The sequence below is a fragment of the Cyprinodon tularosa genome, unplaced genomic scaffold (assembly GCF_016077235.1).
Source record: "Cyprinodon tularosa strain WSP-4 unplaced genomic scaffold, ASM1607723v1 ctg23, whole genome shotgun sequence".
NCBI lineage: Eukaryota > Metazoa > Chordata > Actinopteri > Cyprinodontiformes > Cyprinodontidae > Cyprinodon > Cyprinodon tularosa.
Genome location: NW_024038861.1, coordinates 1181720 through 1244823, shown reverse-complemented (window position 1 = coordinate 1244823; position 63104 = coordinate 1181720). Strand labels below are relative to the sequence as shown.

The following is a 63104-nucleotide window of genomic DNA, read 5'->3' as shown; positions in this document are numbered from 1 at the left end:
GCCAAACCGCCCGTGATCCAGAAATATCCTCTGAAATAATAATTTAGCCCACAATCTTCATCCTTCGGCTCAGGTAAGTAAACCATTTCCGTCATTTTAAACAGCTGGAAAGACTTTTCCTTGTGTTGAAATGATGCAACCTGTAAAAGACTTAGAAAACGGAAATTGAACAAATAATTTATCAGAAATCTGAAATATATATATATATATTTATTTTATTTTATTTTTACTTTTTTTTTAACTGAACCTGGTGTTTTTTTTTTTTTTTTTGGGGGGGGGGGGGGGGGGGGGGGGGGGGTTTCAACCAGATGCAGGTATTTCACACAAAAAAACAAAACAAACAAAAGATGTATCCGAAAAAATTCGAGAGGAAAACATGAACACTGTAAATGTAACGGTTGGCATGGACATCAGACACTATTGTAATTCAACTTTTATATTATCTTTGTGTTTATAATACAAACAGATTACTATATTTGGACATTTCATTTTCAATTTGTTGCTTTTGGTTGTTCCCCTGCAGCAGTGATTCCCAACCAGGGGTGCTAGTGCTCCTGGTGGTCCGCCAGTGCATTGCAGGGGGTATTTGAAAACATTTTATATTTTACTTCCTAGATAAAGAAATACAATTAAATAGGGCTTAGATGGGTTTTGCACGGGAGAGGATTAGGGCCACTGAAAAAAACAAACATTTTTTTTTACTGATTTTTAAATATTATTTCAGTTTAAAATTCAGACTTTTTTCTCAGAATTCTGACTTTAATCTCAGAACTTTGGATCTTAATGTACAGGTGCTGGTCATAAAATTAGAATATCATGAAAAAGTAGATTGATTTCAGTAATTCCATTTAAAAAGTGAAACTTGTATATTATATTCATACATTACATACAAACTCATATATTTCAGATGTTTATTTTGTTTAATTTTGATGATTACAAATGACAACAAATGAAAATCTCAAATTCATCATATCAGAAAATTAGAATATTGTGAAAAGGTTCAAAATTGATGGCCCCTGGTGCCACACTCTAATCAGCTAATTAACTCAAACCACCTGCAAAAGCCTTTAAATGGTCTTTCAGTCTAGTTCTATAGGCTACACAATCATGGGGAAGACTGCTGACTTGACAGTTGTCCAAAAGACGACCATCGACACCTTGCACAAGGAGGGCAAGACACAAAAGGTCATCGCTAAAGAGGCTAGCTGTTCACAGAGCTCAGTGTCCAAGCACATTAATAGAGAGGCGAAGGGAAGGAAAAGATGTGGTCGAAAAAAGTGTACAAGCAAGAGAGATAACCGCACCCTGGAGAGGATTGTGAAACAAAACCCATTCAAAAATGTGGGGGAGATTCACAAAGAGTGGACTGCAGCTGGAGTGAGTGCTTCAAGAACCACCACAGACAGATGTATGAAAGACATGGGTTTCTGCTGTCGCATTCCTTGTGTCAAGCCACTCTTGAACCACAGACAGCGTCAGAAGCATCTTGCCTGGGCTAAAGAGAAACAGGACTGGACTGCTGGTGAGTGGTCCAAAGTCATGTTCTCTGATGAAAGTAAATTTTGCATTTCCTTTGGAAATCAAGGTCCCAGAGTCTGGAGGAAAAGAAGAGAGGCACTTCATCCACGTTGCTTGAAGTCCAGTGTAAAGTTTCCACAGTCAGTGATGGTTTGGGGTGCCATGTCATCTGCTGGTGTTGGTCCATTGTGTTTTCTGAGGTCCAGGGTCAACGCAGCCACATACCAGGAAGTTTTAGAGCACTTCATGCTTCCTGCAGCTGACCAACTTTTTGGAGATGCAGATTTCATTTTCCAACAGGACTTGGCACCTGCACACAGTGCCAAAGCTACCAGTACCTGGTTGAAGGACCATGGTATCCCTGTTCTTAATTGGCCAGCAAACTCTCCTGACCTTAACCCCATAGAAAATCTATGGGGTATTGTGAAGAAGAAGATGCAATACACCAGACCCAACAATTCAGAAGAGCTAAAAGCCACTATTAGAGCAACCTGGGCTATCATAACACCTGAGCAGTGCCACAGACTGATCGACTCCATGCCACGCCGCATTGCTGCAGTAATACAGGCCAAAGGAGGCCCAACTAAATACTGAGTGCTGTACATGCTCATACTTTTCATGTTCATACTTTTGAGATTTTCATTTGTTGTCATTTGTAATCATCAAAATTAAACAAAATAAACATCTGAAATATATGAGTTTGTATGTAATGTATGAATATAATATACAAGTTTCACTTTTTAAATGGAATTACTGAAATCAATCTACTTTTTCATGATATTCTAATTTTATGACCAGCACCTGTAGATGGGCACCATGAAGGAACAGATGTGGGAGCACTCAGCTTCACTGACAAATATGTGAATTGTTTGGCAGGGTCAGTAAAACATTGGTGGTAAATGACGGAATTAGACATCTTTTTATGTGCAAGAGGGATCCCTGGTGATGCTATTTCATTAATGGAAGAGCAGAAGGTGATTAAAACAAGAAGCTAGTTTAGTCTCTAAAACAGACATGGCTTGATGCTAACATGTTGTTTTGCTGTCAGAATTTTGAGATTAAAGTCAGAATTCTGACTTTTTTCTCATTATACTGAAATAAAATGTAAAAAATTTTTCAGTGGCCCTAATCCTCTTCCGTAGTTTTGCTCTGTAAGGACCCAAAATTTGAAATAAAGCAAAGACTTAATCAACCCAAAAACTTTTATTGATTTAAAAAAAAAATCAAAATCAAAATTTCATTTTTTTCCCCTATTTTGATGATTAAAAAAACAGAAATCTATAAAAAAAAATCACCAAGGACGATAAACAACATCCCAGTGCTGGGTAGTCAGGAGAAGATCAGGTGTTTCATTAACACAGTCAATGATGAAAAAAAAAAAAAAAAAAAAAAAAAAAAAAAAAGATATGTGAATCCAAACATTATTTAGTTATTTCCTGATTTGTCAAGTTTAGATGTGTATATAGGGGACTTTTTTCAGAAAAGCTCTAATTTTTTTTAAAAGCCGTAGATTTGTAACTTAATTTGATTTTGTATTTATTTTAGTACTTTCAGTCACTCTCTAGGTAACACATTCATGTTTTTTTATTCTAACTGAAAAGAATGAAATGTCTGAGTATTAATTGTTAAAGTTACGGAAATGTAGTTTTAAAGTTGGTCTTCTGATAACTGCTCTTTTAGCACATCCTTACAGTATGTCTCAAGATAAGATTGTATTACTCATAAGTTCCACTATAGAGTCAATCCTCAGGGAAATTGGCTGAAATTGATTTGACTTTGTTGTAGGAGTAAGGAAGACTATATTGTCTTGTATTACAGTCATGCCACTTCCGGATACTTTGTACTGTGCCCAGCAAATCAAAATCCCTCCCCAGCTGCCAGACATCCTCAAAAGCTTCACAAAGGCAGCCATCCGAACACAGCCGAACGATCTGCTGCGCTGGTCTGCAGCGTAAGTGTCAACATTTATCAACGTTGGTTCAGGTCAAGGTTAGACAAGTGTGACTTTGCTGCGGTTCACTCTAATATGTATCTGTCAAACAATTGCATAAAAACTGTCTCCAGGCAACATAATAGCCTCGTCTCACCTGTGCATGTACTTTTTCTGAGCATTGAAAGGCTGTAATTAGCTCCCAGAGGCTTTCGTGCAATTGCTGTGTTTAAACTTACTGACTTCCCTTTACAAAAGAACAAATATGTTGGATATGAAAATCAAGCATTCTGGATGTGTTTTCTTCAACCCCAAAGATTGGCACATCCTCTGTTGTGTTAACCTGTAGAGAAAAAGAGGAGAGTGCAATTAAAATTTCCTTTGTGGATAAAAGAACAAGGTAAAACAAGACTCTGCTGTCCTACAGGGACACTGAAAGTCATCCTGAGTATCGATTCTCATCAAAATATTGTTGATATAAGATGAAAAAACAAGAATACAATACCTCTCATTGCAGATATAGCAACATACATTATCTATTAATTCAGCTAATATTATGCATGTTATTAAGCGGACCGAGGAGCAAATGCACAGCCTTACAATCTTACAGTCTATATTAATAACACGTATTGTAATGACATGATTGTGTCCAACCCAAGATACTTTCATGCACTGGCCAAAGGAGAGTGTCTACCAGTAAAGGAGAGGCTGGAGAGGAATGTTGGCACCGGGTTGACTCCAGGTCTACTGAAAATCCTCCATAAGCAGGTAAGAACAATTTTAACAAATCTATTATTGAAATGATTCAAGTTTATTTATTACAGCCACACTGAGGTTGTATGAGGACGATAAGTACAATTTGAATGTAAGAACCTGTTTCCATTAAAAACCATCATCCACACAATGCACATTTGTTTTTTCCTTTTTGCATTTCTTCTTGAGTTAACTGTATGCCTATTTCTAATTAATTACATACGATTAACCTTATCTCACCAGTTCCTTCCCAATTTGTGTGTGAAATTGTCCAATACAATGCTGACATTTTATTAACTGTATTTATTTGGCTTTTAAGCAAATCTACTCTGATCTATAGATCACTTTAAGATGTTCTAGAAACAGCTGAAACAGTGCAAAATTATTCCTGTTTTTTTTGTTTTACATGACAAAAAGATTAGATCTTACTCGAACAGTTGTGTCTAAAGAAGCAGCTTCAGCACAGGCATAGTTTAACACCAAGTTCACATCCAACATATAAAAGTAAAAGCTATTGGGTAATTGGGTAAATCAGTAAGAATTATCTTTGTTGCATTAAAATATGCTTTTGGTTATGAAACGGTCAATTTGAATAGTTTCTTTTTCCAGTTTGTAGATTTGTTCATAGGGTTGTCAGGTTATATGGGGCCTTAAGCAGCCTCATACTCTGAAAACATTTCCTTATACATTTTCCATTGTGATTCAGAGTTTGATTTCAATAAGAAAAAGCTTGCCATATTTCACCTATATTTACTAGAATCTTGGGGAGGTGGATTTTTCATTTAAACTGTAGCTATTAACATTAATTAATAGCTACAGTTTATATCTGTTGAGAATTGATTTATTTTTAGAGCTGTTAAAGATAGAACTAGATCATTGTTTGGGATATTACAATAAGTATATAAGTAAATTCCTAGTGTTTATCCTTCATTTTTTTCATCCTTTTACTTTCCTTTTCTAATCATAGATGTCTTCAAGGCCAATGTGCAGCAGAGAGGAGCTGCAGATGAAGTGGAAGGACCTCGGTCTTCCCATGGAACAGCTGAAGACCCTGCTGTCATTGGGCTGCTTTTCTTCAGAATTCTCCTGGATTGAGTTTTTTGCCCTGGGTTGTACTGCCCTGGGAGGGGTGAGATCTAAATTCTAATACTGCTTCATACCACTTCCAGTTAAGGGTGAGCACAACAGGTGAAGCTTGCAGGATGCCAGGTTTGTTCATCTCTAAGTATCCAAACCTGTCTCTAACAATATCATTCTGTAGTGATTTCTTAAGCAACAAAAAATATCTGAAACGGATTTCTTATTTGAAAAAATAAAAAGATAGAATATGTCTTTGTCCTGACTTTAATTAAAGACATGTTTAAGGCTTTTGAGCACTTAAACCACATGAGGGCAGTCTTGAACTACATTCATTTCATTGTATGGCTCACCTTTCATTGAGCTCTTGTAAACAAAGTGATTTTGTTTTTGCATTTTTATAACATGCATCATTTGATTGCTTTTCAATCCTAAACACATATTAGTTTTGAGTGTCTTTTTTTGTTTTGTATTTTCTAGACTCTTGAAAGCTCTCTGAAGTACGCTTGTGAGATCCTGACAAATGATGAGGAGGGTGGCCCTGCCAGGATCCCGTTTGAAACCTTCGTCCAGATCTACACCTTCCTGGCTCGACTAGAGGGAGACTTATCACAACAACAAATTGACAACTTCCTCAAAAGTCTGGAACCACAAGTGTAGGTTTCTGCATTCTGGTTAAGAAAGCAAACAGTTATACCTCCTTGCTCTTTTTTGCATACAATTGTTTCCCTTTCTTCCCTTTCCTAAAGCAAGGTTTATATTGTGTGTTTAAACCTTAAATACCTAATTATTTTTGCATTGGTTTATACAAAATTCTCCATAATGGCAAATCTAGAATTAATATAATTTTTTTATATTTATAGTGTAATTATTTAATTTTAATTGCAGGTATAAACAAAAAACAAGTTAAATGAAATAAAAGAAAAACTAGAAGTTTAAGTTTTATTTCATTGTAAATTTTCTCCAGTCCATAAAGGGCTTAAAATCAAATATTTTGAATCAAGTTCAAAGCATATATTTAAAGCCAAAAGTAGCAATGATACAGCTTTTAAGCTCTAAATTAACAATAGAGTTACAGTCAGGGGAGTTCAGAAGTTTAATATTAATCCAATTTATCCATTTTAAATTCTGTCTTGATATTAGTTTCTGATCAGTTTAAGGACATTATTGTGGCAAGAAAAAAAGGGAATCTGCTGCTCCTAAATTAACATATTTATAGCAGGCTTTGCTGAGATTCTACGCCTCATAGATAAAATCCCCAAATAAAAGAAATTTTACAAACTGAAAAGACAAAGATCGAGTGATCTGGCCGCAGTTGTGTCTGTATATTTGAAAGTGAGGACATTAAACCTGAGAACTGTGTGCCATCTGTCAAACATGGTGATGGTAGCCTCATTCTGACAGTCTGTTTCATGCACTGGTGCATTGCACAAAGTGGATGGAGTACTGAGGAGGAAGGACTTCCTTCAGGTGCTTTAACGTTCACCAAAATCGATCACCTTGATGGGTGAAATATTGAGACCAGTTGAAATGAAGCCAATCTGACTTAGATTAATCCCAAAGTTTGATATCAGAGTAGTGTTTAAATATCCAGGCAGTTTCATCCCAAAAATCTTTCTAGGAGCATCAAATAGTATTCGACTGTCCTCATAATGTTAAGGGAGATAGTGATATCAGTGGGTGTATGTATATATTTTAGCCTACATGCATACTCCTTTCTTTTTTGTGGACGTTATATAAAAGATTCAAACTTGTACCTATTTTTTTAGCTTTGAAAATGTATTAAAGCTTGTTTTTTTGTTGTTATTAACTTTGGCTTAATAGTTCACTCATGATCCAGATGCGTTTAATTGACTCTATCATCTCAAATCTTCACATGTCAGGAAGAGAAAGGATTTGAGATATAAACTAAAATGTATTTTCACATTTGTTTATGTTTTCATATATTACATACAAAATACTTCTAAAGTGTCAATCTCCTTTGATTTTATTGACAATTGTGTATAGATTGATGACATTTCTGCTGAATTAGGAAAACATTTTGTAGAAAAAAAATCCATCACATTTCTTGAAAAATGCTGCCAGTATGTTTCTGCATAGTGTTGACAGTGCTGAAAACACACTGTTTCAGTTCAGCTTGGTCCGCCATTTGTGACAGTCAGTGTCAGTTGGCTAAGAAGCACAGGCAGTTTATGAGCTCAGCCAGTTCCTCTCTTCCTCAGATGTTGTGAGATTGTGATATTCACTGTTGCGAAAATCCTTCTACTGCTGAGTGGAAGCGTTGCATTAATGCTCTTGTGTTTCTGCCTGACAGCAACAAGCAGAGAGGCATGGTACAAGTTTCCAACTTCTGCAGCAACATGATGTCTGAGAAGGTCGGAGAAAAAGCTGTGGAAGACTGAAAGAAAGCAAGAAAGAAAGTTCTTGCTCGTTCTTGAAAGTTTGTTTGTTTATTAAAGAGCACATTCATACTCAAACCCGTCTTGTTAATTGTTAGAAATACTTTATCTATATATTCATGTAAGGAAGCCAGCTTTATATGTGCTTGAACAGAAGCATAAAACTGCCAAACCTCCTGTGTTTTATTCCTGATTAACTAATAATGTTCTTCTCATATATTCATTCTTCTTGAGCAAATGAAGATAAAGATAACTGAAGAAATTTCATACTCAGTTTAGACGATTTATGTTTTGTTCATCTCTCCAAGCAACTCAGCTAAATCACACAGATGTTTGGCAAGCAATGCTCTTTTGGTGAAAGCATGTTCCGTAGACACATTCTGAATCGGAAAACAAAGACTTTCTTTCTTTTTTTTTTTTTTTTTTTTACAAACATTACCTATTGCAGGACTGCAGCTGTGATCAATTGAAGGGGACTGAAGGGCAAATAAAATGGCTGATAACTTAATAACAGCAGTCTGCTCCACCCATGTGACACAGCACTAAAGGAATGTCATCAGGTCTTTCAGCAGCCATGTTCAAAATGACCTCAGTGAAATAACCTGACAGTGTCCTGATAATTGAAAATTCTCCACAATATTTTTTCCCAGACCTCTTATTTTGGAAAATGCTCATATCTACAAAAAAAATAAACATAGATAGAATAACTTGATAAAAAAAGAGTAAACTGCATTAAAAAAAGCCATGCTAGTTGCAATATAATAACGTCTTTTGCAGAAGTGTTATATACTCAACTTCCCACTTAAACCTTGCCCCATTTCTTCAAATTGTGACTAGAAACAAGTTTGTAATTGTGACATTTAAAAAAAGAAATAGTATTCAATCCCTTTGCTCTGCCCCTCTAAATAAAATTCTGTGCAACCAGTTGTCTCCAACTAGTTAGAAAATAGAGTTCACTTGGATTTAATTCCAATTGGGCTGCTCAGTGGCGCAGTGGGTAGCACTGCTGCCTTGCAGCAAGAAGGTTCTGGATTCGATTCCTGGCCCGGGGTCTTTCTGCATGGAGTTTGCATGTTCTCCCTGAGCATGTGTGGGTTCTCTCCGGGTACTCTGGCTTCCTCCCACAGTCCAAAAACATGACTGTTAGGTTGATTGGCTTCTCTAAATTGTCCTTTAGCCCCAAACATTATTCTCTTAAAACGGATCAGTCATACTGTCCTTGATTCATAAAGAACAGCCCCAAAGCATGATGCTTCCACCCCCATGCTTCAGTGTTTTTGGGGGATGCAACTGCACTTTCTTCTCACATGACAACTTTCTTTTGTGGCAAAATGTTCTATGTTGGTTTCTCCTGACCACATGATATCCTCCCAATCCTCATCTAGATCATTAATTTGCTCTCTGGCAAAATGGAGGCCTGGACGTGAACTGACTTCAGGCGGGGGTGCAGATAGGACTCCCTCTCAGCAGTGTGTTTTGATTGTAGCCTGTGGTCCTAGCTCTCTGCTGTAGATTCCTCAGGTCCCTCCATTTATTTCTTGGCTTTTTGGTCACTGTTCTCATGATCATTTTGACCCCACTGACCCCACCAGATCTTGCGTGGGGCACCAGATTAAGGGAGATTATCAATGGACTAGTATGTCTTCCATTTTCTTCCAATTGATCCAAAGTTAATTTATTCACACCAACCTCATGAACTATTGTAGATTCACTCTTCCCAGCCTGATGCAGGTCAACAATCTTCCAGGTGTCCTTCGACACCTCTTTGGTTTTGGCCATGGTTGAGTTTGGAGTCTGACAGTTAGAGCTGTGGATAAGTGTCCATGTAGAGAGTTCAACACATGTGCCGTAAATACAGGTAACAAGTTAAGAACAGAATAGTTTCTTAAAGACAAAGTTACAGGTCTGTGAGGGCAGACAGCTTGCTTGATTGTGGTTGAACAAATACTAATCCCATCATAATTTACAAATACATTGTTTAAAAATCCTAAAATGTAATTTCCAGGATTTTATTTTTCTCATTTTGTCTCTCATATTTAAAGTGTACCTATGATAAAAAATTGCAGACCTGTTTTACAATCAGTATTTCACTAAATACTCTTTTGGCCCAATATAAGATTTTCTTTTATAAATTTGCATATGCTAAATTTTTTATTGTATGAAAGAGAAAGACATGGTTGAATTTCTGTTATATGCTCATAAAAGAGATACAGTAGATGCATCATTCAAGCGATGATATGTAAAGAGCAAAACCATTTCTAAAAAACAAATACAATACAAAAATAAAAGAGACGTCCTGCAACCTACTCTTTGCTGTATGTGAAATTGAAAACTTACTCCACATCAATGCAGAAAAAATGCATAATTTTTGGCATTTGATCAAGCAATTCTCCTGTTAAAACCAAGAGTAATATAGCCCTCTGTGTGTGGTTCATGGTGTGGAGCGAAAAACAGGTTTAATTTCAATCCTGGGCCTGGCATCCTGTGCTACATCTCCTTCCCTTTTCTATTTCCCCCCTTCCCATCAATATAATAATATAATGGTTATTACAACATATATATAAATTATACCATAATGCAAAATCAAGGCCATTATTGTGTTAAAAAATATATAAAAAAGGGGGTAACAATGAAAAAAACAGATCTCAATTTTTACAGTGGTAACTTTAGAGACTGTTTTGACAAGAAAGTTAAGATATTTCTTTTTAGTAATTTAACAGGCCAAGTGAGCATCCTTCTGATCAAGAAACCAACCTTACCAGTTAGGACCTGTCCTTGTTGTTTTTCCTAGTATAGTATATAATTCTTTACATAAATGAATAATTCACCCAAAGCATTCCCTAATAATCTTGATGTTTAAAATGAAGAGGTATTCATGTATTTACTGACCTTTTTAGATTATTTCCATCCAATTCACAAAACATCTGTGTCCATATTTTCCTAATTTTTTAGACAACTCACTCGTATTATCAGGACACACACTAAGGAACAATAGACACATTTATAGCTTCAGTCCTGTAGAGCCCCATTGTTTGAAAGGTGTTGGAACGAAGATGGAATATGATGTCATTGCGTATATGTCATCCTCTTAGGAATTTCTCCTGCTGGGTGGACCTAGTTTCACAATTATTACTGTTTCTATTCTTTTTTCAAAAGATCTGCCTATAACATCAGATCTCTAAGGACTCAGGGAAAGTTGCAGAACAGTGCGAATCAAGCAGAAAGAAGAAAGCTTAAACAAAGACCCCCTGTTAGTGTTCCTGTGTGTAGCTGTTTAACAATTCTCATGGTAAATAATAAAAAAAACAGGTGAAAACATGGTTTATGAGTGTTCTGATCCTGCTTAGCATATTTATTTGGTAATTAGGATGGGATTGTATCTTCTCTTTGTGACCAACTAGAAAAAGTATGAAAAAGTATTATTTGCTTCATATGTTTGTCTTTATTTGATGTGAGTAAAATGTATTATAAAGGGATCGTGCCATGTTAGGGTCCATTATCAGAAGTTAATAAGGGTGTGAATTGTCAGATGCAATTTGGAGTGCAGTTATTTAGAACAATCAAGATAAGCGGGAACTTTTTATAGGGGTCCTTTAACACTTTTTTAATGGACACTCTGGAGACAGTTTTAATGGTTAAATATGTTAACACATCTTAAAAATGTCTTTTGCAGGGCGATCCAGGATGGGATGATAAAACCTGTGAACTTTATCAACATGAATGACATGGATTCAACTCCATCTAGTTCCACTTTTCTTTCCTCAACAACCTTGGAAGCTGAATAGTAGTAAACACCTAGATTTTGTTTGCACTGATCACAAAAGCTCAATACTAGGAGTTCTATTTATGTTTACCTGAGAGAGTCTGCTTATCATAAATTAAATACGGGAGCCTAAACACTTCTGAAAAAATAGGATTATGGAAGAGACTCAAATCTTGTATTTAAAACGTATTACTTTCTTTTTATAGCTTAGCATGCGACTACTTTCCAAATCTTAGTTTAGTTTATTCAAAAATGATGCTTTAAGTGTAGTTTTTCCATAGTCTGATCGCAGAAGTCGTCCAGTTGGCTAAGAGCTCAAGACTGCCTTCCTAGCAAGTAACATATATAGATATTGCAGCTCAATGAATTGCAGTGCTTATATATACTGTGACTTCAATGTTAGATGATGGTTCAAACACCAAAATAACATTTATTTAAAAGTTAGCTGGAGTCTTGGTAGCGAAAAAAGGCTCTAATTACAGTATAAATATGAGGTGGTGTTTATGTTGTGGACAGTGTCTTGCAAATAAATTCACCTTGAACTTGCTCATATTCCAGCTTATCTAACAGCTAGAAATGATTTTGCTCGATGTTTTTTTGCATTAAATGTCTATAGTGTTCCTTCTGTTTGTGTAAATAACAGTTTTCTAATTTTTGGATTTCTGTGGGTCTTTTAGGTGTGGCACAGTCCTCTTAGCTGCTTCTCTGAATAATGCTCTCTTTACCCACATGCGTTTGATAATTTTTCTCTTTCAATGTTGGATGATAGTTTGATAAGTGCAACATGAGATGTCTTAAGCTCAATTTAAAATGATTACTCTTTGCCCTCTACCTTTTTGACATTCTTTGGTCTATATTATTGTTTGTACACTAGTTTATTTGCATAAATCTATGAGGCCTTTTCAGAATAAATGTAAGTCTTGATTTCAAAAGTAAGGTCAGAAGGTTAAATATGAGAGATGATAGAATCTGCTGATGAGGAAACTGATCTTTTTTTACTTGATCATTGAAAACAGTTCAAACAAAACATAAACTTATTTTTCTATAAACCATTTAATGTTGATGATTACTTTGCCTGCTTCTCCAAATGAGATCCTTCCCAAAAACTAGAAATCTGTGTGGCTGTAAGAGCAACTCATTCAACCCACTTTAAACAAACTAAATACATCCTCAAGTGCAGTTGGAGGAGGAGGAAGAAAAGAAAACACCACAGATGTCCCAAACAGTGGCTTGTCAACCAAGAAAACACACATTTTTATCTTACATATTAAATGAGAAAATGTATGTGAATTTTTTATATTTTGAGATAGAAGCAGAGACTGATTTTTACAGCTTTCATCACTTTTTGCTTAATCTCTTGACCACATTGCAGCATTTTCTATTCATGAATAGTTCATTTTTTTGCCCCTGTCTCTCATCTACAATGATTTTATGTGCTGGACTGAATCTAAAAGTGTGCATGCATTAGTGTCTTTTCTATGGGATTTTATTCTTCCCATTTTTTTTCAAGAGGGAGTGGTGGCATAGAACCTGGAATCCTGAGGTATTGAGTTTGAGACCCACTCCAACAGACTGCCACTCTGGGTCTCTGAGCAAGACCTTTAACCCCCAATTGTACCCCACAATGGCAGCCCACTGCATGGATGGGTTAAATGCAGAAGTAAATTTCTCCAATGTGAGATCAATAAAAAATTCAATTATTACTTTTGGGCAGTGTTGTAGTACTCGACATCGGTCTTGGTCTCGAGACCATTTTTTGATGGTCTCGGTCTCGTCTCGGACTTAACCGCATTTATTCTCGGTCTTGTCTCGGTCTCGGGCGCTGAGGACTCGGCATTTTATTTCTTTTTTGTTTTTTTTCCAAGACCGGTCAAGACCACAACTGTGGAAATAACGCTAATCATCAGAATATTAACAGTTTCTTTAAAATCCTTCTTTTTATTGGATGCTTGGATTCAAATCCAAGCAATATTCTTTCTCATTGGTAAATACATGTTTTTTTTTGTTTTTTTGTTTTTTTACCGTTGTCACGCCCACCACCTTTCACCTGCGCGCGGGCTGCAGCACTTCGATTGAAAGTCACAAGTGGTTGTCTGAAAACGGGATAAGATGTCAGCCAAATCCTCGGTTATAAAATTCGGCTATTTAAATCACAAAGAATATATTTGTAAAGTAACATTGAGAAAAAAGCATACAGTGCAATGTAAGTTCTACAGTGCTTCACTATCAGAGACAGTAGGGACTGCGTCCAACTTATTACTTAAAATATGTTTATGTTTATTCCAGTTCTGTGTGTTAAATATCTAGGTGTTTTTATGTGATTGTGGGTCTTTTAGATCAATTTAAGTGATTTTGATCATGTTTCACATTTTATTGTCACATACTGGCGCTGGTCTTGGTCTTGACTCGGTCTCGACTTCCCTCGGTCTTGGTCTTGACTTGGTCTTGGACCCTAAAAGTCTTGGTCTTGTCTCGGTCTCGATACACTCTGGTCTTGGTCTTGTCTTGGTCTCGGGTTAGGTGGTCTTGACCACAACACTGCTTTTGGGTACTGCTCTGATTGTGTTTCTCTTAAAACTCTATTTTTCCACACTTCAAATGTTGTGTCTGCTTACAAATAATTTGTGAAATTTGATGCAAATAAAGCTGCTTTAATCAGGTTGTATTTTGCAATATTTTTTTCACTAACCAAAAGTAGACTTTATTGAATCCTGGTAATTAGATTTAGTCAGTAACAGCTTGTGAACTATTACATTTTCCTTTTTTTTAAATGCCAATAGATGCTTCCTTTAGCCTTGAATTTGAGTGTCACTCTTAACTTTAAAATAGTTGCCATTCTCTGTGTTGACTTCATCAATTAACAATATTGCCAAGGGTATAAAATCAAGCCTTTATAATCAGACAATCTGCCTTTGCTATTAAGGAAAAACCACATTTCCTGTTAAATCTTAGACAGAGAAACCTTTGTTTGAAACTCTAAACTAAACAAATAATTTTGGTCAAATGTTCTCTTCATCACACGCAAACACACCTAACAGCTGTGTGCTTGTGTCCAAGGAGGACTCATAGAAGGTCTTTGTGCTGTGGGCCTGCTACATGGCATAGAGGAGAGCACAGTGTTTGTGTGGGTGTTTTGGTAGTTTGTGGTTCAAGGGGAATTAATGAGTGGAGGCATACAGGAGCTTGTCTAAACAGTCTGCAAATGTCATGACATGTATGAAAGTATCAAATTGAGAAGATGTATTTCTGATTAACGAAACCTTAAAAAAGAGAGATAAATATTATAAATATTATATAGGATGTGTGCGTATACTTTTTTTTTCTTTGGGTCTGCTCTTTGGTGCGTACCCTATGATTCATAGAAACCGAAACATTGTAGCACCTAACCCACTGCCACATACACAACACCAACAATAAACACGGTTATGACTGTTTTGTCACAAATACACCATGACACACACACACACACACACACACACACACACACACACACACACACACACACACACACACACACACACACACACACACATACACATACACACACACACACACACACAGAACAATAATATATGGACTGGCCTCCCACACACACACACCAACACACACTCCAACGTAAGGATCCAACACCACTTACACTTACTTCTCAACTAAAGCTGTATATAATATGTAAATCTTTGATCTGTGTGATGGACCGAGTTAAAAAAACAGGAGGAGTCACAGGATATTAATTAGAAAAATAGGGTTTTTTATTTTAACCCAAAAATAGATGACAAAAGATAAACTGAGCTCATAAAAGAGGTCAAAGAAACAAAACTGAACTCAGGCAAAAATGTAAACAAACTGGCTGTACAAACAAACATAACTGACCTACAAAGAAATGACAGACCGGGGTATACATACTGGCTGATCAGACCAATTTAGACACAATGGGGGTAACTAAACAGAATACAATTACAAACAAAACAAATAACAGTACAGCTAAGTTTGACTAAACTAAAGACTCACAAAATGAAAATCAAAACCATTAAAGTCCAAATACCAATATTCACCTAAATGCAAAACTCATCTAAAGAAAGAAACTACACATTCCCCCGCCAGCAAGGACCAGTGGTGCAGTCCAATCAGCATCCAAATTTGCTGAGCCCTGGCCGCCCCCATCTTTTGTCAACTTCAGAGTGTGGCCATGGATTTGGCCATCACAATCTGCAATTATCTGTCATTATTTATCCTGCATTATAACCCCACTAATATATATAGGTAACACATATCCTAACTTTCCTGTATAATCTATATATAGGTTTTTGATATTTAACTACTTATAGCCCCTTACAATTACTCTCCGTTTATATATACCATTTATAGTCCATAGAGACATAGTCTCTGTACACATGTAAATAAATATCTATTTCCTGTATAGCACTTCTGGACTGATTCAAACTACATTTTGTTGCTTTGTACCTGTGACAGTGTAATGACAATAAAGTTGAATTCTATTTTATCCTTTTAGATTTCATGTTAAAAACTATGATAATACAAACATGCATAACTTTTATAAACAACAAAAGTCAGCAGCGACAAAAGTATAATTGAAATCCTGTTACAGTAGGTCAAAGGTCAGGACCATGCTTCCTAATGTAGGAAGAGGTCAATGTTGCTCTTTAGAAAAACTGCAGAAATATTGAGGCATTTAAAAAGTTCCTACTAGCAAATAGAGAACACTATCATCTCTTTACCAAAAAAATCTGTTAAAATCAATACTCTATTTTTGTTATCAGATACAATGCAAGGGATTTGCTACATTTTCTGCTGCACACTTCCTTTCCCTAAGTGAATTTAGAGGCTGTGTTATGTGGATAGAAGTAACTAGAAGGGAGTTAGGGGAAATGAGGCTGGCAGAAGGGAACCAGAGAGAGTTACTCAAAAAATACAAAACTGCTTAAATGTAAATGGAAAACAACTAGAATGACACATAATGGAAAAGAAACTAATGACCAAGAAAAAACAATGACATAAATCAAAGTGTAACAAAAAGAAACTTAAAAAAAACCCCAAAAAGTCCACAAAGGGCAGAATCATGAAAACTTCCTCTTTTCACTATACATTTTACTATGCAGTACTTCATAGTTATTTCAGCTTGTTAACAATCCTTAGCAAGCCATTTGCTTAGCCAGGTGTTGGGAAAAATACTAGTATTTATATAATTTCTGTTTTTTTAAGTGAGCTGTCATTTAAATGCATTCTTCCTAATTGTTTATTTTAATTTTTTATTCATAATTGTTGATTGTTTTTTTCATATATATATATATATATATATTTAACATTAAACTGTGATACTGAGAGGCTCTGTATTTGCAGTTATGATATTCAATTGCTTGCATATGACAATGAATTACAAGCCTGACTGATTGTATATGTCTTCTAAAACATATACGGCATGACTGAAATGTACTTGCTTGAAGCACAGTGCACTGAGAAATCACATTTGAATATCAAACAAACATCTATTACGCAAAAGTGTTCTTGACTGCAACACAATTTTCCCTGCAGCATTTTTGCAAACAATATCTCAGTACTAAACTGAAAAGTTTAAGAGCTAAAGAGCTCTTATCACTAATCAGTTTCTGGTCTTAATCAGTGTTCATCGTAATCATTCATTTTGGAGCCAGCAAAATGTGGCCCTGTGGTCATATCGAGTTCACAACAAATCTCTTTTGAGTAGTGTCTGTTTAGCTTAACATGCAGTTATCCTGTCCTAATGGGATATAACTAATGTTACACAGATACCAATTCCAGTATCGTGCGGGGCCTCGATGCTGCACTAAAATGGCGGTATCGGCGACTACCAACAAACAGGGCACCGATACCATTTTGAGAGCCAAAAGTTTATTCAACTATTGTCACCCACTCTACTGGATTCACTTTGTATTAGTCTTTTTCCTGCTTAACAAAGGTAGGCAGCAGCTTGATGACAATGGCTTGAAAGCCATGATGACAATTATTTTACATCCAGGTAGTATGCAGTTCTTCATATATACACACACACCAATTTCAAACAGATGGTATCGGTATTGGCCAATACTGCACAGCCAGGTATTGGTATCAGTATCGGGGCCAAAAAATGGCATTGACACAACACTGGATATAACACAAAATAATCAAACACAAAGATCAATTTACAGTTTTTTCTGATTGCTTAAGCACATTTTTTGTAACTATTGGCTATTTTTGCAAAACTCTACACACAAATAAGAAAACCTTTCACCCAATTATCAAAACATTGCAGTTCTCTTGCAAAAGCGAACACAGCTATATTAACTCTTCACACCTTTGTAAAAATGGTGTTTTCGTATCAAACAGTAAACACAAGCCATCATCTACTAAGCACACAATGTGCCAACTACACACTGATGGTATGAATACAAAACACATCTGGCTTTCCCTTTCTCTGTGTACAGATGTCAATTTGAGGTCATACTTTTGTCATAGTGTCATGTAAACATACAAGGATCCAAATTTCAAGTATTGCTGTTTATTCACACTCATCAAAACCAAGACAAATTCAGAACACAAAATAGTAATTTTACAAAAAACAAAAAAACAGTCAGCCTACATCATGTCGTCTTTCTGGGTCCGGCCACAAAATTCCGTCCACATCGCATGACATCCTCCAGTCCAAGGCACCGGGGAAAATATCTCCTTGAATGCCGTATGCAGGCCTGACATGATGCCTGGTCAATATCTCAACATGCCTCCTCCATTGCCTGTAAAAGGGCTACCTGTTGATGAGGATGACGGTCGTACACTTTCCAGCGCCAGGCAGAGAAGAACTCCTCAATGGGATTTAAGAATGGAGAGTATGGAGGCAGGTTGAGTGCCATGAAGCAACATATTCTCATTATCAGTGCGTATGAAATCATACGAAAAGTTATGCACACTATTTTGTACGTTTTGGATGTTTATCCTCAAAAAACCACATCAGTGCGCATGCGCTGGCAGACAGAAAAAAATCAGATCCACGGACGGACGGAAAACTGGGAAAAACAGTGCAATCAGCACTTATTCATGTCTCTAACTACGTTGCTTGCTGTTTTATATCTTAGGGTTAGGGTCAGGGTTAGGGCTAATTGTAATTTATATTCTATATTTGTGAATGGTGCGTCAGATGCGCATGTGACAAAAAAAACCGTCCAAAACGTACGAAATTACGGTGCATAACTTTTCGTACGATTTCATACGCACTCATAATGAGAATAGGTTGCATGAAGAATGGGTGGTCTGTAAACCAGTTGCAGACCAAAGCAGCCCTATGGAAATTAACATTGTCCCATATGATGACATATCGGGTATGCTCTGGTCTCTGAACAGTGAGCATGTCATGTAAGGTGTCCAGGAATGAGATAACGTGTGCAGTGTTGTATGGGCCTATGGTTGTATGATGGTGAACAACAACATTTTGGCTTATAGCTGCACACATGGTTATGTTATGTATTGGTTATGACCAATAATGTTCCTGTCACGTCTCCTGGTTTTACTGAGGTTAAAACCCGCTTCATCTACAAAAAGTAGCTCATGTCCCATTGCATCTGCTTCTAGTTCCATCACTCTCTGGACAAGACAAAACAAATGCATCACATCAGGCCCATGCACAGCACTACAGTATGCACTTCCAAATTCAGAACCAATGACACTATAGCTTACCTGCACATAGTCATATCGCAGTTGCTTTACATGTTCTGTGTTTCTCTCCGATGGAACTCTGTAAATTTGTTTCATTCTTATTCTGTGGCGTGCAAGTACTCGACTTCATGAAGAAATGCGTATTGCCTATTTTGAAAGATGGTGTCATTATCAATTATTATTATTTATAGTGCTTAGGCTGATTGCAAAGTGAACTAATTATCTAAAACAGTTTTCACATGTGAAAGTGTGCCAGACAGTTGGCAAAATAGTGTTAATGATAGCCATACATGTGTATAATTTTACTAGGAGTGTGTTGGAAATTTGGTAATAAAGTGTTGTGCAGTGAATTGTGCCTACAGTTTTGCAAAATGTGTGGTACAAAATTGCAAACTGAGTGCAATGCAGTGTTTGTGCTTTTAGTTTTGCAAACTCAGTGAGTGGTTTTGCTATACGTATTAATAGTTTTAGAAATTGTGCTACAAGAATCACGATTAGCGCTTAAGCATTCAGAAAAAACTGTAATATTGTAAATTAATAAGATATTCATAATCTGCATAACTTTTAAAACTAATATATAAGGAGTACAGATTAATTGATTCAGTTTTATGTTCTTGCTAAGATGCAATTTTATTGTTAATATTCTGTTACTCTTAGACACTATTTTATTTTACACCCATTACTGCTTGTTTAACCTTACCAAACATTTAGAGTGAACAGTGCTGAAGAGCAGTCAATGAGTAGAGCAGATTATGATGTTAAATTATGGTAGTAGGGTGAGGGACAAATCTATCCTAAAGCAGCGAGGGCAGTCGCAGTCGTTAACCTGTGGTCAGACACAAACATCCCATCTCGCCTTCTCACACAGACACACCGCCAACCATCCTCAGAAATACACAGACAAAATCACATACATGCATACACTTCTACTGGCAATTAAAAAGACCGCAGCCCATTTTATAAACTGCTTCAGGGCAAGCTGCACAAAAGGTAAATACTATGTGATACTTCATTATGTTTTTTTTTTTGTTTTTTAACTGCAAATGTTTTTATTTGTCTTTCAAAGTTACAGCACGTTTAGCTATCAAAATTTTGTGTCATTTTTTTCCTCTTGGGGTTTTTATTTTTTATATACTATTCTAGAGGGTTTATACTGAAGGTGATTATTTCTTTTTGTACAAGAATTTGTATTTTCTTCTTTCTATACGTTGCTTTCTGATGTCTTATAAAGGTTCATTATTATCTCATAATAAAAGCTTAACTAGTTGTAATTTCCACAGTTTTTCACATCAAAATTTTATTATTTAAAGGGTGGTTGCAGTTCAGTTACCCATCAATCATTCACTTAAAAACCAAACGTTATTATCACTTTCTCCTTGTTTATTTTAAGACCTCATCTGTGTTTGTCTCAGGGACCTAACATTGTCACTTAACATCGCACCAACATTGAAAGGCCATTTGGACTGAAGATCTGTATTGGTGTAAAGCTTTAGTGGGGAGCTGAGTTTTTAGCAATAGTTTTGCATACATGCTGTACTATCTGGTTAGCCCTCTGTAAGTAACAGAAATGTAGCCACAACAAAGATAAAACTCTGAAGACCACATTAACATCACTTCACAATCTGAAGTGTACATTACCATGCAAACTCCTTATCAGGTGTTAGTGGTTAGTCTAACTCACAAGTGAAAATTATTGGAGCTCCAGTAAAAACTGATGGTTAGACCTTAATGCAGGCAAATTTGATAAAGTACACAAAGTTAAACCACTACAGATGCAGTCCTTGGATTCAAACTTTATAGCCCGCACAAAGCTGATCTACTAATCAGCTGCAGCGTATTTGCTTTAATGGATATACAGATCATCAGAATATGCAAAGCAATGGGAGCAGGGTATGCAAGAAAAACGTACTTACCAATACAAAGCAATTTATAAAACTGGAAATGGTTTTCAGGTGCAGTTTTAACATGCACACAAAAACCTCTGTGGTTATTGCAGTATGAAAGATGCATAGGTGCAATGATAGACAACAGGAAAAGAGAATATTCCATGTATATATCTGTATATTTGGATTGTTAGTTATTAAAATACTAGACATATCTATCTAGCAATGCTATTTTGCCCTGTTCTTATCTGTGTATTTGATCACAATGATCAGATCAAGTAAAAAAGTCTGACTTTTGAAAACAGAAATATTAAGATCTGCAGTAATGATATGAATATTGAGTGGAACTTTTTCAAAAGCCTGTTTCATACTTAAAGCCCTATAAAGTACTTTTACTGGTAATTTACTTGGTCAGGGTTATGGGATCTGAGGATTCAAGTTATTAATAAAATTGAAAGTCTGCTAAGTGCTGCAAATATCAGTAAAGATGTAGTGAGATAGGAAGAGGAATAGCCCTTCAGCTGTTTATTCCACCCATAAGCCAACTTCAGCTTCGTGCTGTGTGCCTATGTGTATCACTCCTGTGATGGTTTTATGCTTTTGAGATGTGCTTTAAGAGAGGTTTTAATTTGGGATGGTTTTAACAGAATTAGTTAGATTTAACATTGTTTGGGAAACAGTAGTCTCTGAAAAGCCCTAACAAACATGTTAGCATCAAGCTGTAGCCATGTCTGTTTTAGAGACTAGCTCTCTTGTTTTAATGACCCTCTACTCTTCCGTTAATGAAATAGATTTACCAGGGACCCCACGGGCACATAAAAAGGTGCCTAATTTTGTCATTTTAATATTTTAATTTAGTCATAATAATACAGCTAGTGTAACTGGCCCTCCCAAACAACTCACATCTTTGTCAGTAAAGCTGAGTTCTCCCTCATCTCTTCCTTCATGGTGCCCATCTACCATTAAGATCCAAAATTCTGAGATTACAGTCCTAATTCTGAGAAAAAAGTCATAATTCTGAGATTAAAGTCAGAATTCTAAAAAAAAAAAAAAAAGTTCAGAATTCTGAGAAGAGTGTCAGACTTGTGAGGAAAAAAGTCAGAATTGTGAGATTTAGGTCAGAATTCTGAGATTTAAGTCAGAATTGCGAGAAAAAGTCATAATTCTGAGAATAAAAATAATAATCCTGAGATTAAAGTCAGAATTGTGAGATTAAGGTCAGAAATCTGATATTAAAGTCAGAATTGTGAGAAAAAGTGATAATCCTGAGATTAAAGTCAGAATTGTGAGATTTAAGTCAGAATTGTGAGAAAAAAGTCATAATTCTGAGAAAAAAAGTCATAATTCTGAGATTAACGTCAGAATTGTGAGAGAAAAAAAGTCAGAATTGTGAGGAAAAAAACGTCAGAATTGTGAGATCAAGGTCAGAATTCTGAGATTAAAGTCAGAATTGTGAGATTAAGGTCAGAAATCTGATATTAAAGTCAGAATTGTGAGAAAAAGTGATAATCCTGAGATTAAAGTCAGAATTGTGAGATTAAGGTCAGAATTGTGAGATTTAAATCAGAATTGTGAGAAAAAAAGTCATAATTCTAAGAAAAAAAGTCAAAATTCTGAGATGAACGTCAGAATTGTGAGAGAAAAAAAGTCAGAATTGTGAGGAAAAAAAAGTCAGAGTTGTGAGAGAAAAAAAAAAAAAAAAAAATCCAAATTCTGAGATTAAAGTCCAAATTGTGAGATTAAGATCCGAATTCTGAGGAAAAAAAGTCAGAATTGTGAGAGAAAATTTCAGAATTCTGACTTTTTTTCTCATATTATACCGAAATAAAATTTAAAAATCTGTTAACTTTTATTGTTGCTTCAGTGGCCCTAATCCTCTTCCGTATATAAAAAAACGGCACTGTTGTTCGGACTGGTGTTCTCTAAAAATATCCATGCTTGACAGCAGGGTTGCTTGGGTCCAGCCGAATTATCTTTTACTAGAAGACACATACTCCACATACACACACACAGAGGTCCTAGTTGCGTCTAATCGGATTAGGGGACTATGGGTTAACAAGCTCGCGGTTTTCTCCGCCCTGCACGGGACTTGTGCTCTGTACTTTTAGTTTCTGTTAAAACGGGGCTTTTAAAACAAAAAAACCCACCAAGATCTTATTCAGTCATCTGTTTGCTCCAGACACATAAGTTGTGATAAAGCGTGCTTTCACTTTCAGGACGAGAGACAGGAAATCGAACTTCGAGGGACATTAAGCACCATCTATGCAACCGCAACATCAACTCCTCTCATTAACGGTTTGGTTCAGTCAAGGCGCAACTTTTCTATTTATTAAATGTAAACTAGAGAAAAGCTAAGATTTATTAGTTTGTGTATTTTGGCTGTATTTGGGCGATATAAGCGACTTTTTGTTATGCCCTCTAACCGTGTGCCAGCCTGCACTCCACCCCTCGGACTGCGTCCTGGACTCGGTGGTTAGTTAGATGGTGCTGATCACGGAGGACAGGGATGGAGGAGGCGCGCAGTCGCTCCGCGTCAAACAGCTGCAGAACAAAGTCGCTCACGTCCAGCCGACTATAACCGAGGAGCCTCTGTCCAACTCCGAGGATGACTACCTGGGGTCCTGCGAGGAGGACGGGGAAGACGACGAGGGGAGCGAGGAAGACAGCGATGAGTTCGAGGAGGTTGACTTTGAGGACTTGGATGACTGTCGCAGCATCGCGTCGGACGACTCGTTCTATCCGCCGGACGACGTGTTCGCGGACTCGGAGCGAACCCCGTCTCCTGAGAGCCCGGAGCCGCTTTCCTTTTTCAAGGCGTGCTGCACTAACAACGCGGCGATTGTCCGGATAATGATACGACACGGTGTCAAGGAGGAGGAGGTGAAGGAAACCGATAGGAATAACAGGGTAAGAACATGGTTGACCCCTTCACCCCTAGAATATTTGCAACATTTGCTTTGTGTAAAAGAGTTTGCATCAAGAAAAACAAACAAACAAACAAAAACAACAGACTGAAGATGCTTTCATTACTTTTTGAAGTTCTGCATTGAGGGGGATTTCTCCAAAAGTCAACTTTGTTTTTATTTACCTTCAACTTGACCTAAAAGTGAGGCATGTGTGCAGAGCATCCAATTCAACTGATAAAACAATTAGGCCTAATTGCTTTCTACTCTGGGTTGCTGTTTGCAGGTTTGTAGCAAGTATCTGGTTAGACTTCAGGAACATTAAATGTGTGTGATGACTCAGGGGCGAAGCTAGATGGGGGGCCAGGGGTGGCCATGGCCACCCTTACCCAATCACTGGCCACCCCTACCATTTATTACCCTCTAATACAGATGGTGGCAACAGTAATACTCACTGCGGTTAACTAACATTAAAGATGATAAGTACAGAATTCATGCTTTTTTCAGAAATAGATTTTGTGTTTTATGGGGTAAAGAGAAAATCTGTCTCTGCAAGGAGTCTTCAGTGAAATCAAAGATAAACAACTATTTTAATAAAACATATTAAATAATCATTTTATGTAGATAGTAGTGCTTGTTAATGTCAATTTTATGCAGAATGATTACGGATAAAAGTAGGTAAGTAATGACGACGGAAAAGATGTTCACCCAAAACTCAAACCTAAAAGAATTTTATCCACTTTACCTTTTATCTAGAAAGCACAGATGATTGAATATATGCGTCTATTTGTTAGCAAAGGCTGTGGTAAAGTATAGTTTGTCTTTATTTAGAAAATATTGATGTTTTGCTCGTTAATTTTCCTGTTGGAACAGTGTAGATTGACCATGAAGTTTTGGTGCCTATCTACTTTCGGCCGCCCCTCAGTGTACACTGGTTATTGCCTGGCCACCCTTATAAAGATTTTCTGGCTACGCCTTTGCTATCATTATGTAAGGATCTGATAAATAATGTGTTGCTTGTGAATATTGAGACAACCAAGGATCTGAAAAGCTTTGGTTTAACGCCCTCTTACTAAGATACAGGTGGAATGGGTATTATCACTGCATTGATCCATAGATAGGTGAAAATGTCTTCAATTAAGTGTGTTTACCCTTAATTTGAGCAAGTTAATAAGATGATCTGCCCATGGAATTAGTATTTTAACTCTTAAAATAAGACGAGTAGATAATATGCATTCGAAATAAGAAAATGCTATTATTGTTTTCTTATTTTTAACGTAAATTGTCTTGTTCCATTTGAAAAGTGTCTCAGTTACCTGCTCAATTCAAGACAAAATGCACTTAACTTAAACGAAAATTACTTATTTAGATTTTCTATTTTTTGCAGAGAAGGGTACCCTTGTCTATTTTTTTGTTGTTGCTTTTTTTCATTTTCATTGGTAGTGCATAGTTTTGCAGCATTCTCATTCTTGTTGCTACTGGTTGGCTGGCTGATAATATGATAGCACTTTTTCACATTTCCCTTGCCTTGCCAACAGTGAATTATGTTAATTCGACCAGACAGTCATACTGTTTATGCAGTGCATATTGACGCGCTAGACGTATCTGATTTTATGAAACAAATTTTGAAGGAAGAATAATCTATGCAACAAGCATTTCAGAATCAAAAATATGAAATAATTAAAGATGATGAGAGAATGACTTCGCAAAACTGCTACTAGGAATATACCAAGCCACAATACAGAAGAACTCAACTCCATTACAAAAACATGTTGAATCATCACACCCTCCGCCTCCCCTTTCACTTCCATTGAATCATAGTCCCTCAACATTGCCTAAGGGGGCCCAGACTTGCCCAGTTTAGTTGGAAAGATGGACCTCCCCATTTTTCTGCTCTGTCCCGCACTCCTTAGCCTGGTATGCACTAGTAGCTTACTAATAAAGTTAGTTAGTGCATGTTCTGTACTCTTGAGGAGTTTTTGCATCTATATTTAAATAAATCACACATGTTATGTATGACTTCATTCTAATATTTTATGAATTTAGGTTTTAGATTATTTATACAGTTACATTGTGTAACAGTAACAATTATCATTTACAGCGCTGTATATCAGATTATTCCAAAGGAGTAGTTACTATACTAACACTTCTTCTCAAGATGTCAAGGAAAACCCTGTTTTAAATGTCTTTTTTGTGTTATATGTCTTTATTTAGTCATATAATCTCAACAATTTATCAAATATTTTATGCTTATAACTTTTGCACTGATTGAGAATCCATGCGTGGCTACTTATTTTAGGGAAAGGAGACAAAATCGCACTGTCAAAAAAAAAAAATAACTGCTGCATTTTTCTTATTTCATTAAATGTATGGTAGCTTTTGGGTGAGCACATTAGATATCCATGGCATGGTTGTATTAGAGTGCTCAAACCAATTTGACCGGTCATGCATTTTAATGCCATAAATGCCGCTGAAGTGATGGACCAGTTTTAGTTACAGCACACTTTATTAGGAATTTCAGATTTGATCAAAGTCAAGTCAAACATTACACATCTTTATATAAAAGAATAAACTGTCTCAAAATGGATGAAAATTGTCCTCTTTCTGTCTGTTTTTCTTGTTAATATATATACAGAGAGAGAGCGATAGGTGTAAAGGTACGCTAAAATCACATTTTACCTAGGTTCCGTTTAAATGAGGGTTCAGTTCTGTTATTTTCAGTACAAAAGGCCAATTTAAAAATCTTAAAAAAAATGCTTATTTTGGAAAAATGCACAGTACACAATATAACATTAATTAAAAATAAGTAAAAGCAACCAGTTTAGGTGGTATTTTAAATAAATGACACTCTACAGTAAATAAATTATACTAACAATAACAAAAAAAAATCTTAATAGGATAAAATAACGGTCTGGAACAGAACAATAAGCTGCAGCAAACCTTGTACTATTAACTAATGATGTTTTATGTTTTCCTCCAAAACCTGGTCATTAGCAACCGAGGCAGCATAGCAGAGTGTTGGGGGTGTTTTGATAATTTTGCAGTGTATCTGTATGTGGCCTTATTGTCTTTCCACTAAAGAGAAACAGAGGTGCACCCTGAAGCTCTGTACTTATGAACCTCTTCTTGGACCTGCTTCAAAAGGGACTTACTACTTCCCATCTGTTCTTGGAAAAGTTCACCCAAGAGCTCAGTCAATACATACCTCTTAGCTGGAGGTGATATGATGGATGATTTCCCTGAAGATAAAGAGGACTCAGCTGATGTCTTGGTGAAATCCTCAGACTGCACATACCACAAAAGGGTAAAGAAATTTAGTTTATAAGATTGTAATTTCAAAATAAAAGTCAATTAGATCATAATAATAACATGAACCTGTTAAAGGTATAGTGGAGGATGTTCTTTATCCAGGTTGATCATCAAAATAAGTGGTCCTCCTAATTTTCAATCACTTAGGTGATATGTTTACGTAAGGCCGTCCTACATGCTCGTCCCCATTTTCACTTACTGTTCGTGAGTGTGACACAGTAGAAAAACTTCAAATCTTCTTTTGGAAAGTAAGCTTGTATGAGCAATGCAAACAGAAACTTTTAAACAGAGCGTGCACAAGGAGAAATTGGCTTGTGCATGCTCTTGCACATGTTTAATAAGCGTTCCCTCTTGGGAGCGAGTACAGGGTTGTGCATGTGCATGTCTTTTTTTTTTAAGTTGAGAGGATGGGTCTTTTAAAAAATACACGAAAATTCCTGTTCATTAAACTGAAGAGGTCATTAAATGCCCTTTTTCACTTATCATGATTGACATTTAAATCTAGCTTCTAGAACTGTGCATTTATTCAAAAAAGTCATGCCACATTGAGTATCCTCCCCATGATTTTTGTGACCCCAAACTTGACCTCTCTCACTACTGGATGGTCCTCTTCTTTCGGCCCATAGAGTTGAGAACAGAGGCTTTCAGTTACAATATCATTCCCAGAAAAGCTCTTGTTTTTATACTCATCAAAGTTGTGATAGTTTTTTAGATGCTTAAGAACCTTAATCATTTCCTCTACCATAGCCACTTCCTCTACATTGAGGGTGTAATTGTCTTTGTTCTATAGAATTTGTCCTTTTTTTTAGTGCAGAATATATGGCTGTTTGGTGGTCAAATAATCTTTCAATTATTTTATAACTGGAGTTCCAATGGCTTGGAGCAAAGTGTCTTTTTAAATATTAAGCGTTTCTTGTTTTCATAGAAGGATGTGGACAGCTGTGATACTAGTGTTAAAAAATGCTGATACAGGTGGAAGAGTTTGTCCATAGGACAACAATCGGTCATATACTGCCCAAATCTGGCCTTTATAGAAGAAAGTCTTTACTCAAAGATATCCATAAAAAGTATTGATTAAAGTTTGCCACAAGCCACCTGGAGACACAGCACACATGTGGAAGAAGGTGTTCTGGTCAGATGAAACAAAAATCAAACTTGTTGGCAACAATACAAAATGTTTTGTTTGGCATAAAAACAAACACAGTTCATCACCCTGAACACACCATCCCCGCTAATAAACATGGTGGTGGCAGCATCATGGTTTGAGCCTGCTTTTCTCCAGCGGGGACTGGGATGATAGTTAAAGGTAATGGGAAGATGGAGGGAGCCAACTACTGTGTATTAACTCAAGGTGGCTGAATAATTTTGCAAACACAATTTTTGGGGGTTTTTAACCATTTAAGTTCAAAATATCCAATACATTTTGTTCCACTTCATGATTATGTACCAGTTTTCTTTTCTTTTTTCTATTGTCTTTTACATATTTATGTTCTTAGCCTGAAAAGTGGCAAAAGGTCAAAAGGTTCAAGAGGACAAATAGTTTCGCAAGACACTGTACAAGAGAGATAGATAGATAGATAGATAGATAGATAGATAGATAGATAGATAGATAGATAGATAGATAGATAGATAGATAGATAGATAGATAGATAGATAGATAGATAGATAGATAGATAGATAGATAGATACCATTCATACAGTAAATACTTTATTTTCACTTTCAGCAAAGCAAACATATCGGTAGTGGGAAATCCTTGCCTTGCTGAGGTCACCTGGAATTCCCAGATCTACTTTCTGAAAAACTCCAAAAGCACATTTTAAAGAAGACTATTAAGTATAATGAACTGACTGGAAAGATGAAATTTTAACTTGTACGTTCTGATTAGAAAACTTAAAGCTACTTTTTCTGACAAAGTAATAAACAAAGTGAATGACTGATTGACAGACATTATGGCATAAAACTCCACTGCCAGCACAATACCTAACAGCATGGAGTTCTGCCAGTCTGCAAACTCCAATACAGATTTAGAAGTAAGTAGGGCTGCAACAACGAATCGATAAAATCGATAAAAATCGACTTTTAAAAGCGTTGGCAACGAATTTAATCATCGATTAGTTGTGTCGCGCGATTAATGCGTCATCCGCCGCCGCCGTCATCCGGGGGAAGAAAAAAAAATATGGCGGAGCGAGTCAGCGCCGCAGTTGCAGTGTTGCCAACTCAGCGACTTTTCAGACCCCTCCAGCGACTATTTTTCAAAAAAGCGACTAGCGACAAATCTGGCGACTTTTTACGGTGTCACTGGCGGCTTTTGCCTGCCGTGGGGCGCCTCCCCCATCCCAACGCCTTTCTCCCTCTCCCACAGGAATCCCTCTCAGCGCGGCAGTCAGAGCCGCAGGATTTTAGTGAGGAGTTTACCCTCAGCGTCCAGACTGCAAATGAAGCGCGCATGCGCCGGGATTGACGGCGCAAATTGATCACAATAATTAAAATAGCCTGCGCTTTGTAAAGTGAAAAAAGTGATAACATGCAACTTTTTTCAAAAGAAATTAACATGGCACGGAAGCACCACTGTTATGACGCAGCACCTGAAAAGAAAACACTTTGGAGCCTTCGATGGCAGTGAAGAGAGCTGATCAGCAGGATGAGTAACCATGTTTGTTTGGTTTTAAAGTGGGGAAACGTAACGTTAGTTTCTCAGGTAGCTCATCTGATGCTTTCCTTACCTTGTTAGTAGGTTACAGACAGGGATAAGGTTGGCTACTTATTTTACTTTTAATTTCATTTACATTTGTTTAAGCAGCGTTTATATTTTCTTTATAAATAAATTAACTTGCAAATTATGAGGGCAAGGCTTTTAAAGTTTAAATCTTCTGGCAAAGATAAAGAAAAGAAGATCCTGCAATTTATGGAAGTAAAGCAGAACAAAATCCAGCAAGATCAGTAATATGTCAATTAATTATCTGCCACATTCCCATGTAAATATCTGTCTTTGGAGGATGTGTTTTTTTACCACCCCTAGTTCTCTCATTTTTATTCCAAATACAATTTATAATTTGAATCACAGGGCTATTTTTATCTCTATGGTTCAGTATTTTCTCAAGCAGCAACTTTAACTGCTATACTTTCCTGTCTTAAAAGGCAGAACTCTTCTAGTCTAAAAAAAACTCATTTCTTGAAATGGGGGGACCTATTGTTGAACCCCTTAGGGGCTTTAAAAAACAAAAATGCCTGTCTCTTTTTGCGCTTTATGAACCAAAGTAGCCTATATTTTGTGGATGTACAGCTACATTTCTCATGTAAGTTTGCGTAGCTTTTACACAAACATTTATTTTTCATATTGCACCAGTACAGTTAATGAGCAACCTGTACTTGTGTGCTTGTTTGTTCTGTCTAAAATGTTTATTTTGGAATAAAGAGGTTAATATAAAATTTTTTTTTTTGTCCGATTCATCGATTAATCGAAAAAATAATCGGCCGATTCATCGATTTTTAAAATAATCGTTAGTTGCAGCCCTAGAAGTAAGCAAAGTCTTGATTAACTGACTACACAGATTAGGGTTTGAGATCTATTTTCTTGCTTTAAAACATCTTTAAGTTTGTTTTTTTGTGACAACTACAAAGTATAAAAAAAAAGTTTGTGCAACTGCTGGTAGCAGGATATCTTGCTGAAGTCAAACCATTGCCATCAACAATCCCAACAATATTTTACAGACATACCTCTAAGGAGGAACCCAAGTCCCAGTAAATTGAAAATGACCATATCTGTGTAAATTTGTATCAAAAGGCTACCTGGGCTGTAAAAAAACCCAGGTTTCAAATTCCTGGGGCTTTTGAAAGGCAATGGAAAAGCCCCTGTTGTACTGCCAAAATCTCCCTTTATGGATTGCATATGCCCAATTCTCTCTGTTTCAATAACATGATACACATGGGAGTTAGTAGCTGATTACATAAACATTATTTTGATAATAAAGGTGGTCTAATACATTTTTCCACTGTCTCCTCCACTTTGTTAGCTTGTCATTTTCATATCAAAATTCAACACACAGACACAAAACGCAATTATCTTAAATTAGGCCACAAGCCCTTGGCAGCTACTTTGTTCCTGCCACCACACAGCCCACTCACAGACATGTCCATCAAAATACAATGTATTTTTTCTAATTCTTCAAATCAGGTGATATGAAGAATTATATTGATTGACACTAAACCAGCACAGCATGCTTCAGCTGTGAATGCTGAGACTACAGCCACAAACCAATCCACAGCTTGTGCTGTGAACTTGAAAATCAGCTGACCAGCACACGGATCAATCAACTGGTAAAGTGAAAGAGAGACAAATGAGGCAAAGGCAAATAGAGACAGAAATCTGGCACTGGAGATGGTAGTCAGCACAATGCTCCGAGCAAATACAGACAAGTGGAAAAATCAAAGCAACAGTCATACACATCAGATTTGATATGGCCATGGAAAGGCTCAGCAGCAGAGAGAAAGACATTTACCAGGGAGGTATTGACAGATACGTGGCCTAGTGCATTTGTGTCAGTGGTGCCAGTGATGTATGTGATTGAGGGCAACACAGAGTGTGTTTGTTTCAGTGAATATGTGTGCAGGTTCCTAAATAGACAAAACTTGTAAAACAAATACAGCATTTTAGTCATGGGACATGCAGCCTGCCAAGTTGCAGGGCGTCTGGCTGAGAAGAACGCTGGCTAGTGCTTAAAAAAAGTTTGGGGAAGTCCTTATTTATAAAACAAAGAGGAAGTTTGAGTGGTTTGTTTCAGGAAAAAAAATAAACGCAAGGCAGCATTTTGGTTCCTTCAGAGTGAAGATTCGTACAAAAAATGCAAGATTTCCATCTAGATTTTCTCCTTGCTTAAGTTTTTATTAATCAAACAATGCTTCTTCGCTGACCCAGTAATTTACAACTTGCCAAATTTTCCTATGCAAGACAGACTTTTAAGGCTATGAAAGGCAAGTACCTGATTGCTTCCATGCTTGATTTAACCTTTGTAGTAGGGCGTGGCGATATGACCTCAAATCAATATCACAATGAATTGGACAGTTTTACCTCAATAAAGATAAATGCACAATAAATGCATTTGGCTCCTCTATCAGAAATAAAGGCATGTGCAGGAAATGCAACTGATCTATTTATAATATATTGTTGAATAAGTCACATTACATATTATTTTCAACTAAATATTAAAGTTTTGTGCCCATTCAGGTTTAAACATTCCACAATGTCTCTTTGAACAGGAGAAAAATGTTTCCTCTCTTGCAGCTTTGCACAAAGGTAATGGAGCCTTTTGCACATCTTTGAACTGAACAGCACGGCTGTGCTGTAGGTGGTGGAGGTTTGATTTGTTACTTTGGGTAATCCCGACAGTTTTCAGACAAAATTTGCACTTTGTGTTCTTTTGCTCAACATCTATGACGTAATTTAGACCGAACTGAGCGTGCAGTGAGAACAATCTGCATCGGCTCAGGGGAGGGTCCCTAGAACTTAAGGTTGGTGTGGATCGATTTATTTATATAATATCAGCTGGTCTTCAACCACACCGAGTTGTCGCTTTGCAGGACGGGGCTTGTTTGGGCTCTTTTTTAAAGGTGCTTCAGTTCTTGGGATCCGGCTTTGTGAATTGTTGCACTTTATTGTCACACACGCCTATTTATGTATGCTCAGTGCTGAAATTCTATTTAGGCTCCAAAGGATTCTCTAAACGCTATCAGTAAGGACTTTGGGTGTTTTTACCATATTTTATCACAATAAAATGTAGTTTTCTTTTTTGCACTTCTAAAACGAAGCAATGATTATGCATAGAACACTTGTATTTATAGAAATTTTAAGGAACATATTCGGTGGTAATTTTACATGCCACAAATATTTGTTCACCCTTTTTGTAACTAGTTCAGCAACTTCACAAAAATTGTGGAAACACAGTTCCATCTCCCCTTCCCCCTCTGTCTATGTCATTCTGACTGATAGAACTAAGCCTTTCTATTCTAAGCTCTGGATATTCCCCAGATTACTTGGTGTGTGTATTTGCAACCTGGTTTGTGTGTGAGAGACCAATTTCAAAACATGCAATTTGCTGCTCTAAGCAACTTAGAGCAGTAACTAAGTCAAAACTGCAAAATATGTATTGTATATTTTGCATACCAATACCTTTTTGTTTTGCAGTGATGAGTTAAATAAATAAATTCAGCTCAAAAACTTATGGAACCTAAACCTTGTGACTCATAGGCTTTTTTTCTTTAACAAGTTGTCAATGTTATTGGCTGCATGCAAGAAGGATCTCCTGTAGTAGTCTATTTTATAGTGGGTTCAATGTCGTTCTGTTGTCTTCTGAAGAGTTAAGTCAATACAGGAGCATTTCAGGTTTTCAATTCAATTCAGTTTAATTATATAGCGCCAATTCACGACATATCATCTAAAGGCACTTTACAATTTAACCAGATCATACAGTCAAATTAATTCAAAGTTTTCTATCTAAGGAAAACCAGTTGATTGCATCGAATCATTGACTCGAAGGCAATCCCTCACACCAAGCATGCTTGCAGCGACAGTCGAGAAGGAAAACTCCCTTTTAACAGGAAGGAACCTCAAGCAGAAGCAGACTCAGTGTGAGCGGCCATGTGCCGAGGCCGACTGGGGTTCAAAGAGACAGAAGCAGACATAAAGAAAGAAGCAGAGATATAAAAGGCAGCTGTCAACCAGCTCCACATGCGACCCCGTCCAGGAAACACACAGCCAGGCAGACAAGCTCCAAGCCAGCTCCCATGTGTCGATGAAGAATGTATAACTCATTTTTAAACTGAACCTATTGAAGAATACGTTACATTCATTGGCTCTGCCCAGACTTCGATCTGTCTGATCCTGCTTCTGCTTGAACCCTGAGATATTTTTCATCATTTACAAAACATCTATGATATTGTTCTGCCAGAGCTTGCTATCCAGCCTCCTTGCTTTATAAGTTGCTTCTATATACTCCTTAATAATCCCCTTCCACAGGCTCCTGATTTCCCTTCTGTAGCAGTTCTCTGAGATCATTGTTGATGCAGAATTAATCATAGGGGAAGCTTCTTACTCTTCTGGTGGAGAGGATGTTATCTGCACAGAAATTGATATAATCAATCACTGACTTTATAATAACAAAACTATATAGTCATAAGTCTCAAGTCTTTGACCTCAAGCCCAGAGTCGAGACAGTCAAGTCCTGAGTTGGCTGTCTGCTGCTACCAGCAGTTTTAGAGGAGAACGGCTTGTTCCTGATGTGGTGAAATACACCCAAGTGTGAGCAATAAATCAATGATGGTGTTGGGGTGGGCGCAATTTGGCCCCCCTCTAGGTCTGCCCCTGGGTCCATGTAAGAAAATAATTAATGAATAATTAATGTGCAGTGGAAAGAAAGTTTTTTTCAATATAATGGAAGACATAAAATAATAATGTTGAGTTAGGAAGAAGTAAGGGAGGCTCTTTAGAGGTTTGAAGGTGTCTTTTAAGAAAGCCGTTTTAATGTAGCCTTAAAAATTAGTGTTAAAATATAGACTTTTTTCCCCTCCTCACATAGTTTCAAAAGTTGACCTCTTCAAAGCTCTGCTGCAATTTGCCTAGCATCCTGTCTCCCTGGCTAGGCTCCAGAGTGACCCACCTCCTCTACCCAGCCCATCTGCATGGTATGTGGCCCAGATCTACCACTGTACTGCTCCAAACAGAGCGCGCCAAAGCAGGGCAAAGTTAGTGGACCCGACCCTGCCCTGGTGCACTCTACCCGCAGTCTGATCTCCCAAGTAGAACCTTGGAAGCTCAGCCAGGAGTAGCAAGAGCTCAAAGCAAGAACCCTGACAGAGAGACAGCCAGAGCAGGGCAGAGTTTGTGAACGGTACCCCGCTCTGGAGCAAAGAGAGCTAACATCAGGAGATTGGAGTACTTGATCATTTTCTCACTAACTGAAACATTGTTTGACAGTTCATCTTCATTGGTTGTCCTGCTAATTTGATCGGATGGATGCTGTCAGATCAAAACAATGTGGATCTTATTTGATTGGATGTTGTGCTGACAGCACATACACAGAGACCCACATATACACAATGAAAGATACAGAGCTTTCTATTCACACATTTTTTTCATCTCTGGGTTTTTTGGGAAAGTAGCGAGTCTTGTCAAGTCAAAAGGCAAAAGTCGAAGTGAAATCATGAGTTACTGATCTGACAGTCAAAGTCTACATGCAAATCTCTTTACATTTTGTAAAGTGGAGTCTAAAGACATAGAATTCATGACTCAAGTCTGATTTAAGTCAAATTAATTTGACTAGTCCACAGCTCTGCTCTGAGCAGAGAAAAGCATGACTTTAATCTGATTTCCCAAGAGGAAGTCTTACTTTGAAGATGTATGAGTTCCTGTAACTTGCATTACATACGTCCAAATGTTGGAACATTAAAAGTGTAGTAGAGAGTGAGTTATGATTAAAATAAAAGGAGAATAAAATATCCAGAAAATGAAAATTTTTTAACCAATATTGCATTTGCGATTTTCATGGATTCAGTCCAGGGATTCAATGTTTTTATGAACTGGAAAACAGGGATGTACTTATATAACTTTCTCATTTTTGATACAATAATAGTATTACGGCTTTGAGTATTGTAAGATACCTATATTGACCTGATACGATAACATCACAAATAATGCAAATTTGTATTACTGATTTTTTTGTGTTGATTGTCAGAAAAGGCTTAAGCAAATGATTCTAACAGAAAACAACAAAAAGCATAAGAACAGCTAATCTATTTATCATTAGCTAATTATTAGATACGCTTTAAAAATAAGCACATAAAGCAGGGTGTTTCTAACAGCTTGTTGGTATTGCAGATTTTAGATTTCAGAGCAGATATATTCCAATATTTATGTTTGTTTCCAGACTGATTACAGATACCAATATTTGATTGGGATATCCCTACTTTAAAGCACGATTGTCGCCGCTGCTGTTTTGTGGGAAAGTTTTGACTTCTAATTGCACACAGGGATCTGTCTATGATAATGATTGACATAAGAGAGCAAACAAACACTGGGGGGTTGTGAGGAAGAGCAAATCCATTCTGGCTAAAATCTGAGATTAGGTAGCTGTTATAGCAGCTAATCTTCACAGAGCACCAACTTCTCTTTTTAAGTAATGTCTAAGCTGTAGTAATATTTTTTTTACTTAAAGAGATCCCAGACTTCAGAAGGTGTTTTTATAGGGTGACATCATAAAATAGACAGCACTCAGACAGGTAGAGGCAGGTTTTTTTTAAAAGGCAAAGGTTTTCCTTTGGGGTTGAAAACAAGCAGCTATATCTGTTAAACAAACACTAAGTAACTTTTTTAGCTGAATTTTTGTGATTATACATTGATTTACAACTAGTTGAATGACACCTCTGTTCAGAATCAGAATCGGGTTTATTGCCATTGTTAGTGAAGGAGTTTACAAACTAGGAATTTTTTATGGTACAATCGTGCAACATGAAACATATAATATGAAATAGGTAAATAAAATTATAAAAATCTCTAAAAACACTGGGGTATAAGGCATGCAAAAAATATACTAATATATACACTTAGGATAAAAATATGGATAAAAAAATATAAAAAGTAAAATGTACAAGGTAGTGCAAATAGAGCAGTGTGCAATACAGCAGTTGTGACCCAAGGGGGTCTGTATCACTTTCACAAGTACTAAGCAACTTTCTGGTCGGTGGTTGTAAGATTAGCATACAAAACAAATACAAATGTACAGTCTGCTTTATGGTATACATCACTTCCCCGTTTCCCCATTCGTTATAAAGATGGAACTCGATGCGACTACTGTATTTTCCAGACTATAAGCCACTACTTTTTTCCCACGCTTTGAACCATGCGCCTTATAAGAAGGTGTAACTTTTCAGTTTTTTTTTTCCTAACTGCCAGAGGGGGAAGTCAAAGTTAAATTAAAGAATAAGGAGCAAATTTTCATTTAGCACAAGAACATGCTTGTGCACGACAGAGAACAAATATCCCGAATTGACATATTTTGTGTAACGGTTGCGGTTCTGTTGGTTTTCTCTTAAGTTTTCAGTTTCATGTTTATCCAGGTTTTTCTTTGTTTTCTAGCTTTATTGGTGTGTTCTGGATTTATTGAAGTTTCTTAGGTTTTTTTTTGCTTGTCCTCTGTTGCCCCCTTGTGTTTTCTATTCCCTTGGCTTCCTCGTCAGCTCTACTCACACCTGCTCCTTATCAGCTCGTTAGTCCTGCCTTTATTCAGTCAGCTATAAATACATTCCCTTTGTAGCCCCTCAGTGCTGGTTCCTTGTCTTACCCTGGCTCCTTGTGATTGTTTTCCCTTGATTTCTCCGTGGTTCTGGTTTTGTTTAATTTTTATTTTGGATTTTTGGATACCTTTGTGTTTAACATTTTTAAGTTGGATTTTTTGGATTCCTGTTTTTGCTAGTTATCCCATTAAATCTGCAAGAACTCACCTCAGCGTCCCTGCCTCTGGATTTGGGTCCTCAAAAAAACCTCCAACCAAATTGTGACATTTTGACATTTATTTGCCACATTAAAGCTGCCAAACCGATAAAGAGACTGGGCTCAACTTCTGCAGAGCTGAAAAAAAGAGCTCACTAAGCCTAGATAGAAACAGTCATACAAGAGTAATGTAGAAACACTGATCCATAAATACTTTGAATTTTAGAAAAGGTAACTAAAAACCAGCTCCACAGGCAGAGATGGCAAAAGTACTCACTTTCCGTACTTGAGTAAAAGTACAGATACTTGTGTTAAAAAATACTCTGGTAAAAGTGGAAGTACTGATTAAACTTCTTTACTCAAGTAAAAGTAACGAAGTACAGGCTTATAAATTTACTTAAAGTATAAAAGTAAAAGTAGAAACCACTTTTTTCATGCCGTTGCCTACATTTTAAATGGATGTCTGCCAATAGGACTAGATCTCCCTTGTGTTCATTTTCAATCATCTCGTCATCCATACTACTATGCTAACGCCACCGCCACCAAGCTGCAATGATTTGCCGCGAATGAATACCGCCGAATCTGTTGATTCATCTTGTAGTGGTGTGTCAAATGCAACGTAGATTCCCATCCAATTAAATTGAATTTGGTATTGATGACGGGAAAAATAATAACGGTAACTCCATTGAAATGATTCAAAACTAAAGTAACAAGCCAATTTTTTAAAATGTAAGGAGTAGAAAGTACAGATATTTGTGTAAAAATGTAAGGAGTAGAAGTAAAAAGTCGCCATAAAAATAAGTAGTAAAGTAAAGTAAAAACATCAGAAAAATCTACTTGAGTACAGTTAAGAAGTATTTGTACTTCGTTACTTCCCATCTCTGTCCACAGGTGGCTCAGTCTAGTAAAGAACTACAGCTCTTCTACTGTAACACAGTTAATCGTGTTGCAAACGTTGTTTAAACACATAAATAAATAAGTTATCTTAAAATAAGTTTATCATTTGAATCAAATAGTTTGTAAAAAATAAAAACCTAAACTTTGTTGCTTGGCAAACACTCTTGGAGCAAAAGTGAAGACATTTTATTTTAAATAATAAAGGAGGAGGCACTAATGTCACATTATCAGAGAGGACTCCTTGTGTCAGTTTTTGATTAAATGTTAACCCTTTTATTCTTTTAGGGAGATGTCTTTGATTTTTAGCCGTTTATTACATCCATCCTCAAACCTTCACATCAAAACCTGAAAAACAGCTCTCTGATGTAATAACAGACATTGGGAATAATGACATAGTCTCTTTATGCAATTTTAACATAAGTATAAATCTCCAACGAACGTCTAAAATATTGACAGCAAATTATGTATGCTACGAGGGATAAAATGATTTGGACCAATCTTAGAAACCTTTTAACGATAAATACTTCACTGTCATTAGAGCCACTTTGAGATTTTCTGATCACTGTGTGCTTCATCTCATTCAACACTATGAAAAATTCATCTGCATTTATTTTACACTTTCAGAAAGTGGACCGCTTAACCAAGGTCAGTGATACAGTCCTGCTTAAACCGTTGATTGAAGAGTTTTTGAAACTTCTGCCAAAGGTACAAATGTGCTTTCTGTCACGTCTTTATACAGTTTTCAAGCAGACAAAGACTTTTTACACACAGAGCAGTAATAAACCACAGCTCGGTTCACATCTGAGGAAGTGAAGTTGGAACAACGAGGAGGCTTATAGCAGTGGGGCCTAGGTCTTCTTGCATGCCAGGAAGGAAATTAACAAGGAGATTAGGGAAGCTATGGCAAAAGCAAAAAGAAAAAAAAATTATAATAATAATCTTCAACCGTTATCTGGAGCCGTGTGAAGATTCTTTGTGCTTTAAGCACTCAGGTATCATACTACGGTAGTCCCCAAGAAAAGGTGCCACCACAAAGCTAAATGACTACAGATCTTTTTCTCTTGTAAATATGAAACCATTTGAGGAACTGGTGCTGAAGAATATGAAAGACATTGCAGGTTTTCTTGCTGGGCCCTCAGAGTTTGTTCCTCAGGCAAACAGGTCTTCATGATATACTCAACTTGGGACTGCACTTCATTCTGCATCACCTCTATAAACACAAATGTCTTTATTTTTGTAGAAAGAATTCAGTAGGAACCATCAGATTTTTTATGTAAAAAGTCAGTTTTTGAATCTAAAATGTTGAGAACAAATTAAATATTGTTGTCTGGATCCAAATTTTTTCTCAGATTATCATTTTTTTTTTTATTTGATGCGCAAAGAACTCCCAACAGTGTGGGCGACAGTGGCGTTGGCTGATGGAATTTACCCTGCAACCTCCAACTTGTCGATTAAAGCCATGGCTCAGACTTTCAGTGTCGTTGTGTCCTTGGATAAGACAACTTACCTGCATTGCCTTCTGATGGTAATCAGAGCGCCAGGTGGTGCGAGTGTACAGCAGCCTCGCTTCTGTCAGTGAGCCCCATAGCAGCTGTGGCTACAATGTAGCTTGCAATCGTCAGTGTGTGCGTGAATGACTGAATGTAGTTTAAAACACTTTTGTCAAGTCCTCTGACTTGAAATAGCACTGTATAAAAGTACAAGCCATTTACAATAACAGTTGTAACATGGGTACATGCATGTGTTAATAAGCCGTTGTGAGTTTATAGAAAATGTTCAAGGCAACATTAGTTGGAAAAACTGATGCGATCATTCAACAGATAATTAAATGAATTGTTTTTCATGTGGGAGGTACAGAAATATTGCATTGGTGTGGAAAATAGTTCAACTTCAGGGAAAACTCAGATGAAGCTGTAAGAGGGAGTTTGACTCATGTTCTTCTAGAGAGCGCACAACAGATGGCTTTATTTCAGAGGAAGCGATGTCATTTACTATAACAAACAGAAGTCATCTTAAGGTGTAAAGCACAGGGAAGTCAAACAGCTATACAGGAATTTGAAAAAAAAAATTATATATATATATGGCAAGGCATTCAATGAAAACTGTCCGAATTGAAGCAGTTATAATAAAATCTATGATGACATGAGCAAATTATTAATTACCCATATACTCCTCTGTAAGACATTAAAGTTAAATTAAATTGTTCTACAGTAGCAGCCATTCAAAATGGCCCTTCCCAGCCCCCCAGCCGCATGGCAGCCCACTTCCCTCCAACTCACAGCGAAATCCCCTCCAGCTTCCAGCCACTGGAGAAACCCCCTCTTGCATATTTTTTTGCCCTGACTCCACCCTTACACTGAATTAAACAACAATTTTGGCATTTACTTAATCATATTTAGTTACTTTAACACACATTTTTCATGTTAGCAGGGTAGGACATAAAGCAATCGTGTTATACTAGCTAAATATGAATAAGTAAATGCCATAAGCGGATGCATAATTTTTTTCACTGCAGGGTCTGACCAGGAGGTGACAATTCTGTTTAGATCGTAATGTCCCCAAATCATGACAGAAACAGTATTTAGTACAAAGAGAAAGGAATTGTAGGGCGCCAGGTTAGGACAAGCCAAGAGCCCTTAAAGGAAAGTGGGGACATTTTGAATGGCTACTTCTGTAATTTAAGTTTGAGTTCAGCCAAGCTTTGCTGAAATTAAAGTTTGACTTGCAAGATAAGAAATAAAAGACCAAACATTTATATTCCTTACTGTAATTGCTTTACAAATGTGTTCAATCTTTATCTGTCTTCTGCAAGAAAGGAAGGGGAAAACCCCTTGGGTGCTGGAAGCTGGCATTGGCACCCCCAGCTTGACAATCTGCTTAGAGCAGCAATGAATAAGGGTAATGATGGGCCATGAAAGATACATTGGACCCATCCATCAATATAGGAAAAAGAAGGGTTGAGTCATAAATTCGGACTGACTTTGTCACCATACTGTGACATAATCGACTTAGTAATGGTCTTTGAGGGATGCATCCCCTGAATACCCACACATCGATTGTTTCTACTGTAGATGACTCCCAGTTCTTAGGAACCACCAGAGACTGTACTTCCTGCAGCAACCCAAATGCAACCGTCCACAGGAGCTACTGGTCATCTTTTACATTGTTTGTTCAGTTGTATGGGAAATATATCACTGTCTTATTAGCCTAAACCACAAAATATGACAAACTAAACTGCAATAAACAATGAGATTTGGAGAGAGGATCAAAAAGACTGATCTTACTTCCTTCCAGTATTTGAACAGTTTTCTTGGCAAAGAAAAGGCAGCTAACATCTCTGTAAATGCTATACATCCTGGACACAAATGGTTCAGTCCTGAGGCCTGCATTACAGAGCGTCATTAGCAAAAAAACAACAACAAAAGTCATTATGGAGACATTTCCTCTGCAAGGCTGTTGGATCAACACTTAACAGGAAAACCAAGAAACTCCAAGATCGATAAATACACATTTGCGCTACATCAAACTTGACTTCCTCTTTTTAATTTGTATATTCCCGTTTTCAATATTTGTAAGTTAGGTAGAACTGGAGTCAAATGCAAACACAAACTTTGGGAATAAAGCCAATTCTGATACTGGAAATATTTGTAACCAAAACTGTTGCAGTTTCACAGTGGCTTGATATAAAGTAGTTCTTCAATTTGGTTAGAATGTGGTTTAAGAAAGTTACTTCAGTTAGTCATTAATAAATTTTTTCAGTCAGAAAATGGGCTTCAGCAGAGCTTTATGATGTGAACTTGTTTTAGATCTGTTGTGTCTAGTCATGCATATCTGTGGAAGACAGACTTTTATCCTTTAGTGATTGTGTTTTGAAGTGTCAACTTTTAGCACTATAGTATTTGGTGTTATCATCCCTCTATCTATCTAACTTGGTAAGCTAAATTGATCATTTCTAGCATCCGTGTATCATTCGTTCTTCGGTTTTGAACCAAAAGTGAAAATAAGACAAACAACCGTTTTTATTTTTTTAATCTTGTTTCATAGAATAATGTCGAGAAATTGAAAACAGTTCCTTTTTTATTTTTTTATTGCAATACTAGATAGATTTATTTAAAACAAATGAAAGAATAGGGGATACATTAATTTTATTTTATTTTTTGTTGGGGTCTAATAGCCAAAGGGACCATATTGGGGGGGGTTGGAGGTGACGATTCTAAGGGCCCTTGACTGAAGGGGGGCCCCGAAACAAGAAAAGATTTGTTCAAATATAAAAACAAATCCATAAAATAAATCAATAAAATCTGTCAAATAAATAATCATCATGTTCTCAATCATTTTTCAGCAATAGACAGTGAAACAAAGCATACATTTATTTAAAAGTCTGGGTATCAAAATCTGGGTTTCAAAAAGGAATGGAAAGGAAGGAGCAAGAGGAGAGAGGGAGAAGGCATCCAATACCGGGACCGAGTTTTCCCTCCTTTTGTTTTTTTCTCAGAAAGGTTTGTTATTGGAATAGTTCAAATTAACAACAGATTATTAACCTGTTAAGTAAAATAAGAATGCTATCTGCTGCATACAAATATGTGGTTATTCTCCCTCAATGTCGGAGGGAATTACAACATTATTGATGCCACCCAGCTGGGTGCTGTCTGAAAAGCAGCAGGATTGCAAGTTTTTTATCATTTTGTTGTGTTTTGTTTAAAAAATAAAAATAAAACCAGGATTAATTCAGCATTTATTGAGCCTATTGTGTGTTCGGTGAATTACACAAGGGCTGAGAGTTTACATTTACCAAACACGCTATTAGATGCTTAGCAAGTTATTCATCATGTAAACAGAGGATCCACCAGCAGCCCTGTTTCCACAACACCTCCCACCCCCCCATTTATATATATATATATATATATATATATATATATATATATATATATATATATATATATATATATATATACATATATATAAACATAACTTTTTTTTAAATATTGATAACTATAAAATTAAATGGCCTCAGCTGACTATACTGTATCCTGGACAGCTGAGGTGCATTGGGTAGCCTCCAGCAGCCTGTAAATAAAATCTGTGTCGATATTAAAACAGTTTAGTTAGATTTTTATAATCAGATTAAATTACAACCATTAAAAGACATCTATAAATCTTGATCATTCTCATGAGCCGCTTGAAGAAGCCACAGAAAATATACATGTTTTGTCATTACACGTACAGATTAATGAAAAATAATCTGTACGTAAATAAAAGGATGTAAATTTAAAGTTTAATGTATATTTAACTTTTTCATGTTCTGATAATTTTCCTTTGTAGTAATATTTCAATAAAAATTACATTGACATTTTAAATGATACTCTTCAGTGCATCTTTGTAGGAGTTTTAAAGCTTGCGTAATTTTCTTTTTTTTTTTTTTGGTGGGCAATATCAATGTCTTTCATGGGGCCCCAAATTCCTGGCGGCCCCCCTGCATATAGCATCTCGTTTTGCAATATTACTACAAACTGGCTTGATTCAATAAAAATATATATATATATGTCTTCTTGCATACAATCTACTCTTTAATCCTAAATCGTAACAGTAAAAAAAAAAATCTCTATTAAGTCAGTTTTATAAGTTGCGTTAGGGTGAATATGTTCTATTGATGAATATCGGTTGGGAAATTGTTAGATATCGCGCAATCTATCTATCTTCTATGGCTTGTTCTTCAGTCAGACAAAAGGGAGGAACAGGTTACCAGTCAATTGCAGGGCACCATTTAAATTTATTATGTACCGTATTTTATTTCTTTAGTTCCTTACAATGCTATAAATGTTACAGTAGAGTAGTAAAATTAGTCCTGTGTGCTGCCACTTTGACTTTTTGTTCTTGCAAATCACCTGCCTCCTGTTTTCACCAACCCTCTACGTAAGTCCTAGCTCCAGGCTTATATGTATTCATGATTTATGTAAATGACAAACATTTTTCCAATCTAGACTGGTTCTTTCAGCTTTGTTCTCACTAGTATTAAATGAGAGTTCTGTCTCTGAAACCTCAATACACCGTCCATGCTTGCTGGATACTAAGGCTGCCTTTAGAAATGTTTTGCATGTGTTTGTCCGGCTGAACTCAGTTTCATTTCTTCAGTCCAGGCCATCTATCTACTATAATCTGGCTGCCCAACCTCCAAATTGCTCAGCATAGTGGCCTCTTCAGTATGCTAAAGGACCGCATTAGACCAAACGACCCCCACAAAATGTTTTTTAGCTAATTTCTTTGAAGTAATTAGCTCTGTTCTTTGGCAAATATAGATTGGAAATGGGACATATACAAATGCTTTATAACAACTTCACTTTATTGCTCTGTGACTATAAATACTAAACTAAACTTCACCTGTTCAGCCAGGAATTAAACCCAGAGCATTGGTCTTACAAGGCAACAGTGCTTCAAACTGCACCACCGTGCAGCCAAATATAATTTTACTTAATTTAAATTCACAAGCCTATATACACTTCCTCTATATCCAGTTTAGCTGCCTTTAAACTGTATGACATTGGTCAATCCACAAGCTTCTCACAATACTTTGCTGGAACTTGGCATTTTGTGTTAACAGAATTGGTTTATTATGTCAAGTTTGTAGGTTGCCATTTGGAGGTTTTCCAGAGATATACAATAAAAATTGCAGTATATCGTCTTTATCACTGTATCCAGATGCATAAGGATAAATCATATTTTGACATGCGTATTTTGATCAATAAAAATACTTTAAAAAACAGCGTAGTCTGATTTAAAGCTGGTAGAAAATTGAGCTGAAATATCCTCTTACACAATGCTTAAAGAAATTTAGTTTAAACTGTATTTTCTGACTTCCAGACAATATTTCTGCTTTTGTATATAGAAAATGAAGGTTTATATTATTCTGGAGGGAGTGGGCCCAAATAAGAGTGTTGCCTCCAGTTGTTTTCTGTTCAGCACACAAACTGCTGACAGGAGTAATTCGCTGAGTAAAAATCATCTGAGTGGAAAGACTTGAGAAAAAGGAAGGTAACATGCTTGTTCGTCAGAGAGATTTGCAGGCAAACAGAGCGAAGGCCGATGACTGAGATTGCTCCAGACATGCTGCAGGACATGCTGTTTAAGTACATCACAGCGAGGCTGGAGGACTGCCAGGGATGTGTGTTTGTGCGTTAGCGAGGAAGTATGAAAGAGAATAAGACAAGAGTGTCTAAACAGAATTACTTGAAACTGTGCCAGTGTAGGTAAATGTCTTTTCCAAGCTGTCGAGCAGTCACTCCATAGAGGCTGGGTGAATCCTTGCCCGCAGGCTGGAAACATAACTGTTATCACATCAGCTGCTGACTGACATCCTCACTTGTTTACAGGTCAGGTTGTGTTACAGGTGAAATAACATGTTTGCCTTTAACAAAAAAAGAGTCTGGAGGATTTTTTCATGGATCTCATTTGAAAATGTTCATAATGATTACTACAAAGTTAGTTTTGCACACATTTTTGATAAAAATCCATATTGATTTATCAGACCCTCACACTCTATATATGCTTTGACGTTATTCTTTTTTTTTTTTTTTTTTTTACAATCGCCAACATCAGGGTATTTTCTTGTAAGTGTATGTTATGATCCAACATAAGTTATCTTACATTTGTGGAAATTGATTAGTGAAATTAAACTATGGGTTTCTTACTTTTTCCTTTATAAATTTAATTATTTAAAGCCTGAACCATGAAACAATTGACAGAAAATACTACTTTTTCAAAATTAGAATTGTCATTGAACTCTTTAAAAAAAGTTAAATAAGAAAATTTGTTTGCATAAATTGTGATACATTTGGGCATTTCTGTTGTTTCTTCAATTATGTAAGTCAGGTTTAAAAAAAAATCACACTGTTGATGCAGAGGTCTCAAAAACTCATGTATCAAATATGATACACTTGACTTTAAAGGGTTAAATGGAAATATCTGATTAATCAATTTCCTTTGAACAAACTTAGAGAGAAATTCACCGTTCAATAGGAACACAGCCCTGAACAAGGAATATAGATGTAGCTGTTTTTTTGTAGAGGAATGTGTAAACATTTGGTTTTTAGATGGGCAAAGCTGGTAGAGCATAGTTCCAAAGGCTTGCAGCCAAGTTTGCAGTTTAAGGAAGTTTTATAGACTATTAACTCAAAGGAGCTGATTAAAAAATCACACAGTTTCCACATTTCTTTTGTTTTTTTAATTGAAATCATTTTTTTAAGTGCAGACAGTCTGAGCACATCTGGAAGAAAGAAAAAAAACAACACAATTATGTGTTATTACTTTTTGTTTGCTTGTTACATAAAATCCTAAGATTAAAGTTTATGGCTGGAAACCGTTGCCCCTGTTTTGTTTAATTTCTTATTTAAATGGGGTGACTTTATGATTTTTCCAACAATTCCAACTGTATGTTAAGTCAAATATTAGAAATACTAATGTAGGAGACACTATGTGCTCATCAACCTAAGATGTCAACTTTTTACACAAAGAGGTGAGAAGCACTAAGGTTCCATATTAAGTTTGCTGGAGGAATGTGTAAAGAGTCTCTGGTAATCTACAGTTTGTACTTTTACACAGTTTAAACCTTTTCCTACAGTGACTTACTCCTTATTGTCAGGATTATCAATAATAAAGAATTTTTATTTTTTTTTATCTGCATGACACTTGTTTTTTAAGGCAGAATCCACTTTTTTTATTATATGTAGCTACACTCTGAAAGGTATGATGTTGTGAGATGTCAAAATATATTTTTCTTATTACTTAATCTACTACCTTGGACCAGGGATGTCCAAAGTCTGTCTATGAGGGCCGCTGTCCTGCAGGTTTTACATTTTTTAATGTTTCAGCATAGTTGATTTCAACTAATAGCTGTTTAACATCATTTAAGCCTCATGTTCACTGTCTAGTGAGAAAGTTGAGACTAAAATTGGGTTTTTACTTTCGAAATAAGCTGTGCTTTTCTTTTAATGTAAAAAAAACGGTTGGTGGCATCCACTTTTTTAACTGTGCTGGACTATGGTGATATATTATATATGCATTCATCTGCTCAATGCCTGCAGATGATTGACGCAGCCTATCACGCATCATTGAGATTTATTACTAATTGTAAAGCTCGCACCCATCACTGTGACCTGTATTCTCGTGTAGGGTGGTCTGCCTTGGCTACACGGAGGCTTTGTCATTGGTATATATTTATATATAAGGCTATTCTTGGTGCGCTTCCATCTTATTTATGTTCACTTCTTATGAAAAAAAGTACTGGTCATTACTCTCTCCGTTCTCAGGCTGTTGTCTTGTTTTCTGTCCCACGTGTCAGTACTGAGCTGGGTAAAAAGGCCTTTGCTTACTCTGCTCCCTTTACATGGAATTTGCTGCAAAATAACATGAAACTTAGTAAATTGGTTCCTTTGAATACTTTTAAGCTGAGAATTAGATGTTTTGAGTTAGACTCCCTCACATGTCAATGTTTTAATTGAAATTTTATTGTAAGTGCATATTTGGCTTTTATGTGTGTGTCTTTGTACGTATGTAATGATGTGATTTAATTTTGATGCCTATCTTGGCCAGGTCTCCCTTGCAAAAGAGATTTTTAATCTCAATGGGTATTACCTGGTTAAATAAAGGATAAATAAAAAAAAATAATAATAATAACAGGCATTTGCTTAGTTGCAATCATCAGAAGCAGCTTTGCTAAAGACTAAACATCACAAACCTGTAGGACAGCGGTCCTTGAGAATGGAGTTTGGACATCCCTGCCTTGGACTTTCAAACCATGCTAATGTTTTGTAACACCGTTAGTAATGAGGCAACAATGTAGAATCCAACAGATTGTTCTTCTACAGGAGCCTGTTTAAAGGGGTTTACGATTATGCAAGTGTTTGATGAGTAAAGCATTTTTCTGCTATTTTCAGAAGCGACCAACCTTCTGGAAGTGAACAAGTTTTACAAGGTTTTCTCAGCTCACTCTGCTCAGAAATTTGCCCCAGACAAACATTTACACATTTGTCCACACAGATGTGAGAAAGTACACATTCATTGACGCATAAAAAAAAAGATAAGTACACATCAGCATGCGGTAAAGACGCTTTGTACTTTTCCCATTGTCCTCAGGGTCCTTTAATGAAAACCCAACAGATGCCAGCTTTAACTACGGACTTTATTTTTTCTGAGGAGTCACAAAGGTCCACTTGTCTTTTTCGATTACCTCTCATAATGCCTTGATTATATTTTCTTCATGCTACTCCCTAGAGGTCAGCACTTAGTTACATTTTTGCTGATTTTAACCTTTAGTTTTCCTCCACCGTCTTTCCTCCTCCCTTGTCTACCTCACTCCTGTCATTTTTTCCATCTCAGACAGGGCTGCTGGTGGCATGTTACCAAGGTTTCGTGGACGTCATCATAGCGCTGTCTCAGTGTCCGAACCTGGATGTTAACTGGCAGGACAGCGAAGGAAACACCGCTCTCATCACTGCAGCACAAGCAGGTAACACAAAGACACAAACACGCACAAATGGTCGGTTTATCATTAAGAACAGGCTCAGCTCCACACACATACGCACCCATGCTGTCAGGCTGCGTCACAGTGTTGTCTGACACATGCTCTCACAAATGCAACAAATGGGCGCTTTGGCACTGATGCTGACGCAGACAAATGCACAGACTAGTTTGCTTTAGCACCACTCTGGCTAGAACAGAAGTGGTGAGTGTGTTGTCTCAGCACCCATATGATTGTAGGTTCAAACATTGCAGACGAGTTTGAGTGCCACTTGAACGAGTAATTTCTAAGCCTCTTTAGAAAATATTAAAGTTTCAGCTTATTCTGAAATTTACCTAAACAAAACCTCTTTCCTTCCTGTTTTTAAGGCCACATAACGATCACCAACTATTTGCTGAACTACTACTCTGGGCTGGACATAGAGAGAAGAAACTGTCACGGCTTCACTGCTCTGATGAAAGCTTCCATGCAGGGCAGAGTGGAATGTGTGCGCTCGCTCATGATGGCAGGTGAGCAGCCTGTGGAATTGATCAAATGCTCAGAATGAACATGGTCTATATACTACATACATATACATACGGGATAGAGACATATTACACTGAGATTTGTAGATTATTGGCTATGATTAGAGACTTCATTTAGATGGCTGGGAAAGTGAACAATCTTATTCTGCTGCTTTAAAACTCAGTAAGCTTTTGAAATGTCCAAAGTTCATTAATTTATCAACTTTAATGTTAAATGCCAAACTATATGCACATTACTTTTTTAAATTCTTCTGATACACATACAATTAGAAGTATATTCTTGATCATAACTTTAAACTTACAATAACAAGCGAACCGCTGTACTGTCTAACTTTGATTTTAGTCATTTCTTTGTGCCCAACTTTGAATCATCTCTGTGAGACATTTATAAAGGTAGCTTTTTAACCCTTTATAGGGGACTCAGTGAAATACTTTGAAAATCAATATACAGTTTTATTAGAATCCAGGACAAGACAGAGGAATAGTTGTATGGTTATTTTGATGGCAAAAATGAACAAGAAAGGCTAACTTGCCAGAATATATTAAGAAAAATAACAAAAGTGCTTCTATAAGAAATTCATGAAAAACACAATAGGAGTGAAATACACAATTCTTTTTGGTACATTTGAGGCATTAATGCTGATACTGACACTTACATTTTTTTTTGGTTTATAAACCAAAATATGCTTAACTAGGCTTATTTTTTTTTGACTTTTTTACCTTTTTTTTCTTGACTTGTTAACTTTTTTTTTCAACTTAATTTACAGTAGGTAATTATTATTCAAAGACTCATCTAATTGGTCAAAAGCCAAAATAAGATGTACAGCCATGTAGCAGTATCTTTGCTGAATGGCTGGATATAGATCTTGTGCTTCTAGACCTCAGTGAGGGACTGGGGGCGGGCTCCATTTGTAAAGGGTTCGCAAGTGATCAAGAACGGTAACTTGCACTATAAAGGGTTAATAGTTGCCTGCATTACTTAAAAAATAAGTAGTTAGTTACTAGTTACCTCTCCAAAAAGTAACTGAGCTATTAACTTAGTTACTTGTCAGCGAAATGAACTCGTTACTACTTAAAGTAACTATGTAGTTACTATGATGTCGTTATTTGAATTTTAAATAGAACTAGAATTTCAATGATTACATGGATGAAGTTTATTATTAATTCTTAAATTGAACAATCAATTTAAAGGTCTACACTTCTGATTACATTGAAAACCAATCTGCATTATTTTGGTGTGTATGGTTTGACAAATGAGTTGCACTGATTATAGTGCCACTGAGTATGTTGGATGTAGGAGTTTACCCTGTTGTTGGTTCAAGCCTCGGCTCAGGCTTACAGTGTCGTCATGTTCTTGGGCAAGACAATTCACCTGCATTGCTTACTGATGGTGGTCAGAGGGCCCGGTGCGCCTGTGTAAGGCAGCCACTCCTCTGTCAGCGCTATATAATTACTGGCCATTTACCATCATGTTTCTTGTTTACCATAAAAGATGTAGAACCAAAAAGTCCCATTTCCATTAAATCAAACATGACGGTAGTTTATACTATAACTGTTAAATGAACTATCTGTGTTTATACCTTAACAACAGTTATTAGAGATAGTTTTTTACCTTGTCACTTGGTCGAACAAGGATTTTGCTGACGAGCTTTTGAAATGTTGCTCAGCTGTAGGAGGACTTAGCCTATCCTCTACAAATTACTCAGTCACCAACCTCTTCAATTCTCCTTTATGCCGTAAATATCGGTAAGCAGAGACTGCAGTTGCTTAGGGGCCGACAACGTCTTAGGGACCCCATCACTGACACCTGGTAGTCCCCCTACGCAAATGTAGACTAGGACGTCTCTTTGCAGATGTAATGGTGCGAAAAAATTCCTCTTAACCCACCTGATACTGAAGTGACTGACTGGACCGGTGTATTTATACCACAACATATGCTAGATTTCAACATGATGGTGAGCTGTTTAAACACAACACCAATAGCAAAGCAGACATTGGTACTTTTAACTTTGCGATAATCTCCCTGAAATTAGTTTTTGGAATTTGGGATGTCTGTAACATGTGGTGGTGCGCTGTCACCAATGGTTCCATTTTTCCGCGTGTGATGTGTGATCATATACTGCTGAGAATTGCATCATTGTATCTTCTTGGCCGATTTATGGAACTGTCGCCATATCTTGAACCTTTATCACGCATTGTACTTTATATGGGGCCCACCCAGATAATGTTGCTTATTTTTGTGTCGTTACGCCATTGATTCTCCTGTGTCAAACATCCTGACCTGATCTGGAGAAATCCAAATTTCATTGTTCAGATTTACTCGTGCTGTCATCTTTTGACATCTTGCAGGTAACTGCTTGTTTAGCCTCTAGCTTAAGGTTGCTGTGCACTTGTCATTTCGGTGACATATTTAAAATATAGCCACTTGAAGCTGGTTACCCGTCTTCTTCTGTTGTTTTTAAAACTATAAATTAAATTAAAACCGTCTTCTTTTTCTGGTGCTTTAAAATCGTCTTCTCCTAATATAGAACAGCAAAGAATAACAGTCTTCTTCTCTTCTTTATTTAGGCTGGTTACCATGTGTTGTTCAGCTCAGATGGTAACGATGGTAAAATTTAGTTTGTGACGCTTTCTATTATTCTGTAATTGCAGAACATAAAATGTTATGGTAAATGTGTTACTGACAGAACTGGGCATCAGACTAACAACACTATGTTTCAGCCTTTCAGGCATTATAGAATGTGATGGCTGTAAGGATATCCTATAGCAATCTGGGTAGCAGCAAGTTTAAATTTTTTTGCATCGGAAAAATTTTATGGAATCAGCAAAATTTGAAAAAAACTCGCAAAGAAGAAGTTATGCACATAGACCTGGCTTGTAGGCAACATCCCCATTACAAACTGATATTCTAAGAAAGTTACAAAAATTTTACAAAAAAACCCCACTGGACTTTGATTTCCAAGTTTGAAGACGTTTTGCTTCCCATCCAGGAAGCTTTTTCAATTTAAAATGTCAGGAATAGTGTTTAGTTCTAAGCTTTATAGAGTAGCCCAACAAAGCCTTTTTATGGCTTATGTAACATGCAAATTAAACTTGAAAAACAGGTCTACCCCTTAGTAATGGGGAGTCGTTGAGGTCTTTGTTAGCCTGCAATACCCGATACTGACCTCAACGACTCCCGATTACTAAGGGGTGGACCTGTTCTTTCTGTTAAATTTGCAAATTTCTAAGCCATGCCCTGGATGACTGAGAATCTTCACCAGCCTGCTAACTGGCTGACATGTTAAAGAAAGAACAGCTTACCTAACTGCAAAACAGTTATTGAAACTTTCCTTCATTACTGATCTGTGGTCATTGCTAGATTGCAGCTTCTACTTCTTGTTTATCACAGCCCTGCATGGAAATGTAATGTAGACAACATATGACTACATTATGCTTTGTGCTGCTCGGTTAGTTTGATTTAAACCAAATGGAAACATTTCCATGTTTCCTTTTTACTTTTAAAAGCTCGCTTAAAAGTTGCATTGCAGTTGTATGGAACCATGGCCAATGTAAGGACTGTAGTATTCTTATCTTGTAAGGGAGATTCTGTATTTTCTAATATGTTCTTTATGATATAATTTTATTCAGGTTACCACTGAGCACAGAAATTTGTATTTCCTACTGATTTAGGACCAGCAAAGGGAACATGGTAGCATTTTGTGTTGGGTGCAACCCTCACAAATCCATTCCTACTTTAAAGGTAAATGGACAACAGAAATGTTGACCATCAGAACTAGACCTTAGTGGCACCAACTCCATTACCAAGTCTGTAGCAGAATCTTTATCCATCCACCACACAGCTGGCTTTGACTAGCTTTCATTTACCTTGTAAAAAATAAAATAAAACATCACAGCATCATGCTGCCATCTCCATGTTTTACTTTTGGGAGGTTTTGTTCAAGCACGTGTGCTGTAGAAGGTTTCCTCTACACAAATTTAATACACTGAAGTTTGTCATTGCAACAAGGTTATGTACTCTATACTCTCCACTGATGTTTTGTCTTTTCTTTCTCTACGTCTATCAGGGGCTTCCCTTGATGCAAGGGACTTTGGTCGGAACCTGACTGCCAGGGAATGGGCATTGTTTACGGCTCGTTATGAAACTGCCTGGGTGATGACACGTCTGATGGAGCGTCCCTATCCTTTCCAATACTCTGATACATACAGGTAAAACTTAGATTGTGTGTCTATATTGCAAAAATCTCCCATAGTGTTTAGATCAGAGTATTATTTGAATGCAGAAAATATTATTATTTTAATAAAACTTACTCCCTTTAGTCTTGAGTGGCCCCCGCTGGCATCTCTGGTCGCTAAAGCCCAGGAGCCTCGCGGATGTCTCAAGCGCCTCTCGGACACTGTGCGCAACATCTTCAACATCGCAAATGTCACCAACCCTGAGGAGGAAGGCGTTATCGACCACATGGTGTCTGTTACTACTGCCATGAGAAGCCCTTTTATCGCTGTGGCCTGCCGTACTGTGAGTACATCTGCTCTACATGTATTCTTTCTATGCCTTTTGCAAACAATCTTCACTATATTAGTCTCTTTACTTTACAAATGATGACAAAACCTATGGATTGAGGGGTTTACAATGTATTTCAAAAGTGTTCACCCTCTTTATTTCCCACATTTTGTTACTACAGCAACTGTCACTGTATTCTATTGGAGTTGAATATAATAGACCAACACAGTGCAGTGTATAATTGTGAAGTGGATGGACAATGATTCGTCGTTTGGAGGATTTTTACTTGTAGAAATATAAAATAATTATCTTACATTTGTATTGAACACAGCAGAGAGGTATGTTTGTGATGAAGTTTAACATTGGATTGGTTCATAATACAATATCCTAACCTATCTTTTGGAGCACTGCTCAATTGTTGATCCAGGAATGAAAAGAATGCAGCAATACCAATAATCAATTGAGACAAACTGAAAGGCCAGGCAAGGAGAGGATAAATCAGTGATGCAGCCAAGAGGCCCATGGTAACTGGAGGAGCTGCAGTTTCCCAGCTCTGACAGGGGAATTTCTTGAGAAGATAAATATTAAGATATTGGTAAGAACCTTAAAAAGTCCCATTTATAGTTTTGCAAAAGTCATGTCGGAGATACAGCAAAGCTGTTGATAACAAATCTCTGATCAGATAGGATCCAAGCTCAATCTTGAGCTTGATATGGATAGCAGAAATGTCAATTTCTGGAAGTTTAGAAATGTGAAGGGACTCAAAAGACACAAAAACCTTCTACTACACTTTATTTGTAAACTGATCTTGAAAGGATTAATCCTTTTCTTTCCTTGTTATATTAATGTGCTACTTTGCGTTGGGCTGTCGCATAAATTCCCCCTGTAATTCACCAAGGCTTGCTATTGCAATTTACGAAATAAGAAAAAGTTCAAGGGCTATTAATACTTTTGCAGAGGCACTATTGGGAAGGTGATAAGTGGAGCTATTAACTCACGTTGCAGAAGCATATATCGTATGCCCTCTAAATTGCTGTTTTCCTGCTGCCCGTGTTAAGAATTGAGGTAATTAGATTTCAAAGGATAACTATTGCATTAATTTATCTTTCTGTTCTATCAATAAATTCTCTGTTCTTATTAATAACAGGAAATAACTAATTCCTTCATTATCAGATAAGCAGTTTATCCATGCAGGATTAATGGTACTGGAAAATACAAAAGAATAATTGAGCCTTGTTTCCAATTCTCTAAAAAGAACATCCAGAACTATGAGAATTGCTGCTACAGTTACACTCTACTTAAATGCAGCTATTTTTGCTTATCAGAAAATGTTTATTTTTTTTTTATTTTTTTATAGGTGTGTCCTGACAGTCCTCCAAGTGTGGGCAAACGTCGTTATGCAGTTCCAGAGATTATCCGCAAGCAGCGTGCCAAAGAGCTTCTGTGCGCCAACCCCGACAGGGTGGAAAGCCACCTCAAACTTTTTGAAAACTCACGGGTCACTTTGGTAGCAAAGAACTCTGACAACCGGCGGTCCAGCCTTCAAGTCCAGAGATCTGTGCCTAGAAACAGGAGCTCCAGCTTGGGCGTTGTTGCTCACAACCAAGCCCTAGAGCTGCGAAGAACAAGTCTGCTGCCGCTGCACATGGTGCTGAGGAGGAGTAGCGTCAGGCCGGGCTTAAGCATCCCAAAGGTCAGGATTTCAAAGGCCCCCCCTTCCACCTATGAACCGGAACAGATCAGGAGAAAAAGCAGCGCCAAAGATGGAGGAGGAAACCTGCTTCAGATCCCCAAGTGGCGCTACAAGGAGCTCAAAGAAGAGAGAAGAAGGGCAGAGGAAGCTGAGAGGAAGAGGCTGGAGGCTGTTACTAGGAGACATATTGCAGCTGGGAAAAAGAAATAATCCAATCACCTCAGGGAATGTCATTTTAATCCTTACGAAACCTAGACAGGTCTCAAAGCTAGAATATTTTGACTGGAGGTTTGTGGACCAAACATGCTAAGACTATTTCCTTAAACACTACTGTGAGAGCTTTATTACTCAGTGCTAAGTCAGAGATCCACTCAGAGAATCTGAGACACTAACATTTTTGAGATAATTTATTTTCTAATATTTATTGCTTTTAAATGGAGGCCCAATATTTTATTTTTGTTGATGCATTTTTAGTTTGATACTCTAGACAGCAGAAGACGTAAAGAGACATTTGCTCCCAGCGCAGCAACACAGGAAGCACATTTATCTCTTTCTGCATCGGAGGATGAACATATACTGGAATCATGTCTTTGAAACTTTTACTGATAAGCGTCTTATGTGCTGAGATAATTCAACTCTAACATGGGATCTAAATGCATTTGCTAGATATATATTTTTAGAATGCTTGCTACATTAAAGCCTTAGTCTGAATGTGTTTTGAATACATACATATATCTATTTTGTACTAGAGATTTGATTGCTTTTTGAAGTTGTTTTATTTAATATGGACACAGTTTGGAATATTTTTAAGTACTTTTGACATTTGCAGAAGAGAAATAAAGGAAAAATCCTTAAAATGCAGAGAAAAAATGTAAATACTCTCCACATGTTTACAAGAGAAAACCAAATTTATATTAGTATATAAACTATTATGCAATGAACATATATGAAATTGGTGTAAACAGGGTATAAAAGATGTGAAATAAAACACTCCTGCTCACTCTGACTGACTATAATATGTGCTGGGTTTTAATTTGAGTGTTACTATTTTTGTCTTTAGCTAGAAAAAGTTGATATGAATGCAAAGAGTGTCAGAGGTTTATAATCATCACGTATCTGAATAATAATTCTGGCTTTTTAATGATTCATTTGAACCGTTCATTATCCAGGGTAAAATTATGATGCAAAATACAACTTCAATAAATCTTTAAAATATTAATTAGGAGCATCAGTTTGTGTTTAAGCTGGATTTTCCCTAATTCACATACATGGTAAGTGGCCTTTACCAGCTTTTAGAAGTTCCGGCTGAATATTGGACCAATGCTCCTCATCTGAAATAAGAGCTTATCTATATTAATTAGTTTTTTGGCTCAGACACGACCTTCAAGCATAGTGCATAATTTTTCAATTCAGTTGAGGGTAAAGGTTCTCAAAAGCTAATTTTAACCCGGTTTAACTTTTTTACACCCTGTTAATTGTTTTTGATAATTTTCCTGTTCGACGACTATCATTATACCAAACACTTTATGCAATACACCAGCGCTACAGTCAAAACGAACCCTCAGCATGATGATACCACCACTATGCTTGTTGTTTGTTCAATGTTTCTAGGTTTAAAGCTTCACCCTGATTCATTTAAATATTATTCGTGTTAATTTGCACAAATAGTCCATGACGTAAAGCTGTAAAACTCTACTTTTGCCTGCTGGACTAACAGTTAAACCATTCTTCTATGAGAAGAGTTGTCAAATACCCAACCAGAATGATGCCAAGACCTTAATTAATACTCCAATTAATACTTTTTCTCTGCAATGTGCTAAAGGGCATCTAACCAATTACATGTGAGGTGTATGGATCTATTAGAGCCACTATGTATGATTTTTAACCTGTGTATAATAGAGAGTTCGGAATATTATTTCTAAAATGAGCGGCTAAGTCAGTTAGTGTCATCCTGATTCGGATTCTTCTGACATATGGAGTTTTTAATTCAAAATAGCAAGAGGTCACTTTCCCGTTTGAACGTTAAAACAGAATAATGGGGTGAAAATAAGCTTGATTTAAACACACAGAGCCACGAGGAGAGCCACAATATAACATCAGCTGGAGTTTTGAGAGCACAATTTCACGGTCCTTACTCCTCACAGCGATTGAGGCTTAAGTGCCTTCCAAGAGCGTGTGTCTAATATACATGGTGATGAGTTGCTAAGGGGTTACAAGGGCTCTGCACAGCCAAATGGTTTCATCAAACAAACTTCATTGAATTCAGAGTGGCAGTGTGCTTAGCCACTGCCCAAAGGAAATCGGCTGAACATGATAAAAGATGAGCAGGTGGCACATATCAGAGCATTAAAAGAATTCCTGAAATAACATCTTTACTCAAATGTACACTTCATGATATCATGGCCAGGAAGAACAAATGGATTTGAAGAGTTCAACTTCAACTGACCACATTAAAGGCATATTAAAGTAATGAACTGTTAAATGCTCATTGTTATTTTGTCAGGTTTATTCTGTGACTTTCTCTTGAGCCGAATGCAGAAAAAAAACCTTGACTTTGGTTCACACGTTGGTGAGTGAGGCAAAACCTATTAGTCGCTGAATGCATTGGATAATATTTAGGTCATCGTGTCTCAAACAGCTGTTGGCTTAGATTGCAGCCTGGGATTATAAGGCGTCACTGGCTTGGTCAGCGATCCATCTCCAGCCCTTATCCCTTATGCTCTTATTCCCACCCTCCCTCTTCAACCCAAATCTCTCAGTGAAGTTGAAACGTGGCAAAATAACCTTCCTCTGGATGTGTGGCAGCTGTTATGTCACAGTGTGATGATTCAGGCTACGGTTTAAGCAGGGCGACCTGATTTTACTGTAGTTGGACACAAAGTAGGGGCTCTTGTCCAGGCTTCAGACTTTGCTGGAAATTTGCTTTCAAGCAGGAAAAAAAGTGAGCGTACAGTCACAAGGTAACACTTAAAACATATCAGCTACAATTTAAGGATCACAGCGTATTTTTGATTTGGCATAGTCAAGTCTAAGTCCAGACATAAATCCAGTTAAGAATGCAAAGCAGAGACATACTGCAAATAACCTGAAGCTGTAACTGTAGCCAATCTTAGCTCTACACCATGTTTTATGGGAGCTTATACCACAGAGTGCAAGCCATGTTTTAAAATGAAAAGTTCCCTGGTATACATCCTTTATGTTGCTATCTGACAGAAAATCCCAAATGATGTTTGAGGATGCGGACATGCGGAATGGAAAAAAAGGAAATGTCATTCAAATAATTTAGAACAGTCTGTTTTGTGTGTGTTATTTTAAACAGGCTCCCTTTTAAATAACACTTTTGAACCAAGCTTTTCTGTGATTATAAAACAATTACTGTTCATTTAGATATATATATTCCTTAATAAACAATTATCAGTGACAATGAAAGCATTTTCATAAAAATGTTTGATTACAGAAAGCAATGAATGTAGCAAAAACCCATTGGCTTTAATTAAAACCAAAGCGACGGGAAAATATAAATTAAATGCAGTGTTCGATAAGATTCATTACTTATTCTGTTTATGTCGTACTCAAATTCAATTTTTTCTCTTTTAGAAAAGCCATATTAATTTAATCACACTGCTGAGGTACGGACTTGAGGTTGAATAATTACTGCAATCAAATATGAAATATCTTTTCTCATTTCTACATTTTAGTATGAATAACTGAGCAATCAGCATTAAAAAAGTGGACCTAAAATGTGTGCATTGTAAGGAATATAGATCGTACTAAAATAAAAGTGAAGTACAGATGTGAGCTGCTGTATCACTCAAAATGTTTCCCTTAGATTTTTAGGGGATAAAGATCCAGCTTTGCACCTTCTGAAGGGCTACACTGCTTCAGGTGCTGTGTCACTGGCCTCAGGCTGGGGATAATATTGTTTCAGAGAGTTCCTGCAGAAATGGAGCCAAAATGTCATGATAACTTTGACATTTTATCCTAGATGCCTTATCAAAGTAAGCAGTAAAAATCATCCTGACCCCTCTGAATATCTTTGCTTCCACCTCTGCCAGCGGACTGAGTAAACTAAAGCACCGGTGGACAGTTTCCAGTCCGGAAAGGAGCAGCTTGGACTAGCTGAAGCCAGTTTTAATGTTCCTGAGGAACACATGGCAGACAGCTGGTGGTGTAGACTCTGCACTAATGTAATAAAGTGCCTCTAAATGAAAATGACTTGGTGCTGAGGCTAATTTGAATTACATTTTAACTTCGTAGCTTTTTTATAGCTTTTATAGCATTGGAGGGAACAAAAAAAAAGAAAAGAAAAAAGTGTCCGCCTGACATGACCCATTCGCTCTGTTAACAAGTTAAACAATTTGATATGGGAAAAAAATGCATTTATTAACACAAATGAGTTCAAATGATGATGTATAAGTCATGTTAAATGGTTTTCTAAGATCTATATTCTGGAATGGATGTTTAACTACGATTAACTGGCTATTTTTTGTGGACATGCATAAGGAATTAGTAATTTTCTGAAGCGTGGAGCATCCCTGTCTTCATTAGACTCTTCTTTTCCAGTTTGGCTAATAAGGCCTGGCAGAGGATGAGACAGTCAAGGAGATTGTTTATACTTTATTGAGGAGTTTCGTTGTGCAGACTGAGGCCCGCCCTAGCTAAGCCTACACTGGCTGCTTTACTGGCCTAACATAAGCTGACAGAACACCTGGTTGCAGATGCTTGTGTAAAGATGGATTACATGCACCAACACCTGGTACACTGTGTGTGTGTGTGTGTGTAGGTGTGTGTGAGAGAGTGAAGGGGAAAACAGCTCCAGGAGAGATGATTCTGTTTCATTTCACAGTGCCACCTGAGCCCTAATCCCCCAGTGCAGGGTGCCAATTCACCACAGGACGCCCTGATGATCCAGGTGAGAAACCTGAAATAGTACATCAAGTAGCACCAGGTAGCGTTTTTCTCGGGACAGAATGTTCCAACCTAATCCAACATCTGGAAATGTGTTAAATGTTCCAAACCAAGTCTCAATTAAGTCAAGTTTTCACCCTATTAAATAGAAATAAAAACAGAAGATCTCGTTCAAGATATTCCAAATCTTTTATTTACTACGACAACCACACCTAATACCCAAGTGCACTTCAAAGAATGAAGATTTTAACATTTAGAGTGATTCACTTTGAGAATTTAAAAAAAAAAAGCACAGAAGAAATATGAAACCTTTTCAACTTAATTACATGAACACAGATAATGATTTCTTTGTGGTAATATACATTTAGTCTCCTGGAATCATGAACATTAGTGTTGCATCAGCTGACACTCGATTATACCGAGATGTGTAATTAAGGAAAATGGTGGTGATTACGGTATGTCTATTTTTTTTTATGACAGATGAATATCAGAATTCTGGGGTTTCTGTTGCTAAAATGCAAAAAAATCCCTTTATTCCAGACCAAACAGGTGGAAAACTGATGAATGGAATGTTGTGTGATTCTCCTAATGAGAGCACGTAATAACCTTCACCTCACAATATCTCTATTCGATTAACTTCTCCTTCCTTCAATGTTTAGACCAAAACTAAAAGCATCATCCAGTTGTTTCCCAGAAGTAGTTTTCCTTTCCGTTTAGTGACTTTTTATTTGGTGTTATTTCCAGCGTGCATAAGATAAAATGGACATTGGTTAACGCAGTCAGGAACGGGGCTTTAAAACCCACTTCTCAAGTAGAGAGGAAGAGGAGGAGATTGTTAAATGAGAATAAACACAATGTGCTTTGTTGTGGTCCAAAACGTACATATGCAAAGAAATCAGCGAGATCATGCATTTTTTGTGTTTGCATTTATAAAGAAATATAGATTTTTTTTTCTTCTCTTTTTTGGTTAGATTTAGTGATCTTAGCATTTGCATCTTAGCATTAGTTGTTGCATTAGGACAGCACACAAAAATAAATCGAATGCTTCTATATTGTTTACACATGCTCTGATTCCTTAATACTTTCTATTATACAGTAATCATACCTTCACTGGGTCACATTTACCTTTGATATGCTGGTAAACGTGCATTATAACTTATCTGTTTGCTGTTAAAACTGATAACATGCTGCGCTGAAATAATTTGTTTGGTCTATGGGGTTTATTATAGGACAGAAGAGGAGTTGATTGGCTGTTTAAGCTCAAAGAAGAGTTAGATTTGTGTTTCGTTTCCCTGCTGCTAGAAAAGTGTTTATTTCAAGTTAAGACTGATGAGCTATTGAACAATCCCTGTGGAGGGGAGGTCATGAAAGTGCAGAAACAGTAGTGCAGCACCGATGCAGCAGGGTACAAGCAGCTGGGCGTTGACAAATATCTGCACTGACATGTAGCATCAACTGCTGAAACTTTTCTCAAACATGTAAAAGCAAGAGGCAAACAAAAATTACTGGTATCATTGAGCAGAGGTCTGTGCCCTGGATGGGAACCATCTTTATCCTACGTGTTCCATTGGGAAGGCTGGCTGGTGGAGTAAAGCGTGGCGGCTGGGGCCTGCTTGAATGCTCACTTGCGGGGCTGGTGGATGTGCTGGTTGATGTGCTGCGCGGGCGGCAGCTTGGGGACACCAGGCTGGGGCTTCTGGTGGGCCACCTGAGCAGCGGCCGGCGTGAAGTCCTTATCGCCCTGGAAAGAAAGAACAGTCGGTCAATGAAATGCTCGAGGCTGAAGTGGATTCTTAACCGCCCAACATATCCATAACCTTAAAGGTAGAGTGGAGGATGCTCTTTTTCTGGGTGGATCATCAAAATAAGTGGTTCTCCTACTGGTCAGTCATTCTGGTGATATGTTTACATAAGGATGTCCTACGTGCTCAACCCTATTTTCACTTAGACATAGAAAGTCTGATATAGTGAAAAAATTGCAAATCTTTCGGAAATTAAGCTTGTATGAGTGGTGCAAACAGCAACTTTTCAACAGAGCGTGCACAAAGAGAAATGGGCTCCTGCATGCTCTTACATGCGCTTAATAGGCGTCCTTCTGGGGATGCGTACAGGGTTCTGCATGTGCATTTTTTTTTATGAAAATCCTCCAGCATACCTTTACTATAGAGCAGAGGTCACCGATTAGCGGACCAGGTTCCAGATCTCGACCCGCCTGCTTGCTAATCTGGACCCAACCTGATTTAAAACATTTATAAATCACTGCATGTTGTCCAACGACATTGTCTAAACGTCACTTGCGCTTCTTCTCCTGTTTGTATGGGGAAGCCATCCGGAGCATCCGGCACTAAGCTGCACATGATCCATATTAG

The 63104-nt window shown here is 37.0% G+C and overlaps 3 protein-coding genes across 4 annotated transcripts in view; 2 read left to right on the top strand and 1 right to left on the bottom strand.

Annotated features, from left to right (window-relative positions):
* Positions 1–3171: 3171 nt before the first annotated feature.
* ropn1l (rhophilin associated tail protein 1-like) lies at positions 3172–13221 on the top strand. Of its 2 annotated transcripts, none has more exons than XM_038286744.1 (6): positions 3172–3210; positions 3337–3469; positions 4108–4216; positions 5169–5330; positions 5759–5934; positions 11351–13221. In XM_038286744.1, the coding sequence occupies exons 2-6, from the start codon at positions 3339–3341 to the stop codon at positions 11460–11462; spliced, it is 690 nt and encodes a 229-aa protein (XP_038142672.1). In that variant the 5' UTR covers positions 3172–3210; positions 3337–3338; the 3' UTR covers positions 11463–13221. The 2 variants fall into 2 exon arrangements, with proteins under 2 accessions (XP_038142672.1, XP_038142673.1); XM_038286745.1 differs by lacking the exon at positions 11351–13221 and adding an exon at positions 7593–7801.
* A 9795-nt stretch (positions 13222–23016) lies between these two features.
* ankrd33ba (ankyrin repeat domain 33ba) lies at positions 23017–56825 on the top strand. Its single transcript, XM_038286724.1, has 6 exons — positions 23017–23910; positions 48965–49094; positions 49475–49615; positions 53698–53839; positions 53951–54149; positions 55492–56825. The coding sequence occupies exons 1-6, from the start codon at positions 23485–23487 to the stop codon at positions 56035–56037; spliced, it is 1584 nt and encodes a 527-aa protein (XP_038142652.1). The 5' UTR covers positions 23017–23484; the 3' UTR covers positions 56038–56825.
* A 4084-nt stretch (positions 56826–60909) lies between these two features.
* LOC119784618 (death-associated protein) overlaps positions 60910–63104 on the bottom strand; it is a 17692-nt gene continuing 15497 nt past the window's right edge. Inside the window, exon 4 of the mRNA XM_038286763.1 lies at positions 60910–62476. Within this exon, the coding sequence (XP_038142691.1) occupies positions 62357–62476 (120 nt within the window). The 3' untranslated portion in view covers positions 60910–62356. The remainder of the gene's footprint in view (positions 62477–63104) is intronic.

What these genes read in the sequence shown, in the direction of transcription:
- ropn1l (XM_038286744.1), top strand. Translation starts at nt 3,339, where the DNA reads ATGCCACTTCCGGATACTTTGTACTGTGCCCAGCAAATCAAAATCCCT. An exon ending in TGAAAATCCTCCATAAGCAG is followed by an intron (nt 4,217 to 5,168) that starts GTAAGAACAATT and finishes TTCTAATCATAG; the next exon opens with ATGTCTTCAAGGCCAATGTG. An exon ending in AAAAGTCTGGAACCACAAGT is followed by an intron (nt 5,935 to 11,350) that starts GTAGGTTTCTGC and finishes TGTCTTTTGCAG; the next exon opens with GGCGATCCAGGATGGGATGA.
- ankrd33ba (XM_038286724.1), top strand. Translation starts at nt 23,485, where the DNA reads ATGGTGCTGATCACGGAGGACAGGGATGGAGGAGGCGCGCAGTCGCTC. An exon ending in CAATACTCTGATACATACAG is followed by an intron (nt 53,840 to 53,950) that starts GTAAAACTTAGA and finishes TACTCCCTTTAG; the next exon opens with TCTTGAGTGGCCCCCGCTGG. An exon ending in TCGCTGTGGCCTGCCGTACT is followed by an intron (nt 54,150 to 55,491) that starts GTGAGTACATCT and finishes ATTTTTTTATAG; the next exon opens with GTGTGTCCTGACAGTCCTCC.